Raw genomic sequence first — 72,089 nt, 5'->3', positions numbered from 1 at the left:
GACAATGAATCTTGATGAAGAATGGGATGGGAGAGGAAGTGGGAGATGGGATGGTTGCAGGTGGGAGAGAGGTTAAAGGGGGAAAAAAGCCACTATAATCCAAAAGTTGTACTTTGGAAATTTATATTTATTAAATAAAAGTTAAAAAATCCTCTACCCCCTTAATTGCTTTCCCTGCTTACAATATCATTTCAACCTCAACCTATCTCACACACTTACTGTAGACTTATACTTCAAAATTGCTAATCTGATCATATTCCTCCATGATTACTTCAGTAGTTCCCTATTTCTCATAAATAAGCCTAAATTGTGCATGACTTAACATCTTTCATCTTCTGTTATCTGCCTAGTCCTCCTTAACATACCACTGCTACCCTTTTCTTATTTTTGGCTGCTGCTACACCAAATGACTGATCTCTAAACAGTGTGGATAAAGCTTCTTTCCACCTTCAGCATACAGGCTGCTTCCTAAAATTTTTATCCAGTGTGGGGAGCAGCTCGGACTAGACTAAGTTACTGGAATTAAGACTTATTCTATGCATCTGCTCTCCCACAATATGGCGCTGGGAGAGAAGAAAACAGCTTCTACACAGCTGCCTCCAGTTCAACCAATAAACTGTAGGACTTGCTCCTGATTGGAGGAGAGCAGCGTACTCGGCGTGTGGGCAGCTGAGTTGGGATTGGCAGAGGAGGACTATAAAGGAGGAGAGAGACGGCATGCACCAGGGAACATCTAAGGGGAACACCTAAGGGGAACACCTGTGCAGCCCCCGAGAGAGCCGGCCGGCGGTGTGCTGCTCCCCTGCGGAAGTGGGGAATGTGGCCAGGGGGAACTGCCCTTCCACGGAGGTGGAAGGGATAGTAGCCAACCCGGGAAGAACCAGCAGCAAACCCGGGGAGGGCCGAGCAGACAGAAGAACAGCGCAGGGTTTAGTGTCGTTCCTCCACGAAGAGGGGGAGCGACAATCCAGCAAAACGTTTTCCTCCTTCAAAGCTTAATTATTATCCCTTCTGTAAATCATTCTCTGACTCTCCAAGATTCAAGTTAGTGTTTCTTTCTGTATATTCCCATTGTGTTTTCCATTTTCTTCCATGGTAAAGTAATTGTTCTGTCTACAACATCCCCAGCAAAAACTCTTATTCTTTTTTTTAACTTTTATTTAATGAATATAAATTTCCAAAGTACAGCTTATGGATTACAATGGCTTCCCCCCCATACCGTCCCTCCCACCCACAACCCTCCCCTTTCCCACTCCCTCTCCCCTTCCATTCACATCAAGATTCATTTTCAATTCTCTTTATATACAGAAGATCGATTTAGTATATATTAAGTAAAGATTTCAACAGTTTGCACCCACATAGAAACACAAAGTGAAAAATACTGTTTGAGTACTAGTTATAGCATTAAATCACAATGTACAGCACATTAAGGACAGGGATCCTACATGAGGAGTAAGTGCACAGTGACTCCTGTTGTTGACTTAACAAATTGACACTCTTGTTTATGGCATTAGTAATCACCCTAGGCTCTTGTCATGAGCTGCCAAGGCTATGGAAGCCCCCTGAGTTCACCGACTCTGATCATATTTAGACAAGGTCATAGTCAAAGTGGAAGTTCTCTCCTCCCTTCAGAGAAAGGTACCTCCTTCTTTGATGACCTGTTCTTCCCACTGGGATCTCACTCGCAGAGATCTTTCATTTAGGTCTTTTTTTTTCCACAGAGTGTCTTGGCTTTCCATGCCTGAAATACTCTCATGGGCTTTTCAACCAGATTTGAATGCCTTAAGGGCTGATTCTGAGGCCAGAGTGCTGTTTAGGACATCTGCCATTCTATGGGTCTGCTGTGTATCTCGCTTCCCATGTTGGATCATTCTCTCCCTTTTTTATTCTATCGGTTAGTATTAGCAGACACTAGTCTTGTTTATGTGCTCCCTTTGACTCTTAGTCCTATCATTATGATCAATTGTGAGCAGAAATTGATCACCGGGACTAGTGAGATGGCATTGGTACATGCCACCTTGATGGGATTGAATTGGAATCCCCTGGAAACTCTTATTCTAACACATTTGGCCAGTTAATTTCTCCCCTATCTTCAGATCCCTCCAACCATCACTTACTAAGAAAGGTTCTGAGAAGCCAGACTTGATCAGACTATTTTTATAAATTATCCTAAAATTGTGTTTCTATTTCTTCCTTTCCTCAATTGGTAATTATATACTTAGTATAGTTATTTCTTTATTATTGTCTCTTTCCCATTAAACTATTATATAAAGGTAGGTATTGGGTCTTTGTTTACCATTTCATGATGAATATTTGGCCCCCACAACTCAAAATTATTATTATTATTTCCAAGTTTATAGGTATAAAAATTGAGATTTTGAGAGATCAGAAGTTTTCCCTAAATCAGATATTAAGTTGGGTCAGAATTTAACTACAGATAAAAATTGCTATCATATAAGTACATAGAATAAGTTATTAATCTCTCTTTTCCATTAATTATATCCAATGTATAAGACTATAGATGAATTTATCTTCTTCATAAATTTTTGTATTTTCCTAATTGTCTACCATGATAACATATCAATATGTGATAGAAAAAGTAAATTTTATCCTCTTAGAATACTTTCTTTTTTTAATTTTTTAAAAATTTTATTTATATAAAGGGAACAAATTCCATGTCTGATCACAGATCTTAGTGAAAATGTTTCAACTAGTCCCCCATTCAATATGATGCTGACTGTCGGTTTGTCATTTATTTCCATGATTGTGTTGAGTTGTGTTCCTTCTATACCCAATTTGTTTGAGGTTTTTTATCATGAAAAGATGTAAATGCTTTCTCTGTTTCCATTGAGATAATCATGCAGTTTTTATTCTTCAGTTTCTTAATGTGATGTGTCACATTTATTGATTTGCATATGTTGAACCATCCCTGCCTATCCTGGGTAAATCCCATTTCGTCCTGTTGAATGATCTTTCTGATTAGTATGATCTTTTGATTAGGTAATATTTTGATGAGGGTTTCTAGATCTATGTTCATCAGGTATATTGGTCTATAGTTCACTTTCTTTGGTCTTCCTCTTTCTTTCTTGTGCCTTTTTCTGGTTTTAGAATTAAGGTGATATTGACCTCATAGAATGAAATTGGGAAGATTCCCTACCTTTCAATTGTTTTGAATAGTGAGAAGAATTAGGATTAGTCTTAAATAGTTTGATAGAGGGCCAGTGCTGTGGCATAGCAGGTAAAGCCACTGCCTGCAGTGCCAGCATCCTATATGGGCGCCGGTTCAAGTCCCAACTGCTCTACTTCTGATCCAGCTCTCTGCTATAGCCTGGGAAAGCAGTAGAAGATGGCCCAAGTCCTTGGGCCCCTGCACCCATGTGGGAGACCTGGAAGAAGCTCCTGGCTCCTCACTTTGGAATGGCACAGCTCTGGCCATTGTGACCACCTGAGGAGTGAATCAGCAGACAGAAGACCTCTCTCTCTTGCTTGCTCTCTTCTCTCTCTCTCTCTCTCTCTAACTCTACATTTCAAATAAATAATTTTTTAAAACAAATAAAAATACATATTTTTAAAAGATAGATAAGAGGACAAATATTATATAATTCTGCTGCTGTGAGATTGCTAGAGTAGTCAAATTCACAGAGACAGAAAACTGAATGTGGTTTCCAGGGTTTGAAGAGAAGGATGAGGAAGTTAGTGTTCAAGGTACAGAGTTTCAGTTTTGCAAGATGAAAACATTCTGAGGGATCGTGATGGTGACTGCACAGCAATATAAATATATAATGACACTGTAGACTTGAGGTGTTTAACATACTAAATTGTTTATATATCTTACAATTTCTAAAACACAGTATATGAAGCTAATAGAACAATATTTCCAATGGAAAACAAAAACTGGATAAACATGTTAAAGACCTGGGAAATTTTTCTACCAGGAAAAAACCACCACAAAGGACAGAGTGGGTGGCAAACACTGCCAACATCTGCCCTTTCCCTCCCTCACCAGCACCCGCCGCTGCCTGTTGAAGAGCACTGACCTTACACATGGTGTCTTCATGTCTAGGAGCATTTGCCAGCTCCACTGTGGTGAAGGCAGCCTGGAAAACTGTGAACGGTCCCAGAAAGTAGCTCACAGCTACCGTTGGATAGGTACCACTCTGAGGACAACTGAGGGTGTGTTCTATATGTAGCCCAGAGATTCTCTGTGGGACTAAGCCGCAGTCACACACTGCAGTAACCTGATATATAATGCATCATTCCTTTCCTTTGCTTCTCTCTCTCCCTTCCTCTTGCCCCAAACACCGTTCCCTAGGATTACCTCCCAAATAAATGGCATGCCCTCAAATGCTTGTCTTGAGGTCTTCTTCTGCATGATGCTGAATGAAGATACAATATAAATTCAACACTCAGTCTGGGTATTTGGCAGTGGTTACAATGCTGCCTATGATGCCCACATCCCCTTTGGAAGTGCCTGGATTTGAGTCCAGGATCTACTACTGATGCTAGCTTCCTGCTAATGCACACCCTGGGAAGCAGCTGGTGGTGGCCCAATAGTTGTGTCCTTGCCACCCTTGTGGGAGACATAGACTGGGTTCCAGGATCAAGGCTTTAGCCTGGCCAAGCCCCAGCTATTGCAGGCCAGTAGATAGGAAATCTCTCTCTGCCTGTTTCTCTCTCTTTCTCTTTCTCTCTCTCTTACTATCTCAAGTAAGTTAATTTAAAGAAATATTTTTTAAATCAATGCTTTAGAAAAGTGACCCCACAAACAACACAGATGGAGAAAGTATAATGATGTTCATTTTAACATCCGAGTGGTCCAGGTTTGGATAAAAACTAACATATGACACAAAAGTGGACATACACAAGGTGACTCCTAGTGATTAGTCCATAAAGTAAATGACATATTAAGCTGCAAAACCTAGAAGAGTGCTTTGTCATATCCTTATTTACTTAATAGATGACAGGCTTATTCAAATGTTGGATGTATAATGCTATTTTATATCCTTTAAAGAGATATTTTTAAAGACAGACCTTTAAAGAAATATCTCGTTCTTTTTGTGGAACATTTTTAAATAGCTGTACAAGGGCCTGACCTTACTGAAGCTTGCTTTAAGATCCCTTTGCTCTATACACTGAAAGTAAAACCCGTAGTCTATTTAGAACTGAAAGCTCACTAATATAAAATACCTACAATGGATTTGTTGTCAGACCCGTGCGCTCCTTCTGTCAGAGAACAAAACCATACTGGGAAGATCTTCATTTAAAAGGTGCTTTAAAGGAAAACACCACTACAATAGAAGCTTTAACAGACCTCCTATCCTCAGATTAGTAATCAATCCCCATTTCCTCTGCAGTCATCTCCGTGCCACGATGGAGAATGGGCTCTACAGGTAATTATCTCCTCGGTCTGCAATTGAAGTCTCAATACCCAACTACCTCTAATTTACCACTAAATCCCTGAAGTCAGTGCCTATCCAGGAGAAAAGGTGCACACCAGAAGTGCTGCTTAAACGGAGGAATGATGTTCCTGCACTTTTCCCCACCATTGCCTTCCCTACTCTCCCTTGCAGATTCATCATTCCTGACAGTTCCTCTGTGCAGACATGGAGAGAGGAACTATCTCCATTGGACAAGGGATTTAACCAACTACTGAAGAGCCAAAAGGGGAATGGAACCAGAACAACTGACTCACACATCACAGCTTGAACCACTAGACCGAGCTTCCGTCCTGAGAGGGAGATGAATCAGCCCGCAGTGATTCATCTCACCAAGGAAAATGCGTTTTCCCTGGGACAGAAGAGTTCATTTTAAAACACAAGAATGCAGAGATGTGAAAGTTAATGAAAAGGACAGACTATTTAAATTCAACAGCTATGTAGACTCTTCAATTACAACATAGAAATACTTGTATGTAGTATCCCATGATATGAAAAAGTTTGATAATGGATGAACACTGTTCACGGAGACGTCTGGAACAAATGTTAATTTTTTAAAATATTTTTGTTGACAGATTAAAATGTATGCATATTTATGCTGTGGAATGTGATGTTTTGATATATTCAAACATACTTCAAACAATTTGTGGAAAATGGGCATTAAAAGGTAAGTTTATTTTAGTGCAAAAAATGTCTGAAATCCGTGCATGGTTCTTTAATGATATACATTTTCCATGAACTTTCTGAAGACCACCCAAATACATGTTTATGTAGATACAAATATATATACATACATATATGTATATTATAGAATGATTAAATCAAGCAGATTGATATATGTATACCCCACATCCTTTGAAGGTTTTAAAAACATGTTTAAAAATCATCAAACAATAAGGAAATGTACACTATTTTTTTAAGATTTTATTTATTTATTTGAGAGGTACAGAGTGGGGTGGGGGGACAGAAAGTTCTTTTATCTGCTGGTTCAATCCCTAAATAGCCACCATCATCAGAATTGGACCCATCCAAAGCCAGGAGCCTTGAGCTTCTTCCAGGTCTCCCATGTGGGTGCAGGATTCCAAGCACTTGGGCCATGTTCTACTGCTTTTCCGAGCCATAAGCAGAGAGCTGGATTGGAGGAGGGGCAGCCAGGACTCAAACAGGTACCCATATGGGATGCCAGCTTATCCTACTACACCACAGCACTGGTCCCAAAATGTGTACTTTATACAAATAAAGCTCTAAGAACATTTTAACTTTAAAAATTTAAACTGTCATTTTAGCAGATTTTTTTTATTTTTTAAATTTGTTTGAGAGACAGATAGAGACTGAGATGTGCAGATAGAAGAATTCACAACTACTGGTTCTCTTCCCATATGGCTGCAGCAGCCTGGGCTGGGCTGGGCTAAAGCAAGGTGCTGGGGACTCAATCCAAGCCTCACATATGGATGATGTGGGTGCGAGTATCTGAGCCATTACCCTCTGCCTCCCAGGGTGTGCATTCGCAGGAAGCTGAAATAGGAAACGCAGATGGGACTCAAGCCTAGCCACTCCAACATGGAATATAGGCATCCCAACTGGTATCTTAACTGCTAGGTCCACAACCCACCCCTTAGGTAAAATCTTTTAAGGAGTAATTTTAACCCTCAGCAAAATCAATAAAGAAAATAATTTTATTATAAACAATTCTGGTATAAATTACTAGATGAATTAATATTAATTTAATAAATATAATATCTGCCATTTATTGAATGCCTACTAGGCACCAACTCTAATTTTTATAACAAAATTTAAAATAAATATCTGCATTTTACCGGAACTGTATCAGAGGTTCAAAGAAGTTTCATGACTCACCCAAGAGAAATGAGCTTCCATTCCAAAATTCAAGCTTAAGTTATTCTGATTCCAAAACAAGCCAGACAATCCTCCACTAACCATACCCTTTCCTAAGATATCTGAAGCCAATCTGCACCTTAAGCAATGGGTTGTAAATTGTGGCATTCAAAATAACATCAGTGAGGGCAGGTACTGAGGTACACCAGGTTAAGCCACATACTTTGGATACCCACATCCCATATCAGAGTGCTGACTGGAGTCTCAGCTACTCTGCTTCCCATTCAGCTCACTGCTGATACACCTGGGAGGCAGCCATCAGCAAACTGTTTGTTCTGTATTAGTAAGAAAAGAAAAGAAAACCCTCCCCTCTCTTCTAAACACACACATACACACCCCTAAAACACTCATGAGTAGTGATTGAAATGTGTGAGTTTTATAGCAAACTTGTCACTATTTCTACTCAACTTGTTAAAATACCTTTAATTATACTGTACAGTAAACTCAAATAGACTTGTTTTGGGTTATTTCCTTACACGGCTAAAGAAGTACCCAAGACTAAAAGAAGTTAATCACTATCACTAAGTTGAAGCTGACAATCAAAACGTTGGCTACCAATTATGACAGCCTGTTTGGACCTCCATGTTCATAGTAACAATTTTAAATTTACACTATAAAGTTTTAGTCACAATTATTTTTATTCAGGCCAAAACATATAAGCTTTGTCATACTTCTCTCATGTAAGAAGTATTTTACACTAACTTTTGCAAAGACTTTTATACAAATAAGACTGGAAAACTTAAGATATCCATCAGAATCCTGGGACCACCTGATAATGATGCTAGTTTTGAAAATTTTGATGGACTGACTATAGCTAAATAGTAAATGCAATATGCTATTCTAATAATTAATATTAATAATAAATATTCCAATTTAATCTCTCCAAAATCCTATGGTATAGCACTATTATTATTCATGTGTTATAAGCAGAGTGTGCTCATGATACAGACACTGTGCTTTGGAAAGCTTCAGGAAATCAGATAACTGGGAAATAGAGCTGATATTCAAAGCCAGAAATACCTGTGCTCTTTTAATCATCATGATTTACTGCCTCCCAGTTTCCATAGAGATCTACAGGATATTATCATATTTCTGTGCTTCTTTTTTATTAGAGCAAAAGTTTCTTTATTCCATTTAATGTTTTTTGAGATAACATATTTGTGATTTACATTATAGTCAAAGACTTACGGCTCCACTGAATAAAGAGTTCAACAAATAAAAGTAGAACGACTTTAGTCCAGCAGGAAAATAGTCAAGGGCTATAAGCAATAATCAAATGAAACTATGTTCAACCTCACTCATATAAAGTAAATTTTAAAATAGTTACAAACTCATTAAAATTATAGTAGAGGGGCTAGCATTGAGGTGTAATGGGTTAAGCCACCTCCTGCAATGCCAATATCCCATATGGGTGTCAGTTCAAGTTCCAGTTGCTCCGCTTCCCTTCCAGCTCCCTGCTAATGCACCCAGGAAAACAGTGGAAGACGGCTCAGTGCTTGGGCCCCAGTGATCACACCATAGCTGTATTTCTGGCTTGTATTCTTGCAAATCAACCTACCACTGCCTATCTAAGGGACTCTTTATGAAGATTTGCTAACAAATAGTGAGAACATTGAGATTATCTTTATCACTTGTTTCTTTTTATATTGTTTAGGATGTGTGCAAGTTGGAAATGGCAGGGGGAGGAAGGGAGTTAGTTCTGATCATCACAAAACTCCCAACCAAGTATTATGAGAAATGGAGTCCACAAAAAAGAGAGAACCTGGCTTAGAAGACCCTGATGGAGTTGACATGAGTTGGCATAGAGAACAGGAAACAAAAAGAAGGCTTTCTGAGGAAGCTAAGACTAAATCACGCTACTCAGTTTCCAATGGATATTGGAAGCTGAGCCTCAGAACCTAGTGAAAAGTCATTTAAAGAGGTAAAAATAATTAATAAGTGATTTCCCATACATGAAATAAAAATCTAAACATCTTATCATTGTTTAAGATATCTACTACAGTACAGTAGTCAATATAAAGAAACATTCTCACCTTTGTTAACAAATTTCCAAGACTAACTTAATAATAGAAAGTTATCTCTCATTAACTTGAAGTGTCTAGTACAAAAATAACTTTCACAAACTAATTCAAACTAACAATCCATGACACTATCTCAGAGAGAGTGTGAAATGTGCTTTCAAAACTGCTACTGGCTTCCAATAATTATACACTGTGATATTGCAGCAGCTTGGCCCCCATCTTAAATTAGAAAATGTTAAGCCAATAAAAAAAGAAAAGATGTAGCAGCATGATATCACCCTAGCAAATGCATAAATGCATTTAAATATATTTAACTAATTGCCCCCTTGATATCCAGGTATTTATAGCCCTAAATGGTTTGCTATCACTGTGGGAATCATCCCATGATCATTCTTCTTTCTGGCTAACAATTTATTCTAGTCACAAAGCTGGATGTTTTGTTGCATATGGGTTTATCCTAATGACCACTGCTCTGCCCTAATAATTAGCATTTAAGAAAATTTTGATACTAATAATGGATAAAAAGAACTCTCCTGTTGTGAGCAGAAATACTAAGATACAAAAATTAGTGTAGAATATTTGAGACTCTTAATATAAACTCTAGGATACTGGGAGAATCTTTGAAGAAAATAGGAACTGTAGAGAAATATTTCATCTTCTGAATGACCCTGATAATAGCAGGAAAATTTTTTTCAATGTTATGATATTCAGATGTGAAACCCAAGTCAGGGGCCACATTGCCCTTCACAGGCTTTGTATGTGTTACAGGGCATCAGAAATGTCGGGTGATGTCTCCTGCCTACAACTTTGCTTCCATCCGCGATACACTTATGGATTTTTCCTGTGCAAGTTCCATAATGCTCACCTAGGATAACGTTTCATTTTTCAGATAAAAAGTAAAAGCTCAGGGTTACCGAATGGTCCTTCCAAGGTTACACAGGTAAAACTACAGCCTAATACATTCTAAAATGAATACAATATTCTCTTCACTATATCATAGTGTTTCATACAGAACTGATATTTCCATACAGTTTAGGTAAGGTTAATTGTTGCTGTGTTGATCTGCTAAATAGGAAAAAAATCTATCATAATTACAGGTCACATAATTGCTGAACATTAAATTGAAACTACTGTAACAGGCATTTTTGTTATATTTCAACTGCCTTTGTGCCAGCCACCCCTTTATCTGAATCTACTTAAGAGCAGGCACTGTTTCTTAATCACTGGTTTTTCCAAACAACCAGAACACAGTGCCTGGTGCACCACAAGCTGTCGACTATCTGAATAAATGAGCATCTCTATCACAACACTTATGTTCAAATCTGATCATTTCTATTCTGCCTGTCCCTTCAGGATAGGATGAATCACAGTCATCCTTCTCACTCTGCATTTAGCTCAAGTTCTGTCAAAGAACATGCACTCAATCAATATTCCACAAATTAATAAATGAATGAAAAGCTCTTGCCTCCCAACTCTTTATACAGACTAAATCTAGGAAGAATGATACAGAGAGGAGTCTAAAAATGTGCTTTGAATTTTGGAGTAGCGATGGTAATAAAAGTGACATCATAATCAAATTGTTTTGTCTCCTCTGCCCAGCGACTGAATATCTCTATGCTGTACACTGGGGATAACTGTATCAAGTATTCTTAATGGTAATTGTGCCACGAAAAATAGAAGACTGCCTAATGTATAGGAAGAACAATCAATTCATGTTCCTGCTGCTTCATTGTTGTTGCCATTATCTGCGAGCAAAAAAAAAAGGTACAAAGTATATTCAACAAGCATATCAGTGTTTCTTCTCTTTATAAAACAGAAGAAAAAAATGGACCAAAAGATGAAGAGATGCAGTCAGAAATCCCAGTCAAAAAAGCAATTTAAAAAACCTTCTAGTCCTTTGAATTTGTTTCAATCATTCACCATTCTGGCTCTCCGTATTATCTATTAATTCACTTAACAAGTATTTATTGAGCAACTATTATACAAGATATTTGTTGACTACTATACTACGTGTATCATGGTAATAATTCAGGCATGAAATTCACAGACTGGAAAGCCTAATTCCTTCCACCCTAACATGAGAGTGTAGGTTCAGAGGTTCAAAATAAGAGTGTCATTTCCTCAGGACGCTTGCACACTGTTTCCACAAACCAGGCTGGTTTTTCAACACTGTAAAACCGACCTGCTGTACTGAACCACTGTACTGATGTGAATTTGGCATATCCTCCAAATGAGCCTTGACAGGAGAGGTAAAGAATTGCTAGGTTAGATGCTCTTTGGAATTCATCCCACAGTCATACTACCATGACTAAATTCTGCCACAAGATTATGATTCCAAGCTCACATTATTGCCCTCTCAACATAACTTTCACATACAACTACCAACCCACAAATACATGCCACTTCTCACAAGAAAGATGAATCTAAGAAAACAAGACAGTGAAAAAAAAATCCATCGTTTCTTTGGGAAAAAAAAAAAACTACTCAAAGTGTCTATTCCTTTTTGAGTGGAAGAACTTCTCCTTCTACACACACAAATACATCACCAAAAATAGACTGTTGACCAATGGAACAGAATAGAAACTCCAGAAATCAATCTATGCATTTATAACCAACTAATCCTTGTCAAAAAAAAAGCTAAATAAATCCCTGGAGAAAAGATAGTCTCTTCAACAAATGGCACTGAGAAAAATGGATCTCTCCATGCAACTTATACAAAAATCAACTCAAAATGGACCAAGGATCTAAATACGTAATCTGATACCATCAAATTACTAGAGGAAAATTCTGGGGAATCTCTGCAAGACATTGCCATAGGCAGTATTCTTGGGAAAGACCTAAGAAGCACAGGCAATCAAAGCTAAAATAGACAAATGGGATGACATCCAACCAAGCTGAGAAGCTTCTGTACTGCAAAGGAAACACTCAGCAAAGTGAAGAGGCAATTAACAGAATGGGAGAGAATACTTGCAAACTATGAAACTGATAAAAGATTAATATCCAGAATCTATAAAAAACTCAAGAAACTACAAACAATAAAACAAACAACCCCATAAATAAATGGGCAAAGGAGTTGATAGGCATTTTAAAAAAGAGGAAATTCAAAGGGCCAACAGACACATAAAAAATGCTCATGATCACTAGCTATCAGGGAAATGCAAATAAAACCACAGCATGGTTTCACCGCACTCCAGTTAGAATGGCTCTCATACAGAAATCAACAAACAATAAATGTTGGTGAGGGTGTAGGAGAAAAGGTACCCTAAAAATAAAAAAGAAAGGATAAGCTTTATCCACTATCTCCATTTACTCAACATTGTTTCTCTTTTCTACCCACTCCTTTTGGGCTCTGAACTCCACCACTCCATAGCAATAGCACTTACGAAGGTTGTTGCTGATCTCTATCATGCCCAGACATCTCAGCAGCATTTGACATAACTGTCCATTTCTTCCTTGAAACACTTCTCTGGGATTTGGGGCACCACGTTTGCCTGAGTTTCATTTCCTTCACTGGCCATGACTTCTCCATCTCCTTACAGGCATTTCACCTCCCACCAGATCACCAATTGTTGGAATTCCCAGGCCCTCTGACAGACTTCTCTGCATATGGCTTTGCCTACGGGAGCCCATCCAATCCCATGATTTGAAATGCTTCATCCATATAAGATAACTAAAATTTTTGTCTCTACCACATAACTGGCAGAAATCTCAAATGCAAACTGGTAAGGACAGAACTAACCAATTCTGACCTCTGTAACCAGCAAACTGGTAAGGACAGAACTAACCAATTCTGACCTCTGTAACCAGCTACCCTCCATCCTTTTCCATCCCAGGTTGTAGAAGTGACAACAGCTAGGTGCTGAAGTCCAAAACTCAGAAGTCAGCTAGTGCAGCGGCTCACTAGGCTAATCCTCTGCCTGTGGCACTGGTACCCCAGGTTCTAGTCCCGGTTGGGGTGCAGATTCTATCCTTGTTTCTCCTCTTCCAGTCCAGCTCTCTGTCGTGGCCCGGGAAGGCAGTGGAGGATGGCCCAACTCCTCGGGCCCTGCACCCACATGAGAGACTAGAAGGAAGCACCTGGCTCCTGGCTTCGGATCGGCACAGCACACTGGCCAGCAGCCATTTGGGGGGTGAACCAGCAGAAGGAAGACATTTCTCTCTGTCTCTCTCTCTCACTGTGTAACTGCCTGTCAAAAAAAAAGTACAAAACTCAGAAATCATCTTAATTCCTCTGTCAACCCCAAATACAACTCATTAATGAGTTGTCTCAGCACAACTTCTAAAATGAATGCAGATTCTAACCTAATCTCACTATCCCTTCTCTTTTATCTTAGTCCTGGTCACCATTATTTCTTTTTTTAAAAAAATTATTTATCTTATTTGAGAGTTAGAGTTAAAGACAGTGAGAGGGAGGGACAGAGAGAAAAGTCTTCCTTCCAATGTTCACTCCCAGATGGCTGCAATGGCCGGAGCTGCGCCTATCTGAAGCCAGGAGCCAGGAGCTTTTTCCAGGTCTCCCATGTGGGTGCAGGGGCCCAAGGATTTGGGTCATCTTCTACAGCTTTCCCAGGCCACAGCAGAGAGCTAGATTGAAAGTGGAGCAGGCAGGACTAGAACTGGCGCCCATATGGGATGCCAGTGCCACAGGTGGAGGATTAACCTACTGCGCCATGGCATCGGCCCCCACCATTATTTCTTATCTGAACTGCTGAAACAGCCTCAAAACTGGCTTCTCTGCCTCTGCTCTTGCTCCCTTGCAATCTATTATTTACACAACATCTGGAACAATCCTTATAAAGTGTTAGTATTCCTATGATTTCCCCACTGACTTCAGATCACTTAAAGCAGAATAAAACCAACCTCTTTACAATGACCTGCACGAACCTACGTGATCTGGGTCTGTCTTCCTCTGTCCTCATTTTAGTCCTGTTTTCCCTCTGCTCACTGTGATACAGATGTACTTTCATTTCATTCCTTGAATCTGCCAAGTTTTTTTCCAGGTCAAGGCCTTGGCATCTCCTGTTCCTCCAGCTGGGAATGATCTGCTCCCACAACAACCTCAAATTTATCAAAACTTATGCACATATTTACCAAGCCCTACGCTAAGAACATTATGTGCGTTAACTTATACACATTAGACTGGGTCTTCAAAAAGCAGATGACAAGATAGGGTTAAATGTGTAAGAAATTTGTGGGATGGGGAGAGAAATCTATAGAAAAAATAGAAAGCATTTTTCAGGAGAGCTGTCAGACTCTAAAGCTACTCTGATCTCAGTGAAGGGACAAAAGGGAAAAGGGAAGCAGGGAAGGATGGATGAATCTTAAATCTCCATGCATTCTTCAAAAAGTTGGTCAAGGCTCAAGACAAATCCACTGGTAGGGTAGTCATGTCTCCGAGAAATGAGTCTGCCTTAGCGTCCCTGTCATGCTCAGTTGTTGGCTGGGAAGATCCCAATGGGAAGTGGCATCTCAGTGCAAGTGCGACAGTGGGCTTCAGCATGCAGCAGCCAGGCCCCCTGTGTCAGACATCTGAGAAGCACCTGCTCCTGGATCCCACATCCTTCAATCTGCCCAATAACCTTGTCAAGAAGGTTTTGTTATCCTCATTTACGACATGAAGAAAGGAGGTGCAGAGGTCAGCTGCTCAGCAGGTGGCAGTCAGGATTTGGGATGATGTGGTCTGCCCCCAGATCTCTCATTTTTAATCAGTAAAATTTAATTCAGGTCACACCCCAAATGTCACTTCCTTGAGAAAAGAAGGTATTAAAAAGAAGTAGGCCTTACCCTTTCCAAACCATCGCTGTGATTTATCTTCCTACAACATTTAATTTATATTACAAGCTATTCTGTCTATCCTCCTTCAAGTAGGAGATAACATATTGGCAGATGAAACTGAGGGGGGAGAAGTGATAGGGAGTTGAAAGAAAGGAAGGATATGGCCAGCACTGTGGCACAGAATGTTAAAGCCTGACCTGCAGTGCCAGCATCCCATATGGGCGCCGGTTCTAGTCCTGGCTGTTCCAATTCCAATCCAGCTCTCTGCTATGGCCTGGGAGTGCAGTTCTGGATGGCCTAGGTCCTTGGGCCCCTGCACCCACATGGGAGACCTGGGGGAGGCTCCTGGCTCCTGGCTTCGGATCAGCACAGTTCGGGCTGTTGCACCCAATTGGGGAGTGAACCAGCGGATGGAAGATCTCTCTTTCTCTCTCTCTCTTTCTCTCTCTCTCTCTCCCTCTCCCTCTCCCTCTCCCTCTCCCTCTCCCTCTCCTTCTCTGTGTAGATCTTTCAAATAAATAAATTCATCTTTTAAAAAAATTGCCTAAAAGCCCATACTCACTTCCATTATTACAGATCCTTCTAGAACTTCCATGCAATCAGAGATAAAACTTTCATAAGTGAATCTATCAGAAAGAAAAAAAAAATCATTTGTTGGTGATGTTATTTCTAGTGAAATTCAAGAGAATTAGCACACACAAAAAATTATACAAAGAACTGAAAAGTTTTCATAAATACCAACAATAACCATTTAAAGTATACTGGAGAAAAATGTAGTCATAATATAAACAAAACTAGATATATATTATATAAATATGTAGTTAATAAATATATGAGCTTGTAATGAAAGTAACCAAAAAATTAAAACCTATTTGAAGAAAAACACCACAACTCACAAATAATTTAAATGTTTTTATTTTACATTTAATACTTAATACTCTAAAGATACATAAACGACTCCTAATTTTATAGATATCTCAATTATAATAAACATTAGCAAAAATTCTTTTACAACTGGATAAAAAAAAATTCTGAAGTTCTTTGAGAGACTGAATAAGTAAAATAGCTAAGAAAAAAATTTTAATGACAAGCTCTGAGGATGGTTTTGTCCTATAGGATTTCAAATGTATTATAAGACAGCAACAATTCAACAATCAGCTGCATAATTCTCACAGTCAAAACAATAACATAGATAAGATGATACAAAAAATAGTATATCAAACAGCTTATATAAAAATTTTGTACATGAAGACAGGATAAAATTGGTAGAGGAAATCCACACATAACATTCATTGACGAGAAATGGTAGGTGATTAACTCAGAAGTCACACTCATTATCTTTCAGGTAGATTCAAATGTTAAAAATCATAAAAAAGCTGAAAGTAAAATTATTATCCCAGCTCATAAAACAGAGATACAGTTACATAACAGAATATTAGTGGTATTAAAATCATACTGATGAAAAATATTTAATACCTTTAGAAAATGTGATTGAAATGAGAAAATAAAATTATAAAATAGTACACAGAAAATTCTTTATTAAAGTTTTCAGAAGGAAGGGAAATTCATCAAAAAATGAAAATATTTCTTCATTAATTAACCAGTGAAGTAGAAATACCCCTTGGTACTTAATACTATGTCTGTACTGATCACTCAAAGCTAGTAAGCATATGTCTATATACCTTCATTCTTAGAAAAACTGATAAGCCCTCATTTTTACATGAATGATAGCTTTTTTAAAGATTTATTTATTTATTTGAAAGTCAGAGTTACACAGAGAGAGGAGAGGCAGAGAGAGAGAGAGAGAAGTCTTCCATCCACTGGTTCACTCCCCAATTGGCAGCAATGTTTAGAGCTGTGCTGATCTGAAGCCAGGAGCCAGGAGCTTCTTCCAAGTTTCCCATGCAGGTGCAGGGGCCCAAGGACTTGGGCCATCTTCTACTGCATTCCCAGGCTATAGCAGAGAACTGGATCGGAAGTGGAGCAGCCGGGACTCGAACCAGCACCCATATGGAATGCTGGCACTGCAGGCGGTGGCCCTACCCACTATGCCACAGCATCAGCCTCGCAAATGATAACTTTTAAGAAATAAAAGATTTTATGGCAACTGATCATTTTGTCAGAAAATTACCCTAAGACAACTAATTGATTTCTGGTTCTTTGCTAAGAATGAGCTCATACAGAGAATAAACATGAATTATGAAATGGGGTTCATAAGGGTTTTTTTTTTTTTTTTCATATTTGTTTCATGTTTCCCCTGTTGGGGGCAGGATTCTATGATGGCCTCCTGAATCCTGCCCCCTGTTGTCCACACTGGTACAATCCCCTCCCACAAGGCCTTGAGAACATGATGGGCTGCATCTCCCATCATTATGTGCCAAAAGAAATTTGTGCATGCATTAGGGTCCTAATCAGCTGACACTGAGTTTATCAAAAGGAAAAGTATCCTGGATGTGCCTGACTTCATCAGATGAGCCTTTAAAAAGAGGACAGAGAGATTCTCTCACTGGTCTTGAAGGTTCAAACTGCCACATTGTGATGAGGGCCAGGGGCCAGGGAACCAGCTTCTAAAGCTGAGAATTGCTTCCAACTGACAGCCAGCAAGAAAGCAAAAACCTTAGTCTTACAGCTTCAAGGAACAAAATTTTTTCCAATAACCACAGAGCTAGGAAGAAGGCTCCAAGCTCCATAAGAGATTGCAGTCCCATCTATCACCCCAGTAACCTGTTGAGACACTGAGGACCCAGCAAAAACATGCCCAGACTCTGGTCTCACAGAGACTGAGAAATAATCCATGTCTGTTTCTTCAAGCTGCTAAGTTTGCGATACTTTGTTACACAGCTATAGAAAACTGTAACACCCTCGCTATTGATGGTGATATTTCAATCCCCATTTTAAGTATATACTCATATTAGGTGTTTCTTTTCTGATGCCTTATATCTGTGAGTTATTTGATGATTATCTGTCTCTCCACATGAGCTTTCAAGCTCTGGTGGGGGCAGAACATAGTAATTACTCTGCATGTTGAATGAAGAATGTTCTCATTATGATTTCATTTTTCTCACGAGGCTCTGAAACTACCTATTACTATAAAAAAAAATGTGTAGGTGGAGAAAAATTCCTTCCATCCTCTTTCCAAAGGATCCCTAGCCTTGCTTTGAAAATCTGGAAAACACATCATGCAAGAGAGCCATCAGCAACCTGCAATCAGAGAAATGGCTTGGTCCCAGGGAAGGCCCTGAGCGACCTTAGGTAAAGTGGCCAATACTGCCAGGTTGCAAAAAAGCAGCTTCACTGTGAGCCTAAAGACAGATGTAACAGACACATCAGCCCTATTTCTTAATTTCCTTACAACTGGCATCTACTTTTAGCCATAAACATTCCAACCTGTGGGGCAAGTTTAGCCTAGTGATTAAAAATGCACTTACAGTGTCCGCTTGGTGCTGTGGTGGGTTGAGCCAGTGCCTGTGGTGCTGGCATCCCATATGGGCACCAGTTTGAGTTCCGGTTGCTCCATTTCTGACCCAGTTCCCTGCTAATGGCCTGGAAAAAGCAGCAGAGTGTTTGGGCCCCTGCACTCATGTGGGAGACTCAGAAGACACTCCTGGCTCCTGGCTTTGGCCTGGCCTAGTGGTGGCCATTGCAGGCATCTGGGGAGTGAACCAGTGAATGAAAGATATTTCTCTGTCTCTCCATCTTTCTCTGTAACTCCAACTTTCAAATAAACCTTAAAAAAAAAAAAAGAAAACAGATCTGGTGTCCCATATTGGAGTGCCTGGGTTAAAAACATGGCTCTGGTTCTGGCTCCTGACTCTAGATTCCTGCCAATGCAAACTCTAGGAGGCAGGCAACAGTGATGTCTCAAGTGACAGGGCTTCTACCAACTGCCTGGGAGACCTGAGTTCCTGGCTCCAACTCTCACCACTGCAGGCATTTGGGAAATGTCGATCTCTCCCTCTCTCTCTCTCTCTCTCTCTCTCTCTCTCTCTCACACACACACACACACACACACACACACACACACAATTAAAAGACTCTACACCATATACCTCAAGACAATCTGTCTATTAAATTCTTAAAGGAGGCCCATTTTGTGGTATACCCTTTGTTAGCGGAATTGAATGTGGGGTGGGAAGTCTGCAAGTCTTTGCATGCTTCTGGCATGAAGAGGTAGACTGGAAGCAGAATAAACTGAGGTCAGTTCAGGGCTCATTTTTCATGGAATAATTGGGCATTATTTCAAAATATCCACATACTTTTTCTCCTTTCACTAACCAAGATATTACTAACTAGTTTCACCTGTCTACAGGAATTTAAAACACACACACACACACACACACACAAAATGATTCTCAACCTTACGACACACAAGACAGACTTTACTGAGGTGTTAAGGCTCAAAGTCATCAGGTGCAGACCTGATGCAGACCTGCAGACCTTGGACACATCCACGTGGGAGATGAGGTACAGTTACTACCAACAGTTTCACACTGCTACATCCAGGTGCGTGCAGATGCGACATCAGGTCCCAGCTGTGCAAGTTGGGGTATAGGTTCAGAGATCACATTTTAGGTTCTCAAAAATCTTGCCTCACCTGTCAGGTCATATGCCTGCATTTAACAGGAGGTACAATTTGTTATGGCAGAAGCTCAGAGACATCCTACTCAAGTCACATATGCATTCACATTAACCTATTTGGTGAAGATTTTTTTTTTTCGGATCAGAGTATAGAAACTGCTATATTTTTTGAAATGAATAAGCATATATATTGACATGATCTCGGGAAGCTCCCAGTGGACACTTTCTCCTCTGAAGTCCTCTGAACTGTTCCCCTTCAAGAACTCAGGGTTCTCATGCTTAGTACGTCCCTTCTCCCTACACCTATTCTTCAGAAGTGACTCAGTAAGAGTCATCTACCCACTAGCGTGTGTTGAGCTTGCTGCGTTGCCTTCTCTTTGGCCTCCAACTTTTAAAAAAGGAGTCTATGCAGGTAAAGGTTTCTTGGGATGGATAGGCCTGCCTGGCATTTTTGAATCAGCATCCAATAGAGAGCTGTTGACTCAGACACAACAGTGTAGATCTACTAGTCAGTTAACTGTGCACCAAATCCAGAACAGTAAGTGGAAAAAAATTTTTTAAAAAAAGGAAAAATGTTAATCTGTCAACTTGTCTAGTTAGTTCCAACTCAAGAAGGCTCTGGAACTTCTACTGTCACTGTTCAAATTCCACTGTTCCCAGAACAAATATTCTAATGTTGCCCAATGAAAAGTACTTTACACAATGTAGGAAATGAAACTCTGTGAAGAAAGGACCAAAAGATTATCAAGCTTCATTTTCAAACATTTCCCTGCTACAAATATTAGGATAGAGAAAACCATTTTAATTAGAAAAACACAGGCGAAAACTCACAATAAGCACTACCTAACCCAGTTTGCAGAGAGATTTCCTGCAGGCATACAGTTTCATTGTCAATAACTTAGGAAAAGAGAACTTCTGGGATGCATTGCTACGGATTTTTTACAAAATGAGGGAGTGGCAGATTTTAAAATAGAAATATGATTCACTTTTATTAGAATAGCAATTTGGGCTAAATGTAATCCTATTTTTCAGTCTGTTTTTTTCTTCAACAATTAACTTCCTTTACTCAGGTATAGCTTTTTTATTTATGCCACACCAGTTTCATTTTTTTCTTCTATGCCTAACAAATAATATCTCCATCCATTCCTCCACAATCTTTCTAGATTCATCTAGCTTCCTGATAGTGATAGTTATATATTGGGTACACATTCACACATTATGCAAAAGTCAATATAATTCATAAGTGCTTCTATGAATTGCTAAGGTTGTAGGGTTGATGTGTGTCCCCATTATTAACCTTTGATTTACAAAATTGCTATAATGATAATGAATTTATTTTAAATGCCAACATATATTTTGATGTGTGTGTATATATATATATACTTCGAAAAGAACCTGCAAATTGAATTTATCTACCAATTCAGAAGAAATTCTCATCCAAAGTGTATGTGTAAAAATATATAGAGATATCTATAATATTCATACACACTTTACACTTTAATTTCTTCACATCAATTAATATTTATAAGCATATTAATCTGAAAGTCGATCTTAGACAGGGATACAATCTTAGCTAAGACAACACAGATGGTAGCATGTATTCTTGCAGACTATTTTTACATTGATTCTCTTACAGGCAATCTGGTTTATCAGCTTTGCAATGGGTCCACAGTGTGAAGAATTCCAAAAATGAAAATTCCAACATTCTCAAAACACTTGGCTGCAGACAGATTTAGAGGGTATTATCTTCTCCCCTTGCCAAATTTCTGGTATGTAAAAACCAAGAAGATGGTCCAACATTTCCTTCCCCCATCCTGTGTAAGGACCTTGTTACTGTATTGCTAGCTGCTGATACAGACTCTGACAAAGGAGACACGCGAGCTTTGGGCTGTAAGGATAATGGAAATTTGCTATGGGGTGTGATGAAAATGTATTAAGCATAAGATCTGTGTAATCAAGAATGAATTAACAAACAAGATGACACTAAACAAGCCATATGATAGGGTCAGGGTTCAGGAACAATCTGGTTGCAGATTGTATCTGGAAGTGATCACATGCTGAACAGACACAGAGCCTTATTTGTTACAGCACATGTAGTAAATGAATATGTAATCGCTAGGGTAACATCAGGAGGACAGCCGGCTTCATGTCTAACCATTAATGATCAGTAATAAAAGTGACAGTGTTTGTTCAGTTGGGGAGAATAAGCTGTTTCCTATTGAGGCAAACACAGCACAATTTAGTCAAAAGCCATTCATCTATGCAGGGACAGTGCCAACCTTGCCTAATTCAAAATAAATGAGTCTGAGGCTAAACCATGCTTTCAGTGGTTAAATATGGACTTCGTCAGCACGTTGAGGCTTTGACTTTTAAAGTGAGGTAACGAAATGCAATGAAAACCAGTGAAATACAAAGATGAAAGCATGACTAGGGACTGTGGGTTCTTATCATTAACTAGAAATAATGCGAGCACTTAGGATCATGAGCTAACAGTTCTAACGTCACTCTTCTAGATGAAAAGATTGAGCTCTGTTAAATAGCTAAATAATTAAAGAAGTTATTAAGAAGTCATTCCACCATTTAAATAAATAACTCAATTAGTAGGAAGGCTGAGCTCAGAGCAATTATGATATGCTCAGGAAAATGAAATGAATTTTATTGGTTAGGAAAAATATTCTAACTAAATATTAACTCATGATATCTTGGCTTTCAACAAATATCCATACAAGTAATTGTGGAAACAAAGTGCCATACTATGGTGTAAATAAAACATCAGTTTTTTTAAAGGTTTACAAGGAATCTATCTACATATATTAGTACTTTATTTCAGTTATGCATCTCAACATAACTATAATCATTTCAAGGAAATTTATGTTTAGATGAAGGAAGTTGCCATACAGAGTCTAAAATTTCTAAGATTAGTGGAAAACTCATGAACTGGGTGTCTGAGTGGTAGTTGAATTAAGTGATCTCAAAATATCCCAACTTAGCTTTTGTGATTCAAAATACATCAGGGGCATGCACTTGTTGTAGTGGTTAGGACACTGCTCTGGGACACCCACTGCTCGTATGCAAGAGGCCTGGTCTCAAGTCCTTGCTCTACTACTCCCAGTTCCAGTTTTCTGGGAAGCAGCAGGTGATGGCTCAGTGAGTTTGGTCCCTGGACCCCTAGAGTAAACCTATACTATTTTCCTGGCTCCCAGGTTTGGCTTTGTTCAGCCCTGGCTGCCACAGGCATTTGGGGAATTAACCAATGGATGATAGTAGATCTATCTCTCTATCTCTCTCATATGCTCTCAAATAATAAATTTTTAAATCAATTTAATTTTAAGACAAATAATGCTTTAATTTACTCAAATATTTCCCTATTGTTGAAAAAAAGTTTAAGAATAAAAGTTAAGTAAATTAACAAATATTTATTTAATTTTTAGTATGAGCAGGGTTACTGTTAATTGCTTGGAAAGACACACCAATACAACACAATGAAATCAAAAAGGACACTGAGTTTTTATTTCAAAGTGTGTGTGTGTGGAAAAACCTACAATTCTTACTTGATTGCATTCTATAATACACTGAAATAAGATGTCATATAGGAAAATTTGTTTATTGACAAAATGTATTACTATAGAGTCAAATCATTTTCTTGCCTAGATGTGGACATATGTTTGCTGCACCTGCTGTTCACCCTTTAGTGGCTCATGACCTCCTGTGTGCCAGCAGGGGGCCTACAAGCATATCTATTACTTGGCAAGTACTTCAATGAGCACTATGCGTACTAGCGTCACGTTACCCCGAGAACTCTCCAAACAAATACCCAATACCCACCCCTGTCTAAAGAGAAATGGAACAGAATTGGTGTCTGACAGAGGCTAGGAAGGGTTCATTCACTACATGATTCATAAGCCAGAACCATATATTCTGCTCTTCAGATGACCTCTTCCAAAAAAATCAACAAAAATGAAGTAAATCTAGAATGGTCAAATAATTATTTTTCAAATTTCATGTTTATGTGTAGATAAGGTAGTATTCAGTAAATACTTGAAAACCATGTAAATTGGTCATTCATACCTGTGCATGAGTTGTATTCTTTACAGCAACAGAGTCCAGTTAAATATATCTGCAAGTATATTATTGCAATGTGTTTAGATAAAACTTCCTCTAGTCAGTTTTTCTTTTAATGTAAGTGCCTGTTTGACTTTACCTGTTTCTTTTGCTAAATAAAGATTGTAGGAGCCAACACTGTGGTGTAGTAGGCTAAGCCTCCACCTGCAGTGTCAGCATACAATATGGACACCAGTTTGTGTCCTGGATGTTCCTCTTCCAATCCAGATCTCTGTGTATGGCCTGGGAAAGCAGTGGAGGATGGCCCAAGTGCTTGGGCTCCTGCAACCACATGGGAGAACCAGAAGCAGCTCCTGGTTCCTGGCTTTGGATCAGCTCAGCTCTGGCTTTTGGAGCCGTCTGGGGAGTGAACCAATGGATAGAAGACCTTTCTCTATCTCTCCCTCTCTCTGTAACTCTATTTCTCAAGTAAATAAATAAATAAATCTTAAAAAAAAATTGTATGTCTAAGAGGCAAAGGAATCACATAAACAAGACTAATGTCTACTAATACTAACTGACAGAATTAAAAAGGGAGAGAACGATCCAACATGGGAAGCGGGATACACACCAGACTCATAGAAAGGCAGTTGTCCTAAACAGTACTCTGGCCTCGGAAAGGCCCTTGAGGCTTTCGGATCTGGCTGAAGAGCCCATGAGAGTATTTTAGGCATGGAAAGCTGTCGCTCCCCCACTCACGGAGGAACAACGCTGTCCAGGGTTAGCTGCTGGCACCCTGCCTCCGTGGAGGGGCGGCTCCCCCTGCCGCTTTCCCCGCTTCCACGGAGGAGCGGCACACCGCCGGCCGGCTCTCTCAGGGGCTGCTCAGATGTTCCTCAGATGTTCCTGGTGCATGTTGTCTCTCTCTCCTTTATAGTTCTCTTCCACCAATCCATGCTCTGCTGCCCACACACCGAGCATGCTGCTCTCCTCCAATCAGGAGCAGGATCAGCTCCTGCCGCTTATCAGTCAAATTGGCGAGGCAGCTGCATAGAAGTTGTTTACTCCTCCCCAGCGCCATATTGTGGGAGATCAGATGCATAGAATTAGTCCTAGTTCCAGTAATTTAGTCTAGTCTCAGTTGCTCCTACAGAATGCCAAGACACTCTGGCAAAAAAAAAAAAAAAAAAAAAAACCACCTAAATGAAAGATCACTGCAAGTGAGAGCCCAGTGGAAAGAATAGGGCCATCAAAGAAGGAGATACCTTTCTCTGAAGGGAGGAGAGAACTTCCACTTTGACTATGGCCTTGTCGAAATAAGATCAAAGTTGGCGAGCTCAGGGGGCTTCCATGGCCTTGGCAACTCATGACTAGAGCCTGGGGAGATTGCTGACGCCTTAAACAAGAGTGTCAATTTGTTAAGTCAACAACAGGAGTCACTGTGCACTTACTCCCCACGTAGGATCTCTGTCCTTAATGTGTAGTTCAGTGTGAATTAATGATATGACTAGTGCTCAAACAGTATTTGGCAATTTGTGTTCTGTGTGGGGGCAAACTGATGAAATCTTTACTTAATATATACTAAATCGATCTTTTGTATATAAAGATAATCGAAAATGAATCTTGATGTGAATGGAATGGGAGAGGGAGCGGGAGATGGGAGGGTTGGGGGTAGGTGGGAAGTTATGGGTTGGGGAAGCCATTGTAATCCATAAACTGTACTTTGGAAATTTATATCTAAATATAAAAGTTATAAAATGTTATATAAAAGTTATATAAAAGTTAAAAAAATTGCATGTCGCATTCTTTTAAAATAGTATACTACAATGGCGTTCTATGCTGTTGCTTCTCACAAAATCGGATTGTTTATTATGTTAAAAGTGTATCTTAAAATTTAATTTTATTCTCTAATTTTGAAAAAATCTAATCATTCCAGCTTTCAAGTAAAAATTAAATGCTTGGAGTGTCTCATATACAGTGTTTCAAAGAAATATACTAAGATTTTGTATTGCTTTAAAATGTTCAAATTAGGGGCCAGTGCTGTGGCATAGCAGGTAAAGCCACTGCCTGTGGTGCCGGCATCCCATATGGGCGCTAGTTCAAGACCCAGCTGCTCCGCTTCCGACCCAGCTCTCTGCTATGGCCAGGGAATGCAGCGAAAGATGGCCCAAGTCCTTGGGCCCCTGCACCCATGTGGGAGACCCAGAAGAAGCTTCTGGTTCTTGGCTTCAGATCGGCCCAGCTCTGGCCGTGGTGGCCATCTGGGGAATGAACGCAAAGATAGAAAATACCTATTTCTCTTTCTCTCTCTCTCTCTCTCTCTCTCTCTCTCTAACTCTGCCTATCAAATAAATAAATAAATCTTTTTTAAAAGGCACAAATTAGCACAGAAGATAGTTACACTATGAAACACATTAAACATATTTTTAAATAATTACAGATATAAAAAATAAATTCTCTATCCCTCCTATAGCTAGAAGTACAAAGATACATATGATTTTGACATTTCATCTTAGTCCTTATATTTGCCTAAATCCACAAATTATTAATTTATGACTTAGTCTGAGTCCTAGACAAAAATATAGGACAGTTCTGTTGGTGGAATCTCTTGACTGATCTCTATTTATAAAGCAATCAAACCCCACTTTGTTTCCACTTGAGCAGGCTCCCAAAGGGTCATGGCAAAAGCAAGTTTGCACATAGTACAATGGATACAGAATAGACAGCACCCTGAACAGAGAGAGGCAGCGCTCGATTGTCCACCACAAAGGCATAGTCCCAAAGTATGATAAATCTTGATTTAACCCCTTTCCTATTGTTCCTTCTCTGTGTTCCTGCCTAATCCTTTTAAACTTTTATATCATAAAATGTGAATGTGTACATTACATATTCTGAAGAATATAATGATAGGGGCCAGCGCTGTGGCATAGTAAGTTAAGTCTCCGCCTGTGGCAGCAGCATCCCATATGGATGCCAATTCAATTCCAAGCTGCTCCTCTTTTGATCCAGCTCTCTGCTAATAGCCTGGGAATACAGTGGAAGATGGTACAAGTACTTGGACCCTTGCACCCGCGTGGGAGACGAGGAAGAAGCTCCTGGCTCCTGGCTTTGGATCAGCCCAGCTCTGACCATTGTGGCCATTTTGGGAATGAACCAGGAGATGGAAGACCTTTCTGTAACTCTGCCTCTTAAATAAACAAATCTTTTTTTAAAAAAAGAAAGAATGCAATGATAAGCTCACTGATGAGATAAAATATCTGTACCTTTATGTGTCTAGTTTTATAGATTTCTCTCTTCCCTTGCGCTCAAGCTAGCCACAATCTTTCCTTGATTCTTTTTTTAACCTTAACCTTATAAATCTTTATTTTTATTTTTGTTTTAAGTTTTAATCAACAATAATTATTGCTTATACTCTTATGTCTGCCAACTTCTGTTAATTAGTGCTTTGTCTAAAGTAGAGATTTGAAGTCAAGTACAAGGACTCTAGCATCAAATACATAATATATAGACATTGACATATGAACTTTGAAAAAACTATTCACTCACATTTCTTTTGTGAAAATTGTGACTATATTTGCAAATTGAAGTGGTCAAAATCTGATAATTAGTTACTGTACTGCAATTATATATACATATTTGTTTCTTTAATCAATTTCTATCTTTCAAATTCCTTCTCAGGTTTTGGGCCTTTTCATTCTTGACATTTATTTAAAAAAAAAAAAGTGATCAACAGAGTAAACTTAAAAATTATTGGAAGATATCATAAGAGTATTTTTTGAGGAATAGAACATTGTGGACAAAATATGACTAGCTACAGCAACTATAGTTTTTCTAATGAGAAAAAGATGCTCATAAAATCTATTGGCCAATGGTAGAAAAATATATCTCCATTACTTTCTATTCTTAGATTATTGATATCAAGATAACATAGGTATTCCTTTTATTTTAAATCAAAGGCATTTTAAGTCTCAGCATACTCTTTAAGAACTACTGTAAAGTAATATAAGGTGTTGCTATTGCACTTTTATGACCCTTTAGTAAGTTGAGAAATACAAATATGAACAAAATCAACCAAATCAAACACCAACTCAATTGATTATATTCTTAGAATTGTACATATGATTGAAATACATGAAATCTGTTCTCTTTATATTAATAATTTTATATGTATTTATTTATTTTTAAAGGTGGTGTTACAGAGAGGGAGAGAGATAGACAGATCTTCCATCCACTGGTTCACTTCTTAAATGGCCACAATGGTCAGAGCTGGACTGATCCAAAGCCAGGAGCCAGAAGCCTCTTCCAGGTCTCCCCTGGGGATACAGGGCCTGAGCACTTGGGCCAACCTCTGCTGTTTTCCCAGCTGCATTAGCAGGGAGCTGGATTGGAAGTGGAGCAGCCAGGACTTGAACTGGCCCCCAAATGGGATGACAGCACAGCAGGCAGCAGCTTTACCTACTACACCACAGTGCAGACCCCTAAAACTTTTGTAAAAGAATAGCTAAGATATGGAATCAACCCAGATGTCCATCAACTGATTATTGGATAAAGAAATTGTGATATATATACACTATGGAATACTACTCAGCCATAAAAAGAATGAAATCCTGTCTTTTGCAACAAAAAATGGATGCAACTGGAAACCATTATACTTAGTGAAATAAGCCAATCCCAAAAAGACAAATACATATGTTTTCCCTGATTTGTGGTAACTAATAGAGTACCAAAATGCAATGTATAAGAGTAAAACTGACACTTTGAGATTCAATGATTATTTATAGCATTTGTCTCTACTGTTGAAGAACAGTGTTTTTGTCTTCTTAATATTGGTTTAACTCCTTACTTAATGTAGAGTTAATCTTATAAGTATAAAGTAAACTAAAAGTAGATCATTGTAAAAATTAAGAGAGGGAATAAGAGAGGAAGGCAGAGGAAGGGAGCGTCGGTGGAAAGGAGGATGGGTAGGGGGTATCACTATGTTCCTAAAACCATATATATGAAATGTGTTTACCTTAAATAAAATTTTAAAAAGATTTAGAGAAAATAGGCAAAAAATAATAGAAAAACATATAAATATAGCTTGTCCCATATACAGTGAGATACATAAAAAGTAATTAGTAAATTATGTGTTCATCACACAATCTTTTATAATGGATTCATCAAAATTTTAGAGAAACTTCCATTCCATTGCTGATGGATCACCGACTATTTTCAATTATGGATACAAGCTTTGGAATGTTCTTCTATGTGTACAGTCATTCTCACTTCAAGCTGACATTCATTATTACTGCTTTTCAATGCTAATGAGTTTATTAAAAGCTTACACTCATAAGTCAGTCTTTATTTTCAAGTTGAAGTAACATTTAACTATCACCCAATAAAGACAGAAACTTCCCTAAATATCATTAATAAACATAAGCATTTAAAAATTAGTTCCAGGCCAAACAGGCTTAAGGCTCTGCTAAATAAGGAGTTCAACAAGTAAAAAGTAGAAAGATCACTGTTCTGCCAGAATACAGACAAGGGTTATAAAAAATAATCAAAATTCAAGATGTCAATTTCACTTGTATACATTAAGACTTTTGTATTCTATGGACTAGCTATCACAAATCAAAGAAAACTTACCATATTTGTCTTTTGGGGTCTGGCTTATTTAAGCATAATGCTCTCCAGTTGTATCCATTTTGTGGCAAAAGACAGGATTTCTTTCATTTTATGATGCAATAGTATTCCATCACGTATATATACCACATTTTCTTCATCCAATCATCAGTTGATGGACATCTGGGTTGGTCAATTCTATATCTTAGCTATTGTGGATTGAGCAGCTATAAATGAGGGGATGCAGATAATGCTTACATGCTGATTTCATTTATTTTGGGTAAATTCCAACCAGTGGTATGGGTAGGTCATCATATGGTAGATATATTTTTAGATTTTGAAGGATCTCCATGCTTTATTTCATAATGGTTGCAGCCGTTTACATTTCCATGAAAAGGAAAAATCCCATTTTGTCCAGGTGGATGAGCTTTTCTGATGTTTTGGTGGATTCAACTCGCTAGAATTTTGTTGAGGATTTTTTTTTACATCTATGTTTATCAGTGACATTAGTCTAAAGTTCTCTTTCTTTTTATTTTTTTTTTTTTGGTTTTGTAATTAAGGTGATACTACTCTCAAAGAAAAGGTTTTTAGAGGATTCCCTCCATTTCAATTGTTTTGAATATAAGAATTTGGATTCGTTATTTTTTTTAACTTTTCTTTAATGAATATAAATTTCAAAGTGCAGCTTATGGATTACAATGGCTTCCCCCCCATAACATCCCTCCCACCCGCAACCCTCCCCTTTCCCACTCCCTCTCCCCTTCCATTCACATCAAGATTCATTTTCAATTCGCTTTATATACAGAAGATCAGTTTAGCATACATTAAGTAAAGATTTCAACAGTTTGCACCCACATAGAAACACAAAGTGAAAAATACTGTTTGAGTACTAGTTATAGCATTAAATCACAATGTACAGCACATTAAGGACAGAGATCCTACATGAGGAGTAAGTGCACAGTGACTCCTGTTGTTGACTTAACAAATTGACACTCTTGTTTATGGCATCAGTGATCACCCTAGGCTCTTGTCATGAGTTGCCAAGGCTATGAAAGCCCCCTGAGTTCACCGACTCTGATCATATTTAGACAAGGTCATAGTCAGAGTGGAAGTTCTCTCCTCCCTTCTGAGAAAGGTACCTCCTTCTTTGATGACCCATTCTTTCCACTGGGATCTCACTCGCAGAGATCTTTTATGTAGGTTTTTTTTTTTTTTCCCCAGAGTGTCTTGGCTTTCCATGCCTGAAATAGTCTCATGGGCTTTTCACCCAGATCCGCATGCCTTAAGGGCTGATACTGAGGCCAGAGTGCTGTTTAGGACATCTGCCATTCTATGGGTCTGCTGTGTATCTCACTTCCCAGGTTGGATCATTCTCTCCCTTTTTGATTCTATCAGCTAGTAATTGCAGACACTAGTTTTGTTTATGTGATCACTTTGACTCTTAGTCCTATCATTATGATCAATTGTGAACAGAAATGGATCACTGGCACTAGTGAGATGGCATTGGTACATGCCACCTTGATGGGATTGAATTGGAATCCCCTGGTATGTTTCTAACTCTACCGTTTGAGGTAAGTCAGCTTGAGCATGTCCCGATTTGCACATCTCTTCCCTCTCTTATTCCCATTCTTATATTTAACAGTGATCACTTTTCAGTTAAGTTTCAGCACTTAAGAATTGTGTATTGATTATAGTATTCAACCAAAAGTATTAAGTAGAACAAACAAAAAAAATACTAAGAGGGATAACGTATTAAGTTGTTCATCAACAGTCAGGGTGAGGGCTGATCAAGTCACCGTTTCTCATAGTGTTCATTTCACTTTAACAGGTTTCCTTTTTGGTGCTCAGTTAGTTGTCACCTATCAAGGAGAACAAGTGGTATTTGTCCCTTTGGGATTGGCTTATTTCACTCAGCATAATGTTTTCCAAATTCCTAACAGGGATCACTTTTCAGTTAAAATTTAAACACCTAAGAATAATTGTGTGTTAATTACAGAGTTCAACCAATGGTACTAGAACAAAAAAAAAAATACTAAAATGGATAAAGTATTACATTGTACATCAACCATCAGGACAAGAGCTGATCAAGTCACTGTTTCTCATAGTGACTATTTCATTTCAACAAGTTTCCCCTTTGGTGCTCAGTTAGTTGTCACCGATCAGGGAGAATATACGATATTTGTCCCTTTGGGACTGGCTTAATTCACTCAGCATGATGTTTTCCAAATTCCTCCATCTTGTTGCAAATGACCTGGTTTCGTTGTTTTTGACTGCCGTATAGTATTTGATAGAGTACATGTCCCATAATTTCTTTATCCAGTCTACTGTTGATGGGCATTTGGGTTGGTTCTGTCGCTCCCCCTCTTCGTGGAGGAACGACACAGGACCCTGCGCTGTTCTTTCTGTCTGCTCGGCCCTCCCCGGGTTTGCTGCTGGTTCTTCCCGGGTTGGCTACTATCCCTTCCACCTCCGTGGAAGGGCAGTTCCCCCTGGCCACATTCCCCACTTCCGCAGGGGAGCGGCACACCGCCGGCCGGCTCTCTGGGGGCTGCACGGGTTCCCTTAGATGTTCCCCATAGATGTTCCTGGTGCATGCCGTCTCTCTCCTCCTTTATAGTCCTTCTCTGCCAATCCCAACTCGGCTGCCCACACGCCGAGTACGCTGCTCTCCAATCAGGAGCAAGTCCTACAGTTAATTGGTTGAACTGGAGGCAGCTGTGCGGAAGCTGTTTACTTCTCTCCCAGCGCCATATTGTGGGAGAGCAGATGCATAGAATAAGTCCTAATTCGAGTAACTTAGTCTAGTCCGGATTGCTCCCCACAGATCCCCCTTTCTTTTTATTTTTTAGCGTTGATACGCGCCTGTCTTCGGTGTCCCGCGGCACACACTAGAGTTGCCACAGGCTCTTACAAGTCCTATCCATCAGGCAAACCGAATCCGGGTCCTCTCTTCGCCATTGTGAGGAGGTTTTTAGGCGCTGATGCATGCCTGTGTTCGGTGCCCTGCAGCGCATGCTCTGCTCTGCCCGCAGGGGCTTACAAAACCTATCAGGCAAACCGAATCCAAGCCTTCTCATTGCCTTATTGTGGGGGAGACTTATTAGTGTTGGTTCGTGCCTATCTTCGGTGACCTGCAGCTCATACTCTGGTCGAGCTTTGCTGGCGCTTACCGCCTTAAATCAGGCAGACCGAATCCAAGCCTCCTAATTGTTGCATGTTGAGGGGAGGCCTTATTTTTCTCTATTTCTCTATCTCCGGGCATTCCTACTTCTCCCATTTTACTTCTATCTTCCAGCATTCCTATTTCTCTCACTTTACTTCTAAAACTTCTGTTTCTCTTATCCCCGCAGCTTTCCGGCACCTCGCCCCGCCGGCGGGTTCCCGGCTCTGCGCCGCTTCAGCCCGCGCGCCTCTCTCATCTGCGCAGCTTCCCGGCTTTGCGCGGCTCGGCTTTGCGCGCTCCGCAGTCTCCACGCTTAACCCTTTCGCGTCTGAACCACGGCCTACGCCAGCGTTCCCTATCTATTCACGCCCCGTGCTCTCTCTGCACGCGGCGGCTTCCGCGAGTAACACAGCGTAGCTTGCGTCTCCGCCACTAGGATTCAATCTAAGTTCCCCGGGCTAGCCTGGCGAATTCAACCCAGCGTACGTCTCCGCCCCACGGTTTGGCTTCCCGTCCTTTGCTCCCCGGGCTAATCAGACGGATCCCAACCTGGCTTGCGTCTCAGCTTCTGGTTTCAACTTTTCGCCCCCTATTCCCGGGCTAACTTGAGAACCCCAAAGTGGCTTTCGTTTCCGCCTTGGCCTGCCCCCCGCGGCTTCAATTTCCCTAACATTTTTCTCTACCCGGTATGTTTCCCCAAGCTTTCTTCCAACAATACTCCTCCCTCATTTCTCCTGGCCTCTCCCCACAGTCTGCATCCGAGTCTGTTTGTTCTAGCTTTCACTTTCACTTTCGACCTTAGAGATTTCTCCCAGCTTCCCCCCGTAGTCCGTATCCGAGTCTATGCCTAGGCTTTCAATAGCTTCTTCCGGCACCCTTTTCGTCCGGCTTTTCCCTAGGCTGTTTGCTAGTCTCTCTCTCCGGTATTTTCCCAGTTCTTCCCGTTTCTTCCCTCCTAAGTTTCATCTCCGTCCTAGGTTTCCTATCCGAGCTAGGTTTCCTATCCGAGTCACGGCACCATTATGTCGCTCCCCCTCTTCGTGGAGGAACGACACAGGACCCTGCGCTGTTCTTTCTGTCTGCTCGGCCCTCCCCGGGTTTGCTGCTGGTTCTTCCCGGGTTGGCTACTATCCCTTCCACCTCCGTGGAAGGGCAGTTCCCCCTGGCCACATTCCCCACTTCCGCAGGGGAGCGGCACACCGCCGGCCGGCTCTCTGGGGGCTGCACGGGTTCCCTTAGATGTTCCCCATAGATGTTCCTGGTGCATGCCGTCTCTCTCCTCCTTTATAGTCCTTCTCTGCCAATCCCAACTCGGCTGCCCACACGCCGAGTACGCTGCTCTCCAATCAGGAGCAAGTCCTACAGTTAATTGGTTGAACTGGAGGCAGCTGTGCGGAAGCTGTTTACTTCTCTCCCAGCGCCATATTGTGGGAGAGCAGATGCATAGAATAAGTCCTAATTCGAGTAACTTAGTCTAGTCCGGATTGCTCCCCACAGGTTCCAGGTCTTAGCTATTGTGAATTGAGCTGCAATAAACATTAATGTGCAGACAGCTTGTTTGTTTGCCAATTTCATTTCCTTTGTGTAAATTCCAAGGAGTGGGATGGCTGGGTTGAATGGTAGGGTTATATTCAGGTTTCTGAGGAATCTCCAGACTGACTTCCATAGTGGCTTAACCAAGTTCTTCTTTAAAACTTCAGAAAATGTTAGGAAAGAAATAGAAGACACCAAAAAATGGAAAAATGGAAATATCGTCCATGTTCATGATTTGAAGAATTAATATTAAAATGTCAACAGGGGCTGGTGCTGTGGTTAAGGAGGCTAACACCATGGCCTGCAGTGCCAGCATCTCATATGGACACTGCTTGGAGTCAACATTTGATCCAGCTACCTGTTAACGTGCCTGAGAAAGTAGGAGAGGATGGTCCAAAAGCTTCAACCCCTACACCTACATGGGAGACCCAGAAGAAGCTTATGGCTGCTCTCTTCAGCCTTGCTCACTCCAGCCTGTTGTGGGAAGTAAACTAGCAGAAGGTAGTTTCTAGCCGGCGCCGTGGCTCAATAGGCTAATCCTCCACCTTGCGGCGCCGGCACACCGGGTTCTAGTCCCGGTTGGGGCGCCGGATTCTGTCCCGGTTGCCCCTCTTCCAGGCCAGCTCTCTGCTATGGCCAGGGAGTGCAGTGGAGGATGGCCCAGGTGCTTGGGCCCTGCACCCCATGGGAGACCAGGAAAAGCACCTGGCTCCTGGCTCCTGCCAGGATCAGCGCGGTGCGCCGGCTGCAGCGGCGGCCATTGGAGGGTGAACCAACGGCAAAAGGAAGACCTTTCTCTCTCTGTCTCTCTCTCACTGTCCACTCTGCCTGTCAAAAAAAAAAAAAAAAAAAAAAAAAAAAAAAAAAAAAAAGAAGGTAGTTTCTCTCTCTCTCTCCCCTCTCTGTAACTCTACTTTTCAAATAAATAAATCTTTTTTTAAAAGTTCATACTACCCAATGCAATTTAGATTCAATATGATCCCAATCAAAATACCAAGGACATTCTCCTCAGATCAAGAAAAATAGACCCTAGAATTCATATGGAAACATAACAGATACCAAATATATAAAGCAATCTTAAACAACAAAAATAAATTCTAAGGCATTGTAATACCAGATTTCAAAACATAATTCAGGTCAGATATCATCAAAACTGCCTGGTACTGGCACAAAAATAGACATATGGAACATATTGCAAACCCTGGAAATTAATCCACAGACCTACAACTAACTAATCTTCGACAACCATGCTAAAATTACTCCCTGGGGAAAGAACTGTCTGTTCAATAAATGCTGTTGGGAAGACTGGATCTCTGCATGCAGAAGTATGAAATAAGACCCCATGCAAAAGACAACTCACAATGGTTTAATGATCTAACTCTAAGACTTGAAACCATCAAATTAGTAGAGGGAAACATACGGGGAACATTGCAAAACACTGAACTAGGTACACTTCCTGGATAACACCCCAGAAGAACAGGCAATAAATGCAAAAATAGACAAAGGAATTACCTCAAGCTAATAAGTCCTTTGTTGCACAGCAAAGGAAATACTCAAAAATGTAAAGAGAAAACCGACAGAATGGGAGAAATGATTTGTAAATTATACTTCTGATAAAGGATTAAGATCTAGGATATAAAAGGATCTCAACAAACTCAACAACAAAACAATCCCATTAAGAAATGGGCAAAGGATATGAAAAGGCATTTTCAAAGAATGAAATACAAATGATCAACAGACAAATGAAAAGATGCTCAGAATCACTAGCCATCAGGAAAATGCAAACAAAAATCATAATAAGGTTTTAGTGGCATCCAGTTAGAAAGGCTCTCCTCCAAAAATAAAAAAAAAAATAACAAATGCTTGTGAGGATGTAGGATAAAATGGACCTGTGGGAATTTAAACTAGTACAAACATTATGGAAAACAGTATGGTGTTTCCTCTGAAATCTGAAAATAGGTGTACCATCTGACCCAGTCATCACACTCCTGGGAATTTGCCCAAAGGAAATTAAATCATAATATGGAAGAGTTATCTACAGCCCCATGTTTATAGTAGCTCAATTCACAATAGCTAAGATATGGAATCAACCCAGATGTCCATCAACTGATGACTGGATAAATAAAATGTGATATGTATACATGATGGAGTACTACTCAGCCATTGAAAAGAATGAAATCCTGTCTTTCCTTCACAATAAAATGGATGCAACTTGAGACCTTTATGCTTATTGAAATAAGCCAATCCCAACAAGAAAATCATATATTTTCTCCGATTTATAGTAACTAATATATAGAGTACTAAAAAAGTAATGTATATGAGTGAAATTGACATCTTGAGATTTGATTATTATCTATAGCCTTGTCTATACCTTGTCTATACCCTGGATGGAAGTTTTTTCCACTTTATTACTTGTTTAATTCTTTATTTAGTGAAGACTTAGCTTATGATTATAAAGTAAATTGAAAGTATGTCATCACAAAAATTAAAAGAAAAATAAAAAGGGGGTGGAAGAGAAGAGGTAGAGGCTGGGAAGTATCATTATGTTCTTAAATTGTATATACGAGATCTTTAAAAACTAAATTTTTTACATATACACAGATTTCTGGAAAGTCACAAATTCCTAAATATCACTCAAATGAAATGAAATACATTATATGAATATCTATATAAGCAATTGAATTTTTAACTAAAAACTACAGGTTTATACAACTTCACTGGTGACTCTAGCATTTAAGAATGAAATGCTGGGGCCCATGTCATGGCGCAACAGATTAAGCCACCTGCGAGGAAGCCAGCATCCTATATCAAAATGCCCATTCACATTCTGAATGTTCCACTTCCAATCCAGTTCCCTGTTAATGTGCCTGAGAAAACAGCAGAAGATGGACCAAGTACTTGGACCCCTACCAACCCCGTGGGAGACCCAGATGGAGTTCCATGCTCCTGGCTTCAGCCTGGCCCAGCTGCAGCCATTTCTGCCTTCGGGGAGTGAACCAGTGGATGGAAGATGTCTTTCTCTGTCTCTCCTTCTCTCTGTGTGACTCTCCTTTTCAAATAAATGAAATAAAATGAAAAACAAAAAAGCAAAATGCTACACATTCTGCAAAAACTCTTTGAGAATATTGAAGGCCAGGGGACACTTCCCAACTTATGTCAATAATATCCTGATAGAAGAAGCAAAGACAGTGCAAGTAAACAAAACTAACTACTCATATCCCTCCTGAACATATATGCAAATGTTCTCAAAATTTGAGCAAATTTAATCCAACAGTATATTAAAAGGATAATATGTTTTGACTGTCTCTGTTTGTTTTCTGCTGTTAACAACACAATACCAGAGTTACAGTTCAGGTCCAAGGGCTGGAGACCACACCTGGTAGTAATTACTATCCAAGTTTCAGAACAGTGTAGGGCATCACATGGCAAACTACAGGGAGTTTGTGTGTGTGTGTGTGTGTGTGTGTTCTGGTATCTCTCCCTCTTCTTACAATATTACCATATTCAATCATATGGCCCTGCCCTACTGGCCTTCTTAAATCCTAATTATCTTCCAAACGCCCCATCTGTAAATACTATAGTCAGACCATATTCCCACCTTTAAATTCATATTCAACAGGAGTATAGAGAAACAAATCCTATTCCATCATAGCAAGGACCTTGTAGGAATTATCTCCAGAATGTAAAACTGTTTTAACCTCTCTAAATCAATCAAAAGATTTCACCAATTTAGCGTACTACTATGGACTGAATGTGCTGCTACTCTCCCCCACTTTCAATACTCAAAATCCAACAGTTGCCTGAAAGTGAGAAAGGGGATGGTTGTACTATACACTTTAAATATAAGTACTTTAGCGGGCCGGCGCTGTGGTGCAGTGTGTTAAAGCCCTGGCCTGAAGCCCCAGCATCCCACATGGGAGACGGCTCGAGACCCAGCTGCTCCACTTCCTGTCCAGCTCTCTGCTATGGCCCGGGAAAGCAGCTCCTTGGGCCCTTGCACCCACATGGGAGACCAGGAACAAGCTCCTTGCTCCTGGCTTTGGATCAGCACAGCTCCAGCCATTGCAGCCAATTAGGAAGTGGACCAGCGGATGGAAGACCTCTCTCTTTCTCTCTAACTCTCTCTCTCTCTTTCTCTGCCTCTCCTCTCTCTGTGTAACTCTGACTTTCAAATAAATAAATAAATCTTTAAAAAATAAATAAATAAATATAAGTACTTTATTACAAGTCAATAAAGTTGTAACAAGATAACTATATTTTTATGACTTTAATATGTGAAACTTACTCTAGGACAAATGTATACATATTGGCAAATTCAATATCCCACATTACTAACTAGTTTTTATTCAAGCTTTGTTTCCATCCTTTACAACTTTGGTTACAATTCTATCTACGTAGTTAGTCCCTCGGACTTAATTAGAATACCTTTGCCTTGGCCTGGATTGATAACCATGTAATTACGCCTGAAAATACAGATATTAGTAAAGACTATTTTCATGTTTCAACAACCAAAAATCAACTCTGATGGTACATGTAATTGCTTTGGGAAATAAGGAAATAATAAACATTTCTAAAATTTTTCATACTAGTATAGCTTTAAGATTCCCCAAATTACACTAAAAGTAGTACACGGCATCACATGGAAAGAGACAAAAATACAGATTTTATTATAGTAATTTTTCTAAAGAATATAATCGAGTACAACATAAGCAAGTATATGTTACCTATACTCCAAAGAATATTTTTTGCCTTCCTAAGAGAATATAACTAAATGGGTTCAATATTTCACTGTTTGAAAGGTTAGCCCTGGCTTGAACATCATTGAGATTCCTAATGTTCTTGGGGAGAACATTGCAACACAATCATTTGCCCTAGTGAATTGAGTCACAATCATCCAAATTTATTAGCTAAATTTAGTAAGTTAATAACATACTGGTAAAACCATGAGAATGGAAACATTGTTCCTAGAATCTTGAGTTGTCTCACTAATTGATCAAACCAGTATTGCACAACAGGCTCAAACTCTTCTTTGCTGACTGAGCCTGATTATTCATTTGAAGACTCATGCCAATATTTTAGGTGTCTGCTACATTACAAGGATAGCAGAAGACGGTGGGATGGAAGAAAACTGAAAACACCATTTTAGCACATCTTTTAAAGATTTATTATTTATTTATTTATTTATTTGAAAGGCAGAGTTGGGGAGGCAGAGAGAGAGAGAGAGAGATGTTCCATAAGCTGGTCCACTCCCCAAATGGCCACAACAGCTAGAGCTGAGCTGAGCTGAAGCCAGGAGCCAGGAGCTAGGAGCAGCTTCTGGGTCTCCCACATAGGTTCAGGGGTCCAAGCACTTTGGCCATCTTCTACTGCTTTCCTAGGCCACAGCAGAGCTGGATCGGAAGTCGAACAACTGGGGCTGGAACCAGCACCCAAATGGAATTCTGTCACTGCAGGTGGTGGCCTTATCCATTATGCCACAGTGCTGGCACTTGTTTCATCACTTTTTATCTCTTATTCTGTTTCACTATCTTAAGAGCATTAACTAAAACATCCTCACATAGCTCCTCCAAGAATAGCTTAAATGATTCTTCAGTCTAAGCAAGTACCCATCTAATTCCTTCAGCAAACTTTTTGAGAACAAGGTCATTATCAGCAAGCAACACATCTTCACTGGGGTTGACTCTATGGTGCAGCAGATTACCACCATGGCCTACAGTGTCAGTATCCCATTTGGGTGTCGGTTCGAGTTCCAGCTGCTCTACTTCCCATCCAGTTCCCTGTTAATATGCCTGGGAAAGCAGTGGAGGATGGCCCAAGTGCTTGGGCCTGGGCTCCCACATGGGAAACCCAGAAGAAGCTGCTGGCTCCTGGTTTTGGAATGGCCCAGTCCTGGCCTTTGCAGCCATTTAGGGAGTGACCTGATGATGGATGATCTCTCTATCTCTCCTCTCTCTGTAACTCTGCCTTTCAAATAAATAAATATTTTTTTAAAAAAAATCTTTGCTTCAGAAGTTTGTATAAGTGCTACAAAAGATAAATGAAGAGGAATATACTAAATCTTTATATTAAAAATTCTCTCCTTTTCTTGCTTATAAATATATATGTTTCTTTCTGGGGAGAGGGGCAGGAAGCTGATAAGTCTATTTTCTGCTGATATGTAGAATTTCTTGTTCTCAATGGAAAGGAGCCATTCTAAAGTATTTGAAGACTATTGCAATTGCAGTTTATTGGGTGCATATTAGAAGAGTGAGAATATTTTTAAAGTTTTAGCTTTTCCATGAATCTGATGCAGTAATAAAATGAAAAAGTCCAAGTTATACACAAATATAAAAAGTCTTGACTTGTCCATGTATGAGACACATCAGTGCTTATCAGGACACAATGCACACTCGATCAGCAGAATGTTGCAGCTGCTGCCTTACTTCATTAGTACTACCTTAACAAAATAGTACAGATTGATAATTTCCAAATAATATAAATGTATTTCTCATGGCTTTAGAAGTCCAAGATCAAGGTGACTACTGATGGGTCTCTTCAATATGGTTCCTGCACCTGTTTTCTCCAGAGGGAAGAAATGCTGAGTCCACCCTGTGGAAGGAAGGGAAGGGAAAGAAAGAACTCCCTTTGAACTCGAGCCCTTTTACGATGATACTAATCTGATTAATGAAGATGAGCCATTATTATTTAATCAGCTACAAAAGCCCACAGATTTCAATACTATTTCATTGAAGATCAAGTCTCAGCAGGAATATTAGAGAACACAATATCACTCAAACCATAGCATTAGCTTATGAGAGTCAATTATTAAATTTTTGGACATTTTAAAAGCTGGCAGTTAAATCATTTGCTCCTCAAAATAGGCCATGGAGATTTATTTACTTGCATATCATCAAATGCTGCAAATCGGGAATTTTATTTATTTACTTATTTTTTATAAGTCATTTATTAAACATTTACCAGCACAATCCCTGAATAGAGGATAAGATTAGCGAGGCAAAGACTAACTCTACTGGAAAATAAATACAGTGAATCTTACTTTAGGTCCCAAGTTAACTTAAAGGTAAAGTTCTGTAAGATCATAACACTTATATTTTTTAATTAAAAACAGATTGATAACCTGAAATATTAAGCTATTTATTTAAAAACTTGTAATTATAATACAATGACAAACTCCACTACATGAGGTAGTGTTGTAATATGATTCAAGCATTTCAAATTTCTGAAATTTTCTTCCAAAAGTCATATTCCCTGGAACTATCCAAACCAGCAGTTCTCAGTTCTGACTTCCAAATTTGGACAAAGTTTAATTTTTGCAGGTGCTGTTTATTGAGTGTTTGGCTGAGAATCCATCATCTGTAAATATTTCAAGAGATTCTGAAAGCAAAATATGCTTTGAAACAGCCACCTGGACAAAACAGAACCTTTATAGAGCCTAAAAGTAATCAGGAGACAGATATAAAGTTTTTTAACGCTACATAAAATTAAAGAACTTTAACTAGACTAGCCAAGAAATAAATAGGAGTTAAATAAATAAAAGTATATATAGAAGAGGAGACATTACTTACTACTGATATCATGGAAATACAAGGAAACCTGCAGAATCTATAAACAATAGACACTAACACATTGGAGAATCTAAAAGAAATGGATAAATTCCTAGAAACACCCCACCTCCCAAAACTGAGTCATGAGCAAATAGAAAATATCAACAGACCAGTAATGAATGAGAAAGTTGAATCAATAATCAAAAATCTCCCAACAAAGAATAGCTCAAGGTCAAATAGCTTCCTGGGTGAATTTTGCCAAAGACTTGCACAACAGTTAGCACAAATCCCTCTCAAGCTCTTCCATAAATGAAAGAGAACATACTAAAAGCAAAGAAAATCACAGGCCAACATTCCTGATGAACATACATCCAAATTTCTCAAAAATTCACTAGCAAACTATATATATCAGTACTTGAAAAAGATAATATACCAAGAAAAGTGAGATTTACCCTTAGGATTCAAGGATGGTTTAACATGCACAATATTAATAAACATAATATAGCACATTAACAAGATGAAAGATAAAATTTTATTATCATCTCCACAAATAAAGAAAAACTTTTAACAAAACTCAACAAACTTTGATGATTAAAATCCTCAACAAATTGGGTATAGAAGGAGAGTATCTCAACACAATAAAGCCATACATCATAAGCCCAAATCTATCATACTCACCTGGGAAAAAAGATCAGGAATAAAAAGATGCCAATCTCAGCACTTCTATTCAACATGAAATTAGAAGTCCTAATTGGAAAAATTAAACAAAGAAAAGATTTTAAAAATTTATGAAATGCATGGAGTTTATATATCTTAAATAAAAGGTTTCTGGGAAAAAAGGAAATAAAAAGTGTCCAAGTCAGAAAGTAAAAATTCAAATTGCCTCTGTTTATGGTAACATATGAAAGAAAGAGAGAAAGGCAGAAAAAAAGATAATCCCTAAGAGTCCACAAAATAAACATAATAATAAGTGAATTCAGCATATTAAACCAATATACTAAACTTAGTTGTATTTTTATACATGAACCACAAAATATGCAAAAAATAAATTAAGAAAATAATTTCATGTTCAGTAATATCAAAAATGATAAAAATAATTAGGAATAAATTTAAGAATGTGAAGGTTCTGTACACTGAAAAGAAAAAAATAGAAATGTACCCCTTATTCATGGATTCAAAGAATTAAAATTAAGTGTCCATACCTCCCAAATCAATCTAAAGATTCAATGTAATTTCTATCAAAATGGCATTTTTATAGATATTGGAAAATAATCCTAAAATTTATATATAACTACAAAAACCATGAATAATGAAAAATAATAGTAATTTTAAATGGAGAACAAAGCTGAAGGCATCCCACTTGCTGAATCCAAACTATGTTACAAAACTATAACAATCTAAGCAGTAAGGTACGAGCATTAAAAAAGACACATAGAGAGATCCAAGATAGCTGAAGAGGGAAAAGATCAATATTGTGAAAATTGAGAGATTGGCAAAATGCCTGAAAAGGAATTCAAAAGATTATAAGGTTACTAAGGAGCACAGAGGAACAGTTACATCAAATAAGGACATCTGTACATGACATGGACAAGAAATTTTGTGAAGAGATAAAAATATTGAGGAAATATGAGATAAAAATACTTGAAATGAGGTATTCAAAAAGTCAAATAAATATTACAATGGAAAACCTTAACAACAAACTCAATAAGGAAGAAAGAATATTGAACCTAGAATATAGATCTTTTGAACTATCTCAATCAGACAAAAAGAAAAAAATACAGAAAAATCTAAAGCAGTATCAGCAATCTATGGGATATGATCTAATGATAAATATACAAGTCTTAGGAGCTCCTGGAGGTATAGGAAAAAAACAATGGCTTAGAAAACTTATTCAGTGAAATAATAGCTGAAAAATTTCCCAGTTATGAGAAATACATGTATATCCAAATACTGGAAGCACATAGAATGTTAAATAGACATAATGAGAAAAGATCCTCACCCTGACACAGATTGTAGTCAAACATTGAAGAATAAAATATAAAGAAAATAGCCTAAAATGTATGCAAAAAATGCTAAGTCACTTTTAAAGAAACTCCTATCTTATGGACAACAGGTTTCTCAACAGAGACCCTATAGGCCAGGAGAGAATGGAAAAGTACACAAGTCTTAAAAAAATTCTTTTAAATAATTGCTAACCAAGAATACACAGCAAAACTCTCATCCACAAATAAAGATGAAATAAAGACCTCCCAAGACAAGCAAACATTGAATTTGTCACCTCCCAGCCAGCCTTATAAATGATAATTAAGGGTATACCATACACAGAAACAGAGAAAGAAATTCAACATCATGAAAGAATGTGAAGGCAAAAAAAACCTCCTAGTAACAGAAAAAATGACTTCAAACTAAATGGTAATAGAGTAAAATGGCAAGATCAAGTCACTACTTATCAATAGTAATCTTGAATGTAAATTAACTAAATTCTCCAATTAAAAGATGCACACTGGCTAAATGGATTTAAAAAAATAAGACCCACCTATATACTGTCTACGATAAACACACTTCACCACTAAAGAAACATATAGAATGAAAATAAAAGGATGTAAAAAGATATTCTGTGTAAACAAAAATCAAAAATGAGCAGGAGTGGATCCTCTCATATCAGACAAAATACATTTTAAGACAAACCTATTAAAAGGGACAAAGAATACCATGTAATGATTAGGAGACCAATTCAACAAGAAGATGTGACTGTAGTAAATGTATATGTAGCTAATTCCATGCACCCAGCTTTATAAAATAAATGTTAACAGATCTAAAGAGAGATATAAACTCCAATACAATTAAAATGGGGGATTTCAAAACCATGCTTTCATCAACAGACAGATCAATCGCACTAAAAATCAATAAAAAAATATATCTAAGCTATGCTATGGACAAAATGGACCTAACAGATATCTGCAGAACACTTAATCCCACGGTTGCAGAATATACACTCTTGTAATCAGCATATGGAACATTCTCTAGGATAGACCATATACCAGGCCATTACGCATAAAAAAGTCTCAACAAATTTAAAAAAAAATGAAATCAGATCATGTATCTTGCCTGACTACAATAGAAGGAATCTGGAAATTATCAACAAAAGAAACTCTAGGAAAAAAAAAAATGTATAGACTGAACAACATGCCCTTGAATGGACAGCAGGTCATAGAAGAAATAAAAAGGATATAAAAAAATTCCTTGAGGGGTCAATGATGTGGCATAGTGGGGTAAAGCAACCACCTGCAATGTTGGCAACACATATGGACATTTGTTCAATCCCAGCTGCTCTACTTTTAATCCAATTCCCTACTAATGGCCTGGGAAAGCAGAGGAAGACGACCCAGCTCCCTGGGCCCCTGCATGCATGTGGGAGACCTAGAAGAAGTTCCTGGTTCCTGGCTTCGTGCCGGCCCAGTTCCACAGCTCCAGATGTTGCAGCCATTTGGGGAGTGAACCAGAAGATAGAAGATTCCCTCTCTCTCTCTCTCTCTCTCTCTCTCTCAAATAAATTAATAAATCTTTTGTAACAATTCTTTGAAATGAATGAAACTGGAAACACAACATATCAAACTTCAGGGATTCAGCAAAGGCAGTGTTAAGAGGAAAGTTTATACCATGTGTCTACATCAAAAAATTGGAAAGATATCAAGTAAATGATCTGACAATGTATCTCAAAGACCTAGAAAAACAATAACAAGGAGAACATATGGCATTTTTCCCTTTGGGACTGGCTTATTTCACTCAGCATAATGCTTTCCAGATTCCTAACAGGGATCACTTTTCAGTTAAAATTTAAACACCTAAGAATAATTGTGTGTTAATTACAGAGTTCAACCAATAGTACTAGAACAAAAAAAAAATACTAAAATGGATAAAGTATTACATTGTACATCAACAGTCAGGACAAGAGCTGATCAGGTCACTGTTTCTCATAGTGTCAATTTCACATACCATATGTTCTTCCTGATCGGTGACAACTAACTGACCACCAAAAAGGAAACCTGTTAAAGTGAAATGAACACTATGAGAAACGGTGACTAGATCAGCCCTTGCCCTGACTGTTGATGAACAACTTAATACGTTATCCCTCTTGGTATTTTTTTGTTTATTTGTTCTACTTAATACTTTTGATTGAATACTGTAATCAATACACAGTTATTCTCAAGTGTTGAAACTTAACTGAAAAGTGATCACTGTTAAATATAAGAGTGGGAGTAAGAGAGGGAAGAGATGTGCAAATCGGGACATGCTCAAGCTGAGTTACCTCAAACGGTAGAGTTAGAAACATACCAGGCCAGCGCTGCGGCTCACTAGGCTAATCCTCCGCCTTGCGGCGCCAGCACACCAGGTTCTAGTCCCGGTTGGGGCGCCGGATTCTGTCCCAGTTGCCCTCTCCCAGGCCAGCTCTCTGCTGTGGCCCGGGAGTGCAATGGAGGATGGCCCAAGTCCTTGGGCCCTGCACCCCATGGGAGACCAGGATAAGTACCTGGCTCCTGCCATCGGATCAGCAGGTGCGCGACCGCAGCGCGCCGGCCGCAGCAGCCATTGGAGGGTGACCCAACGGCAAAGGAAGACCTTTCTCTCTGTCTCTCTCTCTCACTGTCCACTCTGCCTGTCAAAGAAAGAAAGATAGAAAGAAAGAAACCAGGGGATTCCATTTCAATCCCATCAACATCAAGGTGGTATGTACCAATGCCATCTCACTAGTCCCAGTGATCACTTTCTGTTCACAATTGATCATAATGATAGGACTAAGAGTCAAAGGGATCACATAAACAAGGCTAGTGTCTGCAAATACTAGCTGATAGAATCAAAAAGGGAGAGAATGATCCAACATGGGAAGTGAGATACACAGCAGACCCATAGAATGGCAGATGTCCTAAACAGCACTCTGGCCTCAGAATCAGCCCTTAAGGCATGCGGATCTGGCTGAAAAGCCCATGAGAGTATTACAGGCATGGAAAGCCAAAACACTCTGGCAAAAAAAAAAAAAAAAAAAAAAAAAAAAAAAAAAAAAAAAAAAAAAACAACACCTACATAAAAGATCTCTGCGAGTGAGATCCCAGTGGAAAGAACGGGTCATCAAAGAAGGAGGTACCTTTCTCGGAAGGGAGGAGAGAACTTCCACTCTGACTATGACCTTGTCTAAATATGATCAGAGTTGACGAACTCAAAAGGCTTCCATAGCCTTGGCAACTCATGACAAGAGCCTAGGGTGATTACTGATGCCATAAACAAGAGTGTCAATTTGTTAAGTCAACAACAGGAGTCACTGTGCACTTATTCCTCATGTAGGATCTCTGTTCTTACTGTGCTGTACATTGAGATTTAATGCTATAACTAGTACTCAAACAGTATTTTTCACTTTGTGTTTCTTGTGGGTACAAACTGTTGAAATCTTTACTTAATGTGTGCTAAACTGATCTTCTGTATATAAAGATAATTGAAAATGAATCTTGATGTGAATGGAAGGGGGGAGGGAGAGGGAAAGGGGAGGGTTGTGGGTGGGAGGGAAGTTATGGGGGGGGAAGCCATTGTAATCCATAAGCTGTAATTTGGAAATTTATATTCATTAAATAAAAGTTAAAAAAAAGCAATAACAAATCAAACCCAAAACACTAAGAGAAAAGAAATATAAAAATTAAATAAATAAATAAAATAGAAATAAAAAAATCCATGTGAAATATCAATAAAAAGAGCTGGTTCATAACCAAAAAATGGAGATGATGCAAACTAACAAAACCAGAGATAACATCTGATAACAGAAATACAAAGGATCATCAGGAATTATTACAGGAATTATTTCATCAGGAATTATTGTTGGCTATATGCCAACAAATTGGAAAAATCTAGACTAAATACATAGATTTCTGGATGCATATAATTTACCAAAATTGAGGCATGAAGATATAGAAAATCTGAATAGACCAATTACAAAGAACTGAATCAGGATTGGTTCCAAGATGGCAGAGTAGGGAGGGAGCTTACTGCTGTAGCCCAGGAGAAGGTAGTTTAAAAAAAGTAGAGATAGTGTAGTCTCAGCAAAGAGTTAGGGAAAAAATGGCAGAGGAAGCACTACCAAAATTAGAGGGACACGGTAGCCCTACGTGGAGGGCATGGGCACCCATGGCTCAGGACTCCAGCAGCTGAAACCTATGTACCAGCACTGGAAAGTGAGGTGAGACAAGACCACAGTAGCCAGAGCCACTGTCGAAAAAGCAACAGGAAGAGCCTAGAGGGAAGAAGACTTGAAGCCCCGTTGGGGAAAGTGTACCAGCCAAATGAGAGGAGAGAATTAAAAAAAAAAGGATGGACATGTTTCTGTCTCCAATCACCTCACAAATGTATAGAAGTCAATAGAGTGGGTGCCATTTTGGACATATGTTACAGCTGCACCGGCTTGTGTCTGCACCCAGCAGTCAGCTGAGCGGAGACTCCTGACTCTGATGGGGAGAAATAACAGGGGGCTAGGAGCTTGTGTCTCCAAAGCTTCTAAACTGGGACTGTGAAAAAAAAATGAGGGTGTGTGGGAGAACTCACAGTGTGGTTGAGACTTTGAGCAGTCTCAGAGGGAGATGCCACAAGCTCAGGAGTTCCTGGTTACCTGATGAGAGAAATTGCTGGGGAATCTGAATTTACACTGATGACTACAGAGATCATTTCTGTGGCCCTTGGCACAGAGCAGACAAATATTATACCCACTGGGGCAAGCACTCAGGCACTGGTCTCCATTGAGAAGACGAGTTCAGCTGAGGAGAATATACTTCCTTCTGATTAAAAAGAGGGAGAGATTTACCAGGCCAAATCATTTACCTTAGGCACACTCTTACCATGGAGAACTGAACAGAGATCTCTGGCCACACTCACTGCAAGCCTCTAGAGATTCACTGAAAACAGACAGTCCACTTATCTACAGAGTCATAGTACAATGATAAAAGCCACCACGGCGGGAAAAAAAATATCTCCACAAATGTCGAACAACAAACACCACAATCCAAGAAACAAGAATAAAGAAGACAACATGGTGCTCTCAAAAGAACATGACAGTTCAATACTAGATTATGAAGATGATGAGATAGAAGAAATGCAAGAAATGGAACTCAAAAAATTGATCATAAGATTACATAGATGTAATCAAAACACATAAACTACTGAAATAGATGTAGGACTAAAAGAAAATTTCTCCCATCAAATTGAAATCTTAAGGAGGAATCAAAATGAAAAGAAGAATTCAATAGAACAAATGAAAAATGAAATGGAGAGCCTTAAAAGCAGAATCAGTAAGGCAGATGAGAGAATATAGGACTTAGAAGACAGAACATAAGAAAGTATACAGTCAAACCAAAGACAAGAAGAGGAAATTAGAAATCTAAAAATCACTGTTGGGAATCAACAGGATACTATTAAAAAAAAAACAATATTTGGCTTCTATAAGTTCCCAAAAGCATGGAGAGAGAGAAAAGATTTGAAGGAATTTTTAGTGAAATACTAGCAGAAAACTTCCTGGGTATGCAGAAAGAAAGAGACATCCAAATACAGGAAGCACACAGAATTCATAATAGACATGACCAGAAAATAACACTGCCACACACATCGTAATCAAACTCACCACAGTGAAACATAAAGAAAAGATTCTAAAATGTCCAAGAGAAAATGCCAGATTACTTTCAGTGGATCTCCAATTAAACTCGCAGCAGACATCTCATAAGAAATCCTGCAGGCTAAGAGAGAATGGCAAGATATAGCCCAAATCCTGAAGGAAAAAAAAAAACTGCCATGAAAATATTATGCACTGCATAGCTCTCATTTATGAAAGAAGGTGAAATAAAGACCTTTCATAGCAAACAGAAATTGAAAGAATTTGTCACCACTTGTCCAGCCCTGCAAAAGATGCTTAAAGATGTGTAACACAGAGAAACAGAGAAATATGGTCATCAAATCAAAAGACAACAAAGGAAGAAAATCTCTCAGTAAAAGATAAAAGGAAGTTCAAAGCATAAAAAAGGAATATCTTTGGGAAAATGGCAGGGCAAAGTCATTACTTATCAATAGTCACATTGAATGTAAATGGCCTCAACTCTCCAGTTAAAAGGCACAGACGTGCTGAATATCTATAATAAAACCCATCTCCTTGCTGCTTACAAGAAAAACATCTTTGCAACAAAAATGCATGCAAACGGAAGGTGAAAGGATAGAAAAAGATATTCCATGCCAACAGAAACCAAATAAGAGCTGTTGTAGCCATCTTAATATAAGACAAAAAATGTAAAAAGAGATAAAGAAGAGCAATTTATAATGATTATGGATCAATTCAACAGGAAGATGTAACTATTATAAACGTATATGGACCTAATTACAGGGCACTGGCTTATTTAAAAGATATGTTTAGGGACTTAAAGGGAGACGTAGACTCCAATACAATAGTATTGGAGGACTTCAATACTGCATTTTCAGCAAAGGACGGATCAACCAGACAAAAAATCAACAAGGACAGCAGATTTAATTGAAACTATACACCAAATGAACCTAACAGATACCTAAAGAACTTTTCATCTTTCATTTAAAGAATACACATTCTTCTCTGCAGTACATGGAACTTTCTCTAGCATTGACCACATACTAGGCCATAAAGCAAGTCTCAAAAAATTCAAAAGAATTAGAATCATACCATGCAGCATCTCAGACCACAATGGAATGAAGCTGGAAATTAACAACTCAGGAATCTCTAGTGCATATGCAAACATATGGAGACTAAATAACATGCTCCTGAATGAACACTGGGTCATAGAAGAAATCAAAAGAGAAATCAAAAACTTTCTGAAAGTAAATGAGGATAACAACACAAGATATCAAAACTTATGGGATATAGAAAAAGCAGTGTTAAGAGGAAAGTTTAGGCTGGCGCTGCAGCTCACTAGGCTAATCCTCCACCTTGCGGCACCGACACACCGGGTTCTAGTCCCGGTCGGGGCACCGGATTCTGTCCCGGTTGCCCCTCCTCCAGGCCAGCTCTCTGCTGTGGCCAAGGAGCGCAGTGGAGGATGGCCCAAGTCCTTGGGCCCTGCACCCCATGGGAGACCAGGATAAGTACCTGGCTCCTGCCATCAGATCAGCGCAGTGCGCCAGCCGCAGCCGCGGCGGCCATTGGAGAGTGAACCCACGGCAAAGGAAGACCTTTCTCTCTGTCTCTCTCTCTCACTGTCCACTCTGCCTGTCAAAAAATAAAAAATAAATAAATAAATAAATAAAAATAAATAAAAATAAGAGGAAAGTTTATAGCAATAGGTGCCTAATAATGAAATTGGAAAGGCACCAAAAACATGAGCTATCAGTGCATCTCAAGGATTTATAAAAACTACAGCAAACCGGGCAAGATGGCGGAATAGGAAGGGAGCACACTGATAGTCTGGGGAGAGATAGTTTAATAAAAGTGGAGATACTGCAGGTTCAAGGAAGAGTAGGGGAGGAAACAGCAGAAGAAACTCTTCCGGAACGCGTGACTCACAGTGGACCTGCGTGGAGAGCGTGGGAGCCCACAGTTCGGGACATCAGCGGCAGACTCAACACACCAGCGCTGGAACGCGAGGTGAGCCGAACCTCAATAGCCCGAGAAACCGGCAGGCAAGCGGAGAGAGGAGACTAGAGGGAACGACCCCCGGGGGGGGAAGTTCACAAGGCTAACTGGAAGAGAGAGAGAGAGAGAAAAAAAAAAAGGTGACTAGTACGGACACGGTTTTCTCTCTCTCCGCTCACCTCTCAAGGGCGAGCAAGACAAAGAGCAGGCGCCATCTTGGACATACGTCATAAGCAGAGCGACCTCAGGTCTGCACCGGCCCTGAGCCTAGCAGAAAAACCTGACTCTGGGCGGGGCGAATTAACAGGAGATTAGGACCTAGTAAATTTGTGGTGCTACTGAACTGAGACTGTGAAAAAAGAGACGGTGGGGGAGAGAACTCACGGAATTCACGTGAGCACTCTCCAGAGATGCTACAATTCCGTAACTTTGGCAACCCAGTGGGAGGCTGAAGGAGAATTTGAGCACACTCTGAGGGCCGAACAGATTCCCTGTGGGGATCTTGGGAAAGAGCTTCCGATCTCTGGCTCCTGTGGGTATATCATTTGCCTGCTAACTACCTCCAACTTCGTTCAGCTGTGCAGAATTACTTCCCTTTTGAATCAAAAAAAAAAAAAAAAAAGAGAGAGAGAGAGAGATTTACCACGCCTAAACTGGGAGTGTCACCTTTGGCACACCAAACAGAGCTCTCAGGCCACACCCATCTCAAGCCCTAAGGCTCCATCAAAAACAGATAGTCCACTTAATCTAGAGTCATAGTATAACAAGAAAGAGCACCACAGTGAAGAAACCAAATATCTCCAATATGCCAAATAACAAGCGCAAAAACCGAGGTAATAAAAACAAGGAAGTCACCATGACGCCCTCAAATGAAAAAGACACCCCAATTCAAGATTATGAAGATGATGACATAGAAGAAATGCAAGAAGCAGATCTCAAAAAATTGATAAGAACATTAAGAAGTTCTCAAAAACAAATTCTGGAACTACACAAATCCTTAATGGACAAGATAGAAAATCTCTCTCGTGAAAATGAAATATTAAGGAGGAATCAAAATGAAACGAAACAACTAGTACAACAGGAAACTGGGATAGTGACTGAAGTGAAGAATTCAATAGATCAAATGAAAAACACAATAGAGAGCCTTACAAACAGAATGGGTGAAGCAGAAGAGAGAATATCGGACTTAGAAGACAGAGAACAGGAAAGGATACAGTCAGACCAAAGAAAAGAAGAGGAAATTAGAAATCCGAAACATATTGTCGGGAATCTTCAGGATACTATTAAAAAACCCAACATTCGGGTTCTAGGAGTTCCTGAAGGCATGGAGAGGGAGAAAGGATTAGAAGGCCTTTTTAGTGAGATATTAGCAGAAAATTTCCCAGGTTTGGAGAAGGACAGAGAAATCCTAGTACAGGAAGCCCACAGAACCCCTAATAAACACGACCAAAAGAGATCCTCACCACGACACGTTGTAATTAAACTCTCCACAGTGAAACATAAAGAAAAGATCCTAAAATGTGCAAGAGAGAAAAGTCAGATTACTCTCAGAGGATCTCCAATCAGACTCACAGCTGACTTCTCATCAGAAACTCTACAAGCTAGGAGGGAATGGCGAGACATAGCCCAGGTACTAAGAGAGAACAACTGCCAGCCCAGAATATTATATCCTGCAAAGCTATCATTTGTGAATGAAGGTGAAATAAAGACTTTTCATTGCAAACAGAAATTGAAAGAATTTGTTGCCACTCGTCCAGCCCTGCAAAAGATGCTTAAAGATGTGTTACACACAGAAACACAGAAACACGGTCATCAATATGAAAGAAGGTAAAGGAAGGAAACCAAGGAAGGAAACCTCACAGCAAAAGATCACAGGGAATTCAAAGCATATATTAGAACTTATCTTTGGCAAATGGCAGGGCAAAGTTACCACTTATCATTAGTCACTTTGAACGTGAATGGCCTGAACTGTCCAGTTAAAAGACACCGATTGGCTGATTGGGTTAAGGAACAAAACCCATCTATTTGCTGCTTACAAGAAACACATCTTTCCAACAAAGATCCATACAGACTGAAAGTGAAAGGCTGGAAAAAGATATACCATGCCAACAGAAATGAAAAAAGAGCGGGCGTAGCCATCTTAATATCGGACAACATAAACTTTACCACAAAAACTGTTAAGAGAGACAAAGAGGGACACTATATCTTGATTAAGGGATCAATTCAACAGGAAGATATAACAATTATCAATGTATATGCACCTAACTACAGGGCACCAGTTTATCTAAAAGATTTATTAACGGACTTAAAGGGAGACTTAGACCCCAATACAATAGTACTGGGGGACTTCAATACTCCACTCTCAGAAATAGACAGATCAATAGGACAGAAGATCAACAAGGATACAGTAGATTTAAACGACACTATAGCCCAAATGGATCTAACAGATATATACAGAACTTTCAATCCTACAGCTAAAGATTTTACATTCTTCTCAGCAGTACATGGAAGCTTCTCTAGGATTGACCACATACTAGGCCATAAAGCAAGTCTCAGCAAATTCAAAAGAATTAGAATCATACCATGCAGCTTCTCAGACCATAAAGGAATGAAGTTGGAAATTAGAAACTCAGGAATCCCTAGAGCATACGCAAACACATGGAGATTGAACAACATGCTCCTGAATGAACAATGGGTCATAGACGAAATCAAAAGAGAAATCAAAAACTTTCTGGAAGTAAATGAGGATAACAGCACAACATACCAAAACTTATGGGACACAGCAAAAGCAGTGTTAAGAGGAAAGTTTATATCAATAGGTGCCTACATCAAGAAATTGGAAAGACACCAAATAGATGAGCTTTCAATTCACCTCAAGGATCTAGAAAACCTACAGCAAACCAGACCCAAATCTAGTAGGAGAAGAGAAATAATTAAAATCAGAGAAGAAATCAACAGGATTGAATCAAGAAAAACATTACAAAAAATCAGCCAAACGAAGAGCTGGTTTTTTGAAAAAATAAACAAAATTGACACCCCATTGGCCCAACTAACTAAAAAAAGAAGAGAAAAGACCCAAATCAATAAAATCAGAGATGAAAAAGGAAATGTAACAACAGACACCACAGAAATAAAAAGAATCATCAGAAATTACTACAAGGACTTGTATGCCAGCAAACAGGGAAACCTATCAGAAATGGATAGATTCCTGGACACATGCAACCTGCCTAAATTGAACCAGGAAGACATCGAAAACCTAAACAGACCCATAACTGAGACAGAAATTGAAACAGTAATAAAGGCCCTCCCAACAAAGAAAAGCCCAGGACCAGATGGATTCACTGCTGAATTCTACCAGACGTTTAAAGAAGAACTAACTCCAATTCTTCTCAAACTATTCAGAACAATCGAAGAAGAGGGAGTCCTCCCAAATTCTTTCTATGAAGCCAGCATCACCTTAATTCCTAAGCCAGAGAAAGATGCAGCACTGAAAGAGAATTACAGACCAATATCCCTGATGAACATAGATGCAAAAATCTGCAATAAATTTCTGGCTAACAGAATGCAACAACACATCAGAAAGATCATCCACCCAGACCAAGTGGGATTTATCCCTGGTATGCAGGGATGGTTTAATATGCGCAAGACAATCAATGTGATACACCACATTAACAGACTGCAGAAGAAAAACCATATGATTATCTCAATTGATGCAGAGAAAGCATTTGATAAAATACAACACCCGTTCATGATGAAAACTCTAAGCAAACTGGGTTTGGAAGGAACATTCCTCAATACAATCAAAGCAATCTATGAAAAACCCACAGCCAACATCCTATTGAATGGGGAAAAGTTGGAAGCATTTCCACTGAGATCTGGAACCAGACAGGGATGCCCACTCTCACCACTGCTATTCAATATAGTTCTGAAGGTTCTAGCCAGAGCTATTAGGCAAGAAAAAGAAATTAAAGGGATACAAATTGGGAAGGAAGAACTCAAACTATCCCTCTTTGCAGATGACATGATTCTGTATTTAGGGGACCCAAAGAACTCTACTAAGAGACTATTGGAACTCATAGAAGAGTTTGGCAAAGTAGCAGGGTATAAAATCAATGCACAAAAATCAACAGCCTTTGTATACACAGACAATGCCATGGCTGAGGAAGAACTTCTAAGATCAATCCCATTCACAATAGCTACAAAAACAATCAAATACCTTGGAATAAACTTAACCAAAGACGTTAAAGATCTCTACCATGAAAATTACAAAACCTTAAAGAAAGAAATAGAAGAGGATACCAAGAAATGGAAAAATCTTCCATGCTCATGGATTGGAAGAATCAATATCATCAAAATGTCCATTCTCCCAAAAGCAATTTACAGATTCAATGCAATACCAATCAAGATACCGAAGACCTTCTTCTCAGATCTGGAAAAAATGGTGCTGAAATTTATATGTGTGGGGAGCAATCCGGAAAGACTGAGTTACTGGAATTAAGACTTATTCTATGCATCTGCTCTCCCACAATATGGCGCTGGGAGAGAAGTAAACAGCTTCCGCACAGCTGCCTCCAGTTCAACTAATAAACTGTAGAACTTGCTCCTGATTGGAGGAGAGCAGCGTACTCGGCGTGTGGGCAGCCGAGTTAGGATTGGCGGAGGAGGACTATAAAGTAGGAGAGAGACGGCATGCACCAGGAACATCTAAGGGGAACATCTAGCTGAAGCAACACCCGTGCAGCCCCCGAGCGAGCCGGCCGGCGGTGTGCCGCTCCCCTGTGGAAGTGGGGAATGTGGCCAGGGGGAACTGCCCTTCCACGGAGGTGGAAGGGATAGTAGCCAACCCGGGAAGAACCAGCAGCAAACCCGGGGAGGGCCGAGCAGACGAAAGAACAGCGCAGGGTCCTGTGTTGCTCCTCCACGAAGAGGGGGAGCGACAATATGGAGGCACAAGAGACCTCGAATAGCTAAAGCAATCTTGTACAACAAAAACAAAGCCGGAGGCATCACAATACCAGATTTCAGGACATACTACAGGGCAGTTGTAATCAAAACAGCATGGTACTGGTACAGAAACAGATGGATAGACCAATGGAACAGAATTGAAATACCAGAAATCAACCCAAACATCTACAGCCAACTTATATTGGATCAAGGATCTAAAACTAATTCCTGGAGCAAGGACAGTCTATTCAATAAATGGTGCTGGGAAAATTGGATTTCCACGTGCAGAATCATGAAGCAAGACCCCTACCTTACACCTTCCACAAAAATCCACTCAACATGGATTAAAGACCTAAATCTACGACCTGACACCATCAAGTTACTAGAGAACATTGGAGAAACCCTTCAAGATATTGGCACAGGCAAAGAATTTCTGGAAAAGACCCGGGAGGCACAGGCAGTCAAAGCCAAAATCAACTATTGGGATTGCATCAAATTGAGAAGTTTCTGTACTGCAAAAGAAACAGTCAGGAGAGTGAAGAGACAACCGACAGAATGGGAAAAAATATTTGCAAACTATGCAACAGATAAAGGGTTAATAACCAGAATCTACAAAGAGATCAAGAAACTCCACAAAAACAAAACCAACAACCCACTTAAGAGATGGGCCAAGGACCTCAATAGACATTTTTCAAAAGAGGAAATCCAAATGGCCAACAGGCACATGAAAAAATGTTCAAGGTCATTAGCAATCAGGGAAATGCAAATCAAAACCACAATGAGGTTTCACCTCACCCCGGTTAGAATGGCTCACATGCAGAAATCTACCAACAACAGATGCTGGCGAGGATGTGGGGAAAAAGGGACACTAACCCATGTTGGTGGGAATGCAAACTGGTCAAGCCACTATGGAAGTCAGTCTGGAGATTCCTCAGAAACCTGAAGATAACCCTACCGTTCGACCCAGCCATCCCACTCCTTGGAATTTACCCAAAGGAATTTAAATTGGCAAACAAAAAAGCGGTCTGCACCCTAATGTTTATTGCAGCTCAATTCACAATAGCTAAGACCTGGAACCAACCTAAATGCCCATCAACGATAGACTGGATAAAGAAATTATGGGATATGTACTCTTTAGAATACTATACCGCAGTAAGAAACAACGAAATCCAGTCATTTGCAACAAAATGGAGGAATCTGGAACACATCATGCTGAGTGAAATAAGCCAGTCCCAAAGGGACAAATACCATATGTTCTCCCTGATCGGTGACGACTGACTGAACACCAAGAGGGAAACCTTTTGGAGTGAGGTGGACACTATGGGAAATGGTGGCTTGATCAGCATAGCCCTGACTGTTAATGAACCACTTAATACATTATCCCTCTTAGTAGTTTTTTTATCTGTTCTACTTAATATGACTGGTTTAGATCTGTAATTGATGCACAGTTATTCTTAAGTGTTGAAAATTAACTGAAATGTCATCCCTGTTGAACATGGTGGTGGGAATGGGAGAGGGAAGAGATGTATAATTTGGGACATGCTCAGGCTGACTTGCCCCAAGTGGTGGAGTTGGAAGCATACCAGGGGATTCCAATTCAATCCCATCGAGGTGGCATGTACCAATGCCATCTCACTGTTCCAGGTGATCAGTTTCAGTTCACAGTTGGTCATGGTGAAGGGACTGGGAGTCAAAGGGAGCACATAGACAAGTCTAGTACCTGCTAACGCTAACTGATGGAGTAAATAAAGGGGTGAGTGATCCAACATGGGAAGTGAGATACTCAGCAGACTCATAGAATGGCAGATGTCCTAAATAGCACTCTGGCCTCAGAATCAGCCCTAAAGGCATTCGGAGCTGGCTGAAAAGCTCATGAGAGTATTTCAGGCATGGAAAGCCAAGACACTCTGGCAAAAGATCTCTGCGAGTGAGATCCCAGTGGAAAGAACAGGTCTTCAAAGAAGGAGGTACCTTTCTCTGAAGGGAGGAGAGAACCTCCACTTTGACTATGACCTTGTCTAAACAAGATAAGAGTCGGAGAACTCAGAGGGCTTCCATAGCCTTGGAAACTCATGACTGGAGCATAGGGAGATTACTGATGCCATAGACAGGAGTGTCAATTGGTAAAGTCAACAACAGGAGTCACTGTGCACTTACTCCTCATGTAGGATCTCTATCCTTAATATGCTGTACATTGAGATTTAATGCTATAACGAGTACTCAAACAATATATTTCACTTTGTGTTTCTATGGGGGTGCAAACTGTTGAAATCCTTACTTAATGCATACTAAACTGATCCTCTGTAAAAAAAAAAAAAAAAAAAAAAGAAATTATCAATTCCCAACTTGACTCTCACTGGGATTAAACATGACAATAGGTCTGCTCTGATTTCATCATCATTTAAAAAAAATCATCTATTATTTTTCACTTTATGTTTCTGTGTGGGACAAATTGTTGAAATCCATACTTAATGTATACTAAGCTGATCTTCTGTATATTAAGATAATCGAAAATGAATCTTGATGTGAATGGAAGGGGAGAGGGAGTGGGAAAGGGGAGAGTTGTGGGTGGGAGGGACGGTATGGGGGGGAAGCCATTGTAATCCATAAGTCATACTTTGGAAATTTATATGCATTAAATAAAAGTTAAAAAAAAAAAACTCAGCAAAAAAAGGTTAACAAAGGACACAAGAGGCAGAAGAAGATATTTCTGGACTAAGTCAGTATTTTGCATCTCCTTACCTAGTACAGCATAAACCAGTCAGCCATGAAAACTACTTATCATTGTTGAAATATACTATGCAATTAATAATCGGTTAATAATTTCATTAAAAATGAAGACCATCAAAAAAAAAAAAAAACTACAGCAAACCAAACCCAAAACTAGTAGGAGAAAAGTCGCAATTAAAAGTAGAGAGGAAATTAACAGAATTGAATCCAAAATAAATTACAAAAATCAGCAAAACGAAGAGCTGGTTTTTTAAAAAACAAACAAAATTGACACACCATTGGCCCACCTAACTAAAAAGGAGAGAGAAGACCCAAATCAATAAAATCAGAGATTAAAAATGGAATGTAGCAACAGACATCAGAGAAATAAAAAGAGTCATCATAAACTACTACAAAGAGTTATATGCCAACAAACTGGGAAATCTATCAGAAATGGATAGATTCCTTTACACATACAACCTACCTAAATTGAACTATGTAGACATAGAAAACCTAAACAGACCCATAACTGAGTCAGAAATTGAATCAGTAAGGCCGGCGCCGCGGCTCACTAGGCTAATCCTCCGCCTAGCGGCGCCGGCACACCAGGTTCTAGTCCCGGTTGGGGCGCCGGATTCTGTCCCGGTTGCCCCTCTTCCAGGCCAGCTCTCTGCTGTGGCCAGGGAGTGCAGTGGAGGATGGCCCAGGTGCTTGGGCCCTGCACCCCATGGGAGACCAGGAAAAGCACCTGGCTCCTGGCTCCTGCCATCGGATCAGCGCGGTGCGCTGGCTGCAGCGCGCCGGCCGCGGCGGCCATTAAAGGGTGAACCAACGGCAAAGGAAGACCTTTCTCTCTGTCTCTCTCTCTCACTGTCCACTCTGCCTGTCAAAAAATAAAAAAAAAAATGAATCAGTAATAAAGGCCCTCCCAACAAAGAAAAACCCAGGACCAGTTGGATTCACTGCTGAATTCTACCAGACATTTAAAGAACTAACTCCAATTCTTCTCAAACTATTCAAAACAAGTGAAAGAGAAGGAATCCTCCCAACTTCTTTCAATGAAGCCAGTATCACCTTAATTCCTAAACCTGAAAAAGATGCAGCAGAGAAAGAGAATTACAGACCAATTTCCCTGATGAACATAGATACAAAAATCATCAATAAAATTCTGGCCAATACAATGCAGCAACACATCAGAAAAATCACCCACCCAGACCAAGTGGGATTTATCCCTGGTATGCAGGGATGGTTCAATGTTAACAAATCAATCAATGTGATACACCACATTAATGAACTGCAGAAGAAAAACCATATGATTATCTCAATAGATGCAGAGAAAGCATTCGATAAAATAAACACCCTTTCATGATGAAAACTCTAAGCAAATCAAGTATAGAAGAGACATTCCTCAACACAATCAAGGCAATTTATGAAAAACCCACAGCCAACATCCTATTGAATGGGGAAAAGTTGGAAGCATTTCCACTGAGATCTGGTACCAGACAAGGATGCCCGCTCTCACCATTGCTATTCAGTATGGTACAGGAAGTTTTAGTCAGAGCCATTAGGCAAGAAAAATAAATTAAAGGGATAGAAATTGGCAAGGAAGAAGCCAAACTATCCCTATTTGCAGATGACATGATTCTTTAAGAGGATCCAAAGAACTCTACTAAGAGACTATTGGAACTCATGGAAGAGTTTGGCAAAGTAGCAAGAAATAAAAATCAATACACAAAAATCAACAGCCTTTGTATATACAGACAATGCCACAGCTGAGAAAGAACTTCTAAGATGAAACCCATTCACAATAGCTACTAAACTGCACTCTGTCTCATAATCAGCCCTTAAGGCATTCATATATGGCTAAAAGGCCCATGAGAACATTTCAGGCATGGAAAGCCAAGACACTGTGTCAACAAATGACCTACATGAAAGATCTATGTGAGTGAGATCCCAGTGGAAAGAAGGGGCCATCAAAGAAGGAGGTAATTTTCTCTTAAGGGAAGAGAGAACTTCCACTTTGATTATTGCTCCCTGCTAATATGCCTGAGAGAGCAGCAGATGACAGACGAAGTTTGAGGTCCCCTACTCCCACACAGGAGACCTGGACGAACCTCCTGTCTTCTGGCTTAAGACTATCCTAGCCCTGGGCATTGTGGTCATTTGGAGTGAACCAACAGATGAATGCTCACTCACTCTCTCTCTCTCTCTCTCACTCTTCCTCCCTCCCTCCCTCTCTGTAACTTGCCTTTCAAGTAAATAAATCTTAAAAATAAAGTACTAGCAAATTGAATCTAACTACACACCAAAAAGATCATCCACCATGACCAACAGAGATTTACCCCAGGGATGTATGAATGGATCAACATATGCAAATCAATAAAAATTATCCATTACATCAAAAAATGAGGGATACAAACCATATGATTATCTCAACAGATGAAGAGGAAGCATTTGATTAAATACAACATCCTTTCATGATAAACAAAAACCTTTAAAAAAAAAAAAAAAAGAATGCAGAAGGAACATATCTCAACACAATCAAGGCAATATAAGACCAGCCCACAGTCAGCATCATACTGAATGGGGAAAAGTTAGAAGTATCCATAACCAGACAAGAATGCTTACTCTTACCACTATCATTCAGTATAATTCTGGAAGTTTTAGCCTGAGCCATTAGACAAGAAAAGGAAATCAAAGGGATTTCAGTGGGAAAGCGGGAAGTCAAATTATCCCTAATTGCAGACAATATGATCCTATAATAATCCAAGGACTATTGGAACTTATAATTTGACAAGCTTGCAGGATACAAATAAACACACCAAAGTTAATACCAGTCTGATACATTAACAATGCTCTTGCTAAAAAAGATTTTGTAAGATCAATCGCATTCACTACAAAAAAAAAAAAATTTGAACCTCAAGGTAAGATTAACCAAGCGTATGAAAGATCGCTGCAATGAAAATAACAAAGCATTAAGGAAAGAAATATAAGACATGGAGGGCCAGCACTGTGGTACAGTAAGTTAGTCCTTTGCCTGCAGTGCCAGAATGCCATATGGGTGCTTGTTCTAGTCCTGGCTGCTTCTCTTCCAGTCCAGCTCTCTGCTATGGCCTGGGAAAGCAGTGGAAGATATGGCGTAAGCACTTAGGACCCTGCACCCATGTGGGAGCCCCAGAAGAAGCTCCAGGCTCCTGGATGATGATCGGCTCAGCTCTGGCCATGTGACTATTGGGGAATGAACCAGTGGATGGAAGATCTCTCTCACTCTGCTTCTCCTTCTTGCTATTTGTAACTCTACCTCTCAAATAGAAAAAAAAAAATCTTTAAAAAAAAAAAAAGAAGAAGAAGACATAGAAAAAGGGAGAGATCTTCCATATTCATAGATTGGAAAAATTAATGTTATCAAAATGTCCATATTACTGAAAGAAATTTACAGATTCAATACAATCCCAATCAAAATACCAAGGACATTCTTCACAGATCTAGAAAAATAATCACAAAATTCATAAGGGAAACACAAAAGACCCCAAATAGCGAAAGAAATCTTACATGATAAAAAGCAAGCTAGAGGCATCACAATATCAGATTTCAAGATATACTAGAGGGCTATTATTATCAAATCACCCTGGTACTGGCACAAAAACAGAAATGTAGACCAATGGAACAGAATAGGAGCCTTAGAAACAACTAATCATTCACACTGAGTTAAAATCATTCACTAGATAAAGAACAGTCTCTTCAGCAAATGGTATTGAAAAAATTGGATTTCCATATGCAGAAGTTTGAAACAAGACCCCTGCCTTACACCCTACAGAAAAATCAAATTACGATGGATCAAAGATCTATACCTAAGAACTGAAACTGAAACCATCAAAGTTCTAGGAGAATAGATAGGGGAAATGCTGGAAGATATTAGCCCATTCAAAGACTTTGAATAGGAACCCAGAAGTATAGGCAATAAAAGCAAAAATTGATAAATAGAACTATATCAAGCTAAGAAGTTTCTGGACAGCAAAGGAAACAATCAACAAAAAGGCAATAGACAGAATGGGAGAAAATATTTGCAGACTATCTAATAAAAGGTTAATACTCAGAATAAATGAGGAACTCAAGATACTCAACAACAGCAAAACAAACAACCCCATTAAGACATGAGCTAAGGATATGAAAAGGCATTTTTCAAAGGATGAAATACAAATGGTGAACAGACATGAAAAAGGCTCAGAATCACTAACCATCAGGGAAATAAAAACAAAAACCACAATGAGGCTTCACCTCACCCCAGTTAGAATGACTATCACCCAAAAATCAAAAATTAACAAATACTGGAGAGGATATGGAGAAAAAGGTACTCTAATCCACTATTGGTGAGAATGTAATCTGGTACAACCATTATGGAAGATAATATGAAGATTCCTCAGAAAACTAAAACCTATCTACCATGTAACCCAATTATCCCACTCCTGGAAATACATCCAGCATGTGACTACAAGCAGCATATGAAAGAGTTAACTGCACTCCCATGATTAAAGCAGCTCAATTCATAATAGCTAAAATATGAAACCAACCTAGATGTCCATCAACTGATGACTGGATAAATAAAAGATGGTATAGGCCGGCGCCACGGCTCAATAGGCTAATCCTCCACCTGCGGCGCCAGCACCCCGGGTTCTAGCCCCAGTTGGGGCACTGGATTCTGTCCCACTTGCCCCTCTTCCAGGCCAGCTCTCTGCTGTGGCCAGGGAGTGCAGTGGAGGATGGCCCAAATCCTTGGGCCCTGCACCCACATGGGAGACCAGGAAAAGCACCTGGCTCCTGGCTTCGGATCAGCGCAATGCACCGGCCACGGCGGCCATTGGAGGGTGAACCAATGGAAAAGGAAGACCTTTATCTCTGTCTCTCTCTCTCTCACTATCCACTCTGCCTGTCAAAAAATAAATAAATAAATAAATAAATAAATAAAATAAAAGATGGTATAAAAACATGATGGAATATCACTCAGTCATAAAAAAAGAATAAAATCCTGACCTCTGAGACAAAATGAATGCAACAGGTGTATATTATTGTAAGTGAAATAAGCCAAACCAAAAAAGAAAAAAATCACATACTTTCTGTTATTTCTGGTAGCTAATAGACATAGATACACTACTATAGTTTTAATGTGATTATTTTAAAATGTGATGTTTATGTGTGAAAAGAATATCTTTTCACTTGATTATTTTTATAGCCTTTGTCTATATCCCTTCTTAACTATGGTCTTTTCATTTTTTACTTATTGAACACTTTATTTAGTGGAGCATTAAGCCTTTGTCTATTATGTAAATTAAAATGTATTATCTTAAAAATTAAAAACAAATAAAGAGACAGGAAAGAAGAGAGGAAGTGAAGGAGGGAAGGAAATATCATTATATTCTTAGAATTGTATCTATAACTGCATTGAATCTATTCTCTTTGTATTAATGTCATATTAACATGAGAATTGATGAGAATTGTGTTCTAGTAATTATCATGCATTTGCTGTGACCCTCAGAATTTAATGTATTAAATTCTTTAAAAATAAAAATCAAAGACATATAGACTGTTGGAACAATATAGAGAGCCTAGAAATAATCTCATCTATATATGTATGGTCGACTAATCTTTAACAGGAATGTCAAAAATAAAGAATTAGGAAAGGATCTTCTCTTCAACATATGGTGCTCAGACAACTGGATGTCTACAAGCAAAAGAGTGAAATTGGACCCTTATCTTATACCATATACAAAAATCAACTTGATATGGATTAAAGACTGAAATATAGGGCCAGTGCTGTGGTGCAGCAGGCTAACGCCCTGGCCTGGGGAAAGGGCATCCCATATGGGCGCTGGTTCGGGACCCAGCTGCTCCACTTCCGATCTGGCTCTCTACTGTGGCCTGGGAAAATAGTAGAAGATGGCCCAAGTCCTTGTGCCCCTGCACCCTCATGGGAGACACAGGAGAAGCTCCTGGCTCCTGGTTCCTGGCTCCTGGCTCCTGGCTTCAGATCAGCACAGCTCCAGCCATTGCGGCCAATTTGGAAGTCAACCATTGGATGGAAGGCTTCTCTCTCTCTCTGCTTCTGCCTCTCTGTGTAACTCCAACTTTCAAATAAATAGATATAACACCTAAAAGTATAAAACTCCTAGAAGAAAATATAGGAGGAACACTCCTTGATACTAACCTTGGCAATAATTTTTTGGATATGATACCAAAAACACAGACAACAAAAGGAAAAACAAATAAGAATCACTATTTCAAACTTAAAAGCTTTTGCACAGCCAAGGAAACAATCAACAAAATGAAAAATCAAACTACAAAATTAAAAAAGGTTTACAAACCAGATATCTGATAAAAGGTTAACATCCAACATATATAAGGAACTCAAGCAATTCAACAGCAAAAGGAAAAGAAAAATTAAAATAATAAAATTTATAAATGGGCAAAAGATATGAAAAGAATTTTTTCAATGAAGACATTGAAATGATCAATAAGTATATAAAATGTGTTCAGCATAACTAGTCATCAAGGAAATGATAACAAAAACTATAATGAGATAACACCTCACACCTGTTAAAATAACTATCCTCAAAAAGAGATAAGTTTTGAGGCTGGCGCCGCAGCTCACTAGGCTAATCCTCTGCCTTGCGGCGCCGGCACACCAGGTTCTAGTCCCGGTCGGGGCGCCGGATTCTGTCCCGGTTGCCCCTCTTCCAGGCCAGCTCTCTGCTGTGGCCAGGGAGTGCAGTGGAGGATGGCCCAAGTGCTTGGGCCCTGCACCCGCATGGGAGACCAGGAAAAGCACCTGGTTCCTGGCTTCGGATCAGCGCGGTGCGCGGGCCGCAGTGCGCCGGCCGCGGCGGCCATTGGAGGGTGAACCAACGGCAAAGGAAGACCTTTCTCTCTGTCTCTCTCTCTCACTGTCCACTCTGCCTGTCAAAAAAAAAAAAAAGATAAGTTTTTTTAGGATGTAGAGAAAAGGGAATACTTGTACAATTTTGGTAGAAATGTAAACAAGTTAAACCATTATGAAAAATAACATGGAAGTTCTTCAAAAAATTAAAAATATTGCTACCAGAGGATACAGAATTCCTACTTCCAAGTTTATGTCCAAAGAAAGTAAAATCAGCATCTCATAGAAATTCTGCACTCCTATTTTCATGGTAGCACTATTCACAATACCAAGGATAGGACAACCTAAATGTTAATGGATGAATGATTTTAAAAAAAAAAAGTGTTCTGTTTATCAAAGAGAACAATCAATAGAGTGAAAACACAGCTGACAGAATGGGGAAAATATTTGCAAGCTATTTATCTATCAAAGGATTAATATCCAGAATATATCAGCAACTTCAAAAACTCAACAATAAACAAAAACCAATTCAATTAAGAAATCAGCCAAGGACCTCAAAAGACAGCTCCCAAAGGAAGACACACAAATGAAAAGCAAATATATGAAAAAAGCTCAATATCACTAACCTTCAGGGAAATGCAAATCTAAACCACAAAAGCTGTGAACAGTTTTATTATTATTATTATTATTTTCATACTATTTATTGAACTATTTACTTAACAGAGAGTTAATAATATGTGTATAAAGTTAATTGAAAATAAGAGAGGGAGGAGGATGGGAAGTGGGAGTGTGGATTGGGGGGCACAATGGGAAGAATCACCATGTTCCTAAAGTTGTAATTATGAAATGTATGAAGCCTGTAACTTTAAAGCTGTATAGTTCTGCATACATTCCTAAGGACTTACTTTTAAGGGTACAGTTTAAAAACATACCATGGGACACCAACTCCCCATAAGCAGAGTGGTAAAAAAGCATTTTAAGTGTTAAAGTGATCATAGGGATAGGATTAAGTGTTAAAGTGATCATACAAATAGGATTAAGTGCTTGGTAATAATAATAGAATTAAAACGTTGTGAACTTTCCAACATAGGAAGCAGTCCATACAGCAGAATCATAGAAAGACAATCACTTAAAGTAGCTCTCTAACCTCAGAAACAGCCCTTAAGGCACTCTGGTCTAGCTGAAAAGCCCACAAGAGCATTTCAGGCATGGAAAAGCAAGATACTGTAGCAAAAAATGTCTTGCATAAAGGACCTTGGTAGGTGACACCCCAGTGGAAAGAAGTAGCCATCAAAGAAGGAGGTACTTTTCTCTGAAGGCGGGAGAGAAATCCCATTTTATTTATGGCCTTGTCTAAATATTGAAGGTGTTTGTGGACTCAAAAGGCTTCCACAGAGTAGGCAGCTCATGTCAACAGCCTCAAGTGATCACTGAAGTCGTACTTAAGAATGTTAATCGTTAAATTAACAACAGAATTCACTGTGCACTAACTTTCCATTCAGGACCTCTATCCTCAAAGAGTTGTATTATGAGAGTTAATAGCAAAACTTGTTCCAAAAGATTTACTTCATTCTAGTGTATAAAGTGGAGAATACCCTTATGTCTCATAAGTTTTAAATAAGCCTAAGTGCCAAATTCTATTGCCTGTTTCCTTGTGTGTTTCTTCAATTAATGATCAAACTTGTTCTCAAAGGAAAAAAGTATATTATCACAAAAATTAAAAGAAAAATAAGAAAGGAAACAGGAGAAAAGGTGGGAGTAAGTAAGGGAGGGAGGATGGGTGGAAAGTATCATTATGTACTTAAAACTGCATGTGTGAGATACATGAAATTTTTTCCATTTATATAAATTTTAAAAATTAAATAATAAAAAACAACAATGAACTATCACCTCATCCTTGTCAGAATGGCTAAAATCCAAAAGACAGAGTTACAAATGCTGATGAGGATGTGGAGAAAAGGAAACTCTCATATGCTATTGGTAGTATTATAAATTAGTTCAGCCTGTGGAAAGCAGTATGAAGAATTCTTTTAAATAAAAACTAAAACTAAGGGCTGGCACTGTGGCATAGCAGATAAAGCCACCACCTGAAGTACCAGCATGCCATATGGGCGCTGGTTCAAGTCTCGGTTGCTCTACTCTTCATGCAGCTCTCTGCTATGGCCAGGGAAAGCGATAGAAGATGGTTCAAGTCCTTGGGCCCCTGCACCCGTGTGGGAGACCCAGAAGAAGCTCCTGGCTCCTGACTTTGGATCAGTGCAGTCCTAGCCATTGCAACCAATTGGGGAGTGAACCAGAGGATGGAAGACCTCTCTCTCTGCCTCTCCTTCTCTCTCTGTGTAACTCTGACTTTCAAAGAAATAAACAAATCTTTAAAAACAAACTAGAAATTGACTTGCCATATAATCCAGTGATCCCACTAATGGATATATATCCAAAAGACATATACATATTATATCAAAGAGATATCTGCATCACCATGTTTATAGTAGCACTGTTCACAATAGCCAAAATATGGAATCATTCAAGGTGTCCATCATCAGATGAATGGATAAAGAAAATGTGATACTTATATAAAATACACCATTAAATAGATGTATATGTATATCCATATATGTATATGTATTTATATATTTGTCAAATTGGTAGGAATGCTATATTATCATAGTTTTAATGATCTGTGATTATTTTAATTTTATGAATCAAATTGACATCTTTCATTTGATTATTGGTTATAGCCCTGGCCTGTATTCCTACTGAAGTATGATCTATTTATTTTTCACTTGTTGAATCCTTTATTTGGTGAAGCACTAAGTCTTTGGATATAATGTAAATTATAAATATGTTATCTCAGACATAAAAAATTAAGTTTAAAAATACATAAATGATGTCCAACTTCAAATTTTAAAATAATAAAATGTGGTATACTTTTATGTATGCCATGGAGCATCATTCAGGCATAAAAAGAAGCAGCAAATCTTTGCATTTCAGACAGCATGGGTAAACCTAGAGGACATAATATAAAATTAAATAAACTGGAAATAGATGGAAAGATACTGGGTAATCTTACCTACATGTACACTCCAAATCTCAAACATAAGAAGCAGAGGGGGCGGAGCCAAGATGGCGGAATAGTGAGGGCGCGCACCGATAGTCCGGGAAAATTTAGTTTAATAAAAGGGGAGTTACGGTAGCCGCAGAAAATAGAACCAAAAAAAAAAATTGCAGGGGAAACCCTTCTGGAGGGAGCAGCCGTGAATCGGAGGACCTACTGGGAGAACAAGGTCGCCCACCACGCGGAAGCCAAGTCACGGGACCGAGCCGCAGAAGCCCCAGGGTATGCGCGCCAGTGCTCCAAGGGGAGTGCATGCCACACAGACAACAGCGGGGAGACTTGGGACGCTCTGGGCACCGAGTCCACACATCGGCGCTGGAAGGGGAGGTGAGCTCAATAACCCGAGACATTGGTGGGGAAACGGGGGTCAGAATCTAGAGGGGGGCCGGAAAGTGCAGCAAACTCACTACCGGAAAGAAGGAAAAAAAAAAAAGCTTCCGGGTTTCTCTTCCCCCTAACCTTGCAAAGGTTACAAGGCTGCAAGGCTTGAAGAATTCCCAAGAGACAAAGAGCAGGCCTCCTCTCTGGATTTACATATCAATGGGGGAGAGTTAAGGAACTGAGTCACTACAATTCAGTAGCCTAGGCAACTCAGTGGGAGTCCAGAGGAGCCAAAGACTGGAAGCTAAATACCATCAATTCTGCACAGCCTTGCCCTGCGGTGTTACTTACCCCCTGAATAAATAAAATAAATAAATAAATAAAAAGAGAGAGATTTACCACGCATAACCTGAGGGTGTCACCTTTGCACACCCTTAACCAGGAAGAACCAGGCAGAGCTCTCAGGCCGCAACCATCTCAAGCCTCCAAGGCTCCTCCAACAGCAGGCAGTCCACTTAACACGGACACAGTATAAAAAAAAAAAAAAAAGGAAAAAAAAAAACGCACAGTGACACAAGAAGAATTAACTATGCCGAGTAACAAACACAGAAATAGAGGGAGCAAGATCAACGATGACACTATGATGCCTCCAAATAAGCAAAACACCCCAAGCCAAGAGTATGAAGATGATGAGATAGAAGAAATGCAAGATACGGATTTCAAAAAATTTATGATAAGAACATTTAGAAGTTTTCAAAAGCAAATCCTTGAACTACAGAAATCCTTAATGGACAAGATTGAAAATCTCTCTCGTGAAAATGAAATTTTAAGGAAGAGTCAAAATGAAACTCAGAAACTAGTAGAACAGGAAAGTGTAATAGTCAAGAGAAATCAAAATGAAATGAAGAGCTCAATAGATCAAATGACAAACACATTAGAAAGCCTTAAAAACAGAATGGGTGAAGCAGAAGAGAGAATATCGGACTTAGAAGATAGAGCACAGGAAAACATACAGTCAAACCAAAGAAAAGAAGAGGAAATTAGAAACCTAAAAAATATTGTTGGGAATCTACAGGATACTATTAAAAAAACCAACATTCGAGTTCTAGGAGTTCCTGAAGGCATGGAGAGAGAGAAAGGATTGGAAGGCCTTTTTAGTGAGATACTAGCAGAGAACTTTCCAGGTTTGGAGAAGGACAGAGATATCCTATTACAGGAAGCTCATAGAACCCCCAATAAACATGACCAAAAGAGATCCTCACCACGACACGTGGTAATTAAACTTACCACAGTGAAACATAAAGAAAAGATCCTAAAATGTGCAAGAGAGAAACGTCAGATTACTCTCAGAGGATCTCCAATCAGACTCACAGCAGACTTCTCATCAGAAACACTACAGGCTAGGAGGGAATGGCGAGACATAGCACAGGTGCTAAGAGAGAAAAATTGCCAGCCCAGAATATTATATCCTGCCAAGCTCTCATTTGTGAATGAAGGTGAAATAAAGACCTTTCATAGCAAACAGAAATTGAAAGACTTTGTGGCCACTCGTCCGGCCCTGCAAAAGATACTTAAAGATGTGCTACACTCAGAAACACAGAAACACGGCCATCAATATGAAAGAAGGGAAAGGAAGAACACCTACCAGTAAAAGAGCATGGGAAGCTCAAAGCATATACTAGAAAATATTTCCGGGAAAATGGCAGGGCAAAGTCACTACGTATCAATAGTCACATTGAACATTAATGGTCTGAATTCTTCAGTTAAAAGACACCGTTTGGCTGACTGGCTCACAGAACACAACCCAACTATTTGTTGCCTACAAGAAACACATCTCTCTAACAAAGAGGCATGCAGACTGAAAGTGAAAGGTTGGAAAAAGATATTCCATGCCAACAGAAACCAAAAAAAAGCAGGTGTAGCCATATTAATATCAGACAAAATAAACTTTAATACAAAAACTGTTAAGAGAGACAAAGAGGGACACTATATAATGATTAAGGGTTCAATTCAACAGGAAGATGTAACTATTATAAATGTATATGCACCTAATTACAGGGCACCGGTCTATTTAAAAGATATGTTAAGGGACTTAAAGGGAGATTTAGATTCCAATACAATAGTACTGGGGGACTTCAATACTCCACTCTCAGAAATAGATAGATCATCCGGACAGAAGATCAACAAGGAAACAGCAGATTTAATTGACACTATTGCCCAAATGGATCTAACAGATATCTACAGAACTTTCAACCCTACATCTACAGACTTCACATTCTTCTCAGCAGCGCATGGAACCTTCTCTAGGATTGATCACATACTAGGCCATAAAGCAAGTCTCAGCAAATTTAAAAGAATTAGAATCATACCATGCAGCTTCTCAGACCACAGCGGGATGAAGCTGGAAATTAGCAACTCAGGAAACCCCAGAAAGTATGCAAACACATGGAGACTGAACAACATGCTCCTGAATGAACACTGGGTCATTCAAGAAATCAAAAGAGAAATCAAAAACTTTCTAGAAGTAAATGAAGACAACAACACAACATATCAAAACTTATGGGATACAGCAAAAGCAGTATTGAGAGGCAAATTTATAGCAATAGGTGCCTATATCAAGAAATTGGAAAGGTACCAAATAAATGAGCTTTCAGCGCACCTCAAGGACCTAGAAAAACTGCAGCAAACCAAACCCAAATCTAGTAGGAGAAGAGAAATAATTAAAACCAGAGAAGAAATTAACAGGATTGAATCCAAAAAAACATTACAAAAAATCAGCCAAGCGAGAAGCTGGTTTTTTGAAAAAATAAACAAAATTGACACCCCATTGGCCCAACTAACTAAAAAAAGAAGAGAAAAGACCCAAATCAATAAAATCAGAGATGAAAAAGGAGACGTAACAACAGACACCACAGAAATAAAA

At 39.2% G+C, this 72,089-nt stretch overlaps 1 long non-coding RNA gene and 1 pseudogene across 2 annotated transcripts; one reads left to right on the top strand and one right to left on the bottom strand.

The window, feature by feature from the left end:
- The first annotated feature begins 14,739 nt into the window (after positions 1-14,739).
- On the top strand, positions 14,740-23,671 carry LOC138843928 (cyclin-dependent kinases regulatory subunit 2 pseudogene; annotated as a pseudogene).
- Positions 23,672-40,342: 16,671 nt separating this feature from the next.
- LOC149123777 (uncharacterized) lies at positions 40,343-51,738 on the bottom strand. 2 transcript variants are annotated; one of them, XR_016215137.1, is made up of 3 exons: positions 51,138-51,738; positions 42,266-42,334; positions 40,343-40,631 (listed from the first exon to the last, which is right to left on the bottom strand). It is a non-coding gene; the product is annotated as an uncharacterized LOC149123777 (long non-coding RNA). The 2 variants fall into 2 exon arrangements; XR_016215136.1 differs by having other exon boundaries at positions 51,386-51,738.
- Positions 51,739-72,089: the final 20,351 nt, after the last annotated feature.

Source organism: Oryctolagus cuniculus, chromosome 10, assembly GCF_051225735.1.
Source record: "Oryctolagus cuniculus isolate XC-2025 breed Fujian yellow rabbit chromosome 10, ASM5122573v1, whole genome shotgun sequence".
Taxonomy (NCBI): domain Eukaryota; kingdom Metazoa; phylum Chordata; class Mammalia; order Lagomorpha; family Leporidae; genus Oryctolagus; species Oryctolagus cuniculus.
The sequence above is the reverse complement of the archived record's forward strand: the minus strand, read 5'-3'. Positions and strand labels throughout refer to the sequence as shown.